The sequence below is a fragment of the Dasypus novemcinctus genome, chromosome 3 (genome assembly GCF_030445035.2).
Source record: "Dasypus novemcinctus isolate mDasNov1 chromosome 3, mDasNov1.1.hap2, whole genome shotgun sequence".
NCBI classification, from domain to species: domain Eukaryota; kingdom Metazoa; phylum Chordata; class Mammalia; order Cingulata; family Dasypodidae; genus Dasypus; species Dasypus novemcinctus.
Window position 1 is genome coordinate 102,346,718 of NC_080675.1, and position 72,089 is coordinate 102,418,806.

Sequence of the window (72,089 nt, forward strand, 5' to 3'; positions counted from 1 at the left end):
TGCACTGGATTTTTTATGACAACATGGATCATTGGCTTCGTGCATTCAGTAAGCCAACCAGCTGTTTGTAAAGGTGCCCATCTGTGGACCCAGGGAATTTATATTTCTACACTTCATTTTGATCATTTGTATGGAATCTTGTCAATCCACCAATCCTTTCTTGTGCTGTGTCTATTGTGCATCTAAGTCTGTCTTAAATTCATAATTTTATAAGTTTAATTTATAATATATTACTTGGTTCCTTTTTGACTTTCCATTTCTCTGTTAAACCTATTCCCCATTTCTTCAATTTGTTCAGATTTTCTCTTAATGCCCTTTACATGATATAATGGTAATTTTAAATGCTTTGTTAATTTCAAAAATGGGTCATTTGTGAACTGCCACTGTTATTTATTTTCCTCTTAATTTCTGGTCACATATACATGCCTCTTACCATGTTTCATAATAATATTATGTGTTATACATTATGTATAAGGGAAATCTGACCTGATCTATTTCTCCAGAAACCAATTCTTCTTAATATTAAGCATGCAGGTTAAGGAATGATCACCGCAGTCCAATCAGACACTTGGCTGATTTGAGTCTGTGTTGTAGTTTTTATAAGAGTCAGTTCATCTCTGGTTGGAGCCTGCTTTCTGATTATGTCCATTCCAGCTTTTGATTGTCACTCTGACTGTCTCTCTCCTCAGCCTGAAAGAACAGGGGTTTTAATTTTGTCCTTCAGAATTTTTGAGCTTAGAATTTTAACCTTCTTCTCTCCTGTCCCCACAATTTCAGAAATATGGCATAATGCACAAGTAGAAAACCAGTTTTATGTTTGTGCATTATAATTTAAAGCAGATAACTAAAATACACTGAAACTATACATATCAAGCAAAAAATAATCATGAGCTGGAAAATATAAATATCTCAGATATATGAGTAAGAAAGAATTTTGTACGACAGATATTCAGTCCAGAGAGTTATCTCAATTTAACCCAAATTTTCTAGTTTCAAGGGAAAGATAAATTAAAAATGTTTTCACAATTTGGGTGGATGAATTATTATCATATATATCATATAATAAAACTTTGGAACACATGTCATGAAAAAAGAAGTACACAACATGATGGAAAAAACTGGTCAATAAACAGTTGTCAGTGTAGTTCTAGATTATAATAAAACCATTAAATGACCAGGTAAGCAACTTAACCCTAGTTCAAAGAATATTCATGCACTGATTGATTCATAAACATGTATTCACAATTTCGAAGACTAACTGGATATAGAGCTTGAATAATATAGAAAGAAAGCAGCACAAGGAAAAATAAGGGCAGTGGCATAGGTTAAATCCAAGAAACACCCTGTTTCTGCAATTCTCCCTCATTTCTTCTCCTACCATCAGTCAAGCTGCCCTTATTACAAGTCCCTATCAATCTTCTGTTTCCACACCTGCTACTGCTCTGTTCTTCCTTCCTTCAAGTTTCAAGTCCCTCTCTTATAAATAATTTTCTTTCAAAAAATTTTTTTTAATTATTTAAACATGGGTTTAAATAGGAAAGTTCTATATTTCCTAGTGCTTTCCAAGTTTGGACATGTTGCTTCTATGTTAATTCATTTTAATCCAGGCTTTCTGATATCTGAAGCCATATTGAGAACAGATTTGAAGTCTGTAGTCCATGCATTTTATCAATTCCCCAAGACTATTTACTGGGGACTGTAATGCAGTTGCAGAAATTTTCTCAGATAGGGATTTAATGTGATAATCCATGTAAAATCACAATAAATAATCTATTTCAAATATTACAAAATGTTGAAATTAGATGAAAGAATATTTTACAATACATACTTGGAGAATTTTTTCACTATAAGTAATAAGGTAAGGGACAAAAAACAAATAAATAAACATGAGCACAAGCAACGTTGTTTCACAGGAAAGCAATGAAGAGCTAATTTATCTTTTTATACGGAAAGGTTTCCAATCCATTTAAGAGGAAAATATCAATTCCAACAGTGTCCTGTGACCAAAATATTTTGGTCTGGAGGTCTTAATCCTTTTTGAAGGTACCTATGGATTATTAAAAGTATAGCCCACACAATTAATGTATGATTTCTATATTTGATGTTCTAAGGTAAATTAAAGTAGCCTGGAAATAAGTAATTAAATATAAAATCATGTAAATCATTACTCACTTTAGGTAGAATTATCCAAGATATTTAATTTCATAAACCAGAACAATTACCATACGAATCCAGTAGGAAGTCCTGTACATTACATGCCTTAAATCTCTGGGGTGAACTCTCATCTGAATATGATAATAATTTAAGAACTATCTTACTTGAGGAGCTTGGAATATACACGATGCAACATGTGCTCACTTAGTTACTTAGAAAATCTTCAAGCTCAGGAGTTGAATACTCAGTTTCCTCAATGCCATCTTCATGTCTCTGTTCCTCAAAGTGTAAATGGCTGGATTCAGGATGGGTGTGATCATAAAGTCCAAAATGGCAAGAAACTTATCCACTGGCACTGAGGAAATATCCATGTATAGATAAAGATGCATGGTCTAAAGAACAAAATCACCACAAATATGTGAGCTGATAGAGTAGAGAGGACCTTGAGCAAGCCAGCTGAAGAGCATTTTCACACACTAAGCAGGATAAAGATGTAGGAGATAATCAACAATAAGTAAGTGCCCATGGAAATGAATCCACTGTTGGCAGTAACCATGAACGCCACAGTGTAGGTGTCTGTGCAGGCAACTTTGATAAACCAAGGAAGATCACAGTAAAAGCTGTCTATCTCATTAGGGTCACAAAAATGTAAATGGACAACAAATGTTAATTGGACCACGGAGTGAATTAGACCAATAACTGAAGTACCAGACAGAAGCAAAATACACATCTGTGGGTTCATGATGGTCAGATAGTGGAGGGGTTTGCAAATGACCACATACTGGTTATGGCTATGAGCAGAAGCATCTCAGATCCACCCAGGACATGAAGGGCAAATATCTGTAGGATGCACCCCTGAAATGATATTATTTTATGCCCAGTGTAAAGGTCAGCAATCATCTTTGGAACTGCAAGGGTAGAAAAACATAAATCAATGAATGAGAGGTTGGCTAACAAGAAGTACATGGGAGTATGTAAATGAGAATCAAAGTTTACTGTAAATACAATAAGGAAGTTTCCTAGAACAATTGATACATACGAAATGGTAGATAAGGCAAGGAGAAAATATTGCATTGGTCTATGATGGGAAGAAAGTCCCAAGAACACAAATTTAGACACCTCAGTGTAATTTGCTTCATATACTGGAATTGCATTATCTGTGGAAAGAACAAAGAAAAGTAATTTTAAAGGAACACGCATCAGATCTGAAGTGAGAAACACTTGCAGAACAGAATCTATGGTATGATTTTGTGTGTACATACATAAAATCATCATAAAGAATAATAGACAAACTTTCCAGAATTATTAAACAAGTAAACTATGATAATAGATAACTTAAATGTCCTAAAACCACTGTTTGTATTTAATGCATTTTCACATATAATGCTTTGTCAAATTATTAATATTTATTTATAAAATATATGGACTTCTACATAGAAAAGATACATTCAAGCTGGACAGTATTTTACATTAAGAAATACTACCTACACAAACCTGAAGATTTACTATTAGGAGATTAACTTTCTTCTAAACAAAAAATCAAAATTTTCAGAATAGAAAAAATTCCTAGCAAGGGGTACAATGTACAATGTTTATATTTCTAATACTCTCCTTTTTCTCGACATGTATATAAAATGATTGATACATTTCTTGGTTGATTAACAGTGGGTCTGAGAAAAGAGAGGAGAAAGGAGGGAGTTGATAGAAATAAAATACAAATAGGAGAAGACACAAATAAGCAAGCATTTTAGAGGTTGAAAGAAAGGTTAAAAGGCAGACAATTTCTGTGTGAGTAACCAAATTAGTGACAACCCTCTTTAGACTTCCTCAATGACCTCTTCATTTACACAACAGAAGTTCAAAGTCCTTATTCTAGGTAGACTAACCTCAATCTACTTCCCCACTTCTCACCTACGTCCTAACCCCACTAAATGACCCTCTAAGAATCATAATCTGCTTGGGTAACACAGCATTTGTTTTTTCAATTTCTTTATTTGGTTGGTTATTTTTAAAGACTGAACCAAACTGTGCATTCTTTATGTTCTGCTGAATGCCTCTGTTTTATAAAGTCACAATCATGCATCACTTCCTCAGAGATACTTTCCTCTTTTTTCCTGTCTTTTTTGTCCTTATTCTAAGAAGCTCTTAAGATATGTTCTTCAGACAAGAGTCATAAAACTTAGGGCACTACTTTATGATATACACTTGAATATATTGTCTGCAACTCCTGCTGCATTTGTGAGCTCCTTAAGGACAAAATAGTATTTTATTCACAAATTCTGCAAATAGCAAATGTTGAACAAATATAAAGATAGATGAATCAGTGATAATACTTTCTTGGTATTTAGCGTTTTCCTTATGTTTTTGAAACTATCCATACATAGAATGGTAAGTTAGATTTTAAACCATAAAAAAAAAAAAAAAAATTAAGGACTTGACATATTGAATGAATCCCTCACAAACTGCCTGTCACTTACTCTAAAGCCAAAAAAGTAAATCCAAAAATTTCTGGGAAAGTCAGCCAAAGGAAAGTATGAATCCAGAATTTACTTTTGACGGACACATATGTACTTTTTAAAGATTTATTTTGAATAGGAAATAGCAGTTAATAGCATTTCCCACTGAATAACATGCAGCAGTACATTAGAAAAGAGAAAGATGCCTCATGTATACCTTGAATTCCACTCTCCAATCTCAAGGTCCACTGGATAATTTCATGTGTCCTTGATGTGTATGGGGACAAGGGGAATGTGGTTGGACTTCGGAGTTTTGTTAGCTATATTGCTTCCAGGAACTGCACCACCTCAGGGAGTTCTAATCCATTCTTTATCAGATATTTATTTCCTAAATAATTTCCACATTTTCCCTAAAGTTCTCTCTTAGGGAGCCTACCTCATTTACTTTCTGATACCTCCACAACAAATTTAATTATTATTATTTTTTACTTCCTCATACAAACCATTAGTTATCATTGGAAAATAAGGTTGTTAAGGCACTGAAAATAATTAACTCCTCTAAAAATCTTATTTCTATCCAGTAAGAATTGTGTTCAAATCATACATCCCCATCAAAGAGTATTGCTAGACCTTTAGTTTTAAATTTAATGTCTTTAGTTTAAGATCGCTTGTCCTCCTTCACCCTTTCCTATACCTGCTCCTCTACTAAGCATGAAAACTGGAATAACTCTAGTCACTCTTAAGTGGTCCTGCATGTTGAAGGGCAAGACAATAATATTGACCCTAATGTAGAAACTGAAGAATTCTGTTGAAACCCTTTCAATAAATATCTTACAAACAACCCACAGAAACCATCTAAATCAAACGTGTAGGAAGTAGAAAAAAAAGAAAGAACTTCAGACCTAAGGAGTTTTCAAAATCTTTATGCCAGTCCAGTGAAGTGCACATCACAATCAATTGCCTATGTTCTTCTAACTCCTCCTGGAAATGTTATGTCCATACTCAAGTTGACCATTTGTACCAGAAGTTCTAAGTTCTCCTTGCTGAAAATTAGCACAAGGAGGTATTCAATAGATGTCTGCTCAATTGGACAGGAGGAGGAAAAAAACCTTATAATACTGGCAATTCTGCAGACTTCCAACATTAGTTTTACTTTACCCATTTACCCAAACTAAAAAGAAGAGGAGAAAACTATAAAAGAAAGAAATAATCAAACTATACCTGGATCATGTAAAAAAAATGTTTTTATTCTGATTTCCTGTTGTTACTATTTGAAAATAACTAGAGGAAATAATTCATGCTCCTGCACTAACACCAGTTCTCAGTGTCCAATTGAAGTTCAGTGACCTAACAATGATTAATAGTCCTCAGTTTATTTATCTTGGGAATAATATCTTGAAATTTCAGTGGCCTGAAGAAGAAAAGAATATTAAGAATTCAGAGCAAAATTTAGGTAAATTAAAACAAAAAAAAAAATTTACAGTAAAGCAGAGATATCTCTTCAAGGTGGATCGGTATATCTAAGTGGTGGAATGCCTATTTTTAAGTTCCTTGCCTTTAAAAATAAAGTATTAACAAACACATTTTAGCAGTTTGATATAGTTATGAATTTCAAAAAAAAATATTGCATTATGTTTAGACTGATTTTTTTCCTCTGGGTATATTAGATTATATTGGATTTAGAGCTTTACTTGATTAAGTAAACAGATAAACCTCTTATGCCAGTAGGGTGTTGAGGGGACTCACAGATAAAAGACACAGCAAAGGACAGAGTTGGAAGGTTCTTAATGTTGGAGTTTGATGCTGAAACCTTAAGCCGGAGCCCCAGGAACTAAACACACAGAGGAAAGAGAAGCAAGCCCTGGGAAGAAAGGAAACCTGAAGCCAGAGAAAAGCAAGACCCTGGAAGGGAGGAGCCCAGGAAGCCTGAATCCTGAAGGTGTCAGCAGCCATCTTGCTCCAACACATGAAAATAGACTTTGGTGAGGGAAGTAACTTATGCTTTATGGCCCAGTATCTGTAAGCTCCTACCCCAAATAAATAACCTTTATAAAAACCAACCAATTTCTGGTATTTTGCATGAGCATACCTTTGGCTGACTAATACACATACACACACATTAAATAAACATAGCTTAAAATTCTATTTTGACATGTACTTATGAAAATACTTAACTAAGAAACTCTGCACAATCATCAAACTCTTTGATGAAGTAAATCTAAGATGAAAAAAGTAACTTGCTCCATGTCACTCTGCTCACCATGCAGCCAAGATTCAAACCCAAATCTGTCTGATTTCAAAGACCATTTCATTAAACAGTATAATATACTCTTTTTATCATGTCTATTGCATATCATCAGAGATTCCTAGTTCAATGTAGCTTTTGACCTTCACAATCTCTGTGACAAATATCTCATGTCATATCTCTTTTGAGGATTTAGGTAAAATAGCAACATGTATATATTTCATAATTTTGGTTTTTTTAAGAAGGTACCAGGTGTAGAACCCAGGACCTCATACATATGAAGCAGGTCTCAACCACTGGAGCTACATCTGCTACCCAAGACTTAATTTATAAATGAGAAACTATAGCATGTGACTCACTTAAGCTGAGTGGTAAGGAATAGAACTGACCTAACCCTCAGATTCAGCAAATACAAATTCCAATCTCACATACCTTAATCAAGGGCATTCGATCCAAACATACTGTTTTACATGGAATAGAACTGTGTACTTGATTGTTGAAAAAAAATTTTATATTAACCATTTCTAATGAACTAAATATTAAGCCACTTTCAACATAAAGACTAATGTGGAGCTTAAGAGTCGTTTGAAAATTGTGTGAGACAATTGTCTAAAACATAGTAGGCATAAATAGGAGTACAAAGTTCAGTGGGACTTTAAATTTCATGTTCATTCACAAGAATGGCTTATTGAATTATTAACAATAGAAATTTTTCCATTAAAAATATTTGAAGTCTGTTTAAACTTTTAATAAATAAATAAATAGTAAATAAAGATGAAGAATGAATGAATAGAGTACACATATTTCAACATAAAACTGTGATGATCATTTAAAAACTGCACTGTTACAGACCAAGCTTTCTGCCATTAAAAATTAAAGCAAAAATGATAATCATCCCTTAGAATGCCATTGGATAATATCTTATTAGATAATTTCTAAAGTCTTTTAATATGGAAGTTTATACCTCATTGATATATCTTCTACTGAAGCCTAATTCGGAATATACATTATGTGATGAAAAGGGAGTTGAAAACTAAAATAATTTACACATTATTTATTACAGTTGAGTTACAAGTACATTTCAATACTCACTGTTTTTAATATCATTTTAATATCACTGATTTAATATCACCATTTCATTTCCCAGCTTCTCAGAACTATTCACTTGTAAATATTTTCATCTGCATCTACTGAAAATGTTTTATGCATGCACAAAAAGAGGCAGAACATAACTCAATATATAGTGAGGAAATTATTTTAAGAAATTTTTAGAGGTTAAAACTTTTGAAGTTGGGAAACAAGATAAGCAAGACATTAATTCTAAAATTCAAAGTCTGTGCTATGAAACTTGCCTGTTTGAATAGGCCTCAGAATCAGAGTTTGGATATGTGGTGTGGGTATAGAAAATTTTTAAATGTAAAGGTCAGTCAGAAATATTTAACATATAAACAAATTCCACTCTAATTAACTATATAGCAATACATAGAAGGAATATGTGGAAGATTGCACACATCCAGCTGTAACTTAGAAAAACAGGAACCTGATTTATCAAGAAAGATATTCAGAAGTGATATTATAGCAGTTTGATATGGCTTATGAATTCCAAAAATAGATATTGGATTATGTTTGGAAAATTTGTCTGTACCTGGGTGTGATTAAATTATGATTAGGGCTTTGATTGGGCCACATTGGTAGTAGACGTTGATTCCCTGCCCACAAAGAAACTACAAGACAGAGCAGAGGAGTTAGTTGGTATTTTGATGTTGGTGTTTTGATGCTAGATTTTTGAGCTGGAGCCCAGGAAGTAAGCATACAGAGGAGCAGAGCAACTGAGCCTGGGGAGAATTGAGCCCCAGGGAGAGAGCCAGAGCCAGATAGTCTACAGCTGACCTTGTGGAGCAAGGCAAAGCCTAGAGAGCCTCATAGCCTACAGCCTACTGTTTCTCTACAACAGAGAAAACAGAGGATCTTAGCCTGGAGAGAAATGAGCCCTGGGAAGAGTAGAATCCAGGAAGCCTGAACCCTGGCAGATGTCAGCAGCCATCTTGCTCCAACACATGAAAATAGACTTTGGTGAGGGAAGTAACTTATGCTTTATGGCCCAGTAACTGTAAGCTTCTACCCCAAATAAATACCCTTTATGAAAACCAACCAATTTTTGGTATTTTGCATCAGCACCCCTTTGGCTAAGTAATACAGATATTGTACCATATCTTCTTTCAATGCCTACAGACATATATCTGTTCCCCAAATCAAAGTACCAGCATTGCACTCCCCATCATGGTCCTCTCATACCACAGGATTGCCTAGACTGGAAGAAGTGCTATCCACAAAAAAAAAAAGCTGCTTTTGTTAATATTGCCTTTTTTTTCTATGGTAACTGATCTGCTTAGTTTTTTAGGCAGTTTTAATACAAATATTTTCTTGAAATTTATCAATATTATTTTGTATTCAATTTAATTTCATATAGTTGAACTTGATCTGTTGTGATCAAATAATATTCTATTATTTGAATATACCAACATTCATTTTTAACTTATATGTAGATCTGTCTATTGCATTTTTGTAAATTTATCCCCTTTGACATATGTACAAATTTACCTTGGGTATGTACACATGAGTGAAATTGCTAGGTCATAAACCAATGAAGGGTGAACTTTACAAAATAAGGCCAAATGTTGTCCAAAGTGATTATAATAGCATCTTCCATTAAATAGGTATAAGAAATTCTCTTAATTTCTTGTCCTTCTCCTCAGATGAATTTAGAATGAACTAGACTATGTGGAAAAAATAAACCAGACTGTGGATCTGGTTTTTTTATTCTTGTATTTTGTGATTCGTTGGTATTCCAGGACTTTCTCTTGTATATACTTCACCTTGTTTGTTCTCCATTTAGGCAATATCTTCACTGTGTCCTTAATAATTGATGACTTCCATCTCTACTCCCCTGTTCTATTCTTTTAAGCTAATTTCTCTTTTATTTAATTTTTGCTTTACCTCTGTCAAAAACTCTGAAATGAACACAGACATTTTCAAGAAAAAGAAAACCATCTTCTTTGGAGGCTGCATGTACCTGACTCTCTTTCCTAGTTTCTTCGATGGAGAGAGATTGATCTGCTTATGTTAATGACATGAGACCCTTGTGTGGCCATCTGCAATCCACTCCATTCCTGAAGCATCATGAGCAGCCAACTATGCATTGTGTTACTGATAACATCATGGATCACTGGCTTCATGTATTCACTAAGCCATCTAGCTATGATTGTAAAACTGCCTACCTGTGGACCTAGGGAATTGGATAGCTTTTTATGTAATATTCCACTGGTAGTCAGTCTAGCCTCCAGGAGCACCTCTATTCTGGAAACATTGATAAATGCTGCCAGGTGGGGGTGGGGGTGCTGGTGACCATATGTTTCATTCTCTTGCTGATCTCTTATTCTTATATTCTCTATATTGTCTGTTTTCACTGTAAGATGGAACAACCAATGTTCTCTATGCCTCCATGTCCACATTATGGTGGTATTATTCTTTGACCCTGAAACTTCATCTAACTGTGGCTACTCTGTGTTAGGGACGTTTAAGACAGCACTTGCCTTCAGCAATATCAAAGAGCACATAATGGCTGCCAGAGCTGATACAGTAATGGTCTACAGTATACTCAGCCTCCTTCATGGAAGAAGGTTCACGCCCTTTCTCGCAGTTACTGCCCAGCCAACGCCTCAGGCAGTCAGTGCGACCACCAATCAGTAATGCCTCCTAACCTTACTTCTGCTATTTCCCTCAGTAACAGCCAGAACCAATCACCTTACCTCTGCCACTTCCCCCAGCAACAGCAGCTGCCAATCCCAGACCGCCACCTGTCCTTACCCGCCATCCCCCCTCCTCCCTAGAGTATATATGCTCAGCCCCTTCAATAAAATTTTGCGGCAGCAGCAGCTTGCAGCTTGATCTGAACTCTGTCTGGCTGTCGTCCTTCGTGTCTCTTGTCCCATAACATTCCTCCCTGACCGGTACTCGAGCCCCCGTCAGTGTCCCGTGGGCCAGGACGACCTTCACAGCTGGCGCCCAACATGGGGCTCAAGAGACCACGCCAGGACAGGAACACCGCTTCACCAGCGAGGGAGAGCGCTCTCCACTCAGCCGAGGAAAAGGCCAATCTTCAGCGGCGGAAAGGAAGACTACAGTTTGCAGTTCCGTAGCAGCGGAAAGAAAGGCAGTTCCATAGCAGCGGAAAGGAAGACTATCGGAAACTCCACAGAAGACTTCAAAACAGGTAAGCCCCCCCTTTCATTATGGGACAAGGTTCCTCCGCTCACCTGCTGTTTATTAGCCAAGTAAAAGAAGCCCTCAAGACATGAGGAGTTAAAGTCAAGAAAAAAGATCTTATTCATTTCTTTGATTTCATACTCAGAACCTGCCCTTGGCTTCCCCAGGAGGGTACTATTGATCAAAGGTGCTGGGAGAGGGTAGGAGACTGTTTAAATGACTATTATAGAACATTTGGTCCAGAAAAGATTCCGGTAACAGTCTTTAACTATTGGCAGTTGATTTATGATATGTTGAAAGTCACTCCTCTTGCCCCAGATATTAAAAACATTATCAAAGAAGGAGAAAATACCTTAAAACTACATTCATGCCCCGCTTCAGTCTGCAGTGCCCCAGATAGAAACATTATCAAAGAAGGAGAAAATATCTTAAAACTACATTCCTGTCCCGCCTCAGTCTGTAGCTCCATTACTATCGACATGCCCGAAGAGCCACCAATTAGCCCTACCACCCCCCCACTCACTCCTTGAGCGCCCCAGAAACTTCCCAAAATGACTTAGAAGGCGCAGATTCTAAAAACAGCGGCATCTCCTATAAAAAGGGTGAGCCACGTCACCTCCCAGCCTTCCACCCCCCCCCCCCTTATGTGGTCACCCTGCAGCCAACTTTACACCCGCCCTGGAATTTACACCCGCCCCTCCTCTACTCGGAGGCAATTAAATTGCCGCCGCCCTTGCATGAAGCCGTTGCCGCCCTTAAAGATTCCCTCACCCGGCAACTTGAGCAAGCCACTGAACTGCTCGCCGGTGTTCAGTTAGCCACCCAAAGCGTTTTATCTCTTACATTTCCCAAAACTGCAACACTCGCCTTCCCGGTCACCAGAAGCCAGGCCCGACAACCGCCCGCCTCCTCTAGTGAAGCCCACCAATGCTCTGGTGCCCAGGATGGCGACCAAGAACAACCTGATTCAAACGCACAAAATGGCAACGCGCCAGCAGACCCTGAATCCCAAAATGGTGACCATGACGAAAATGGTAGTGAAGCCAACTCCCATTCTGATTCTAGTTCAGAGGATGAAAATGCCCCAAATGCCCCCGAGAGTGCCCCCCCCACCCCACTGCTAGATACAAGCCCCTTAGTCTAAAATATCTAGAAAAACTAAGAAAAGCGGTGCATTCCTATGGCACTACCGCCCCTTTCACGCTTGCTCTCCTCGAAAGCTTGAGTGATCAAGAGCTCGTGTCCAATGACTGGTTCCAACTAGCCAGAGCAGCCTTAACTGGTGGCGATTTTCTGTTATGGAAATCTGAATATGAAGAGAATAGTAAAAATTTCGCCGCCCGTAATATCCGTAAGGCTGACTCTAAAGATTGGACACTAAAAAGGTTTTTAGGTCAGAAACCCTACCAAACTAATCAGAAGCAGGCTCAATTTAGTTCTGGCCTCCTTGCCCAAGTACAAACAGCCGCGCTTAAAGCCTGGAAAAAACTTCCTCAAAAAGGCGCTACTACTTCCTCACTTGCCAAAGTGCGGCAGGGTGCCGAGGAGCCATACACTGAGTTCCTTAGCCGCTTACAAAGCACTGCAGAGCACCTGTTTGGAGATAGTGAAAGTGAAAATGACTTTATTAAACATCTGGCTTTCAAAAACGCTAAAGCTGCGTGTCAGGCTGCCATTCGTCCTTTCCACAATACTGACCTCAGCAATTACATAAAACTTTGTGCCAATATTGTACCTACCCAAACCCTTGGGCTGGCCATCGGCGCAGCCTTTCAAGATCTAAAAAAGAGTCTAGATAGTCCCACTGTGTGCTTTACCTGTAAGCAACCTGGTCATTTTGCTAAACACTGCCCCAATAAAACCGCCTCCCGCCCCCTTGCCACTCCTTTAAGCAATAACGTCAAGCACCCATCCTCTATTTGCCCACGATGTAGAAAGGGCTTCCACTGGGCGTCTGAGTGTTGATCCCAAACAGACATTAATAATCAACCCCTCAAACCTCAGTGACAGGGAAACTACCAGCGGGGCCAGCCCTAGGCCCCAGCCAAAACAAACCCAGGGGCAACGCGGTTTGTTCAACAATCCCCACCCACAATACCTGCACTCCCAACTATCCACCACGCTGCAGCAGTATCTCCGACTTACGGAGAGCAACAGCAGGGAGCGCAGGAATGGACCTCTGTGCCGCCTCCGAGGCAATACTAACTCCAGATTCCAGTCCCCTCCTCATATCAACAGGAGTCTATGGTCCATTACCCCCAAATACTTTTGGCCTCATTCTAGGGAGGGCCAGCGCCTCCCTACAAGGCATTCAGGTCTTTCCAGGCATGCTAAACAGTGATTTCAGAGGCGAAGTAAAAATAATTGCAGCCACTTCAAATAACATAATCCCCGTTCCCACCGGCACCCGGATAGCGCAGTTTATCATTCTCCCTATTCAACATGTTAACTCAAATTTCAAAAAGCTTCAGCGCTCCACTGAAGGCCCTGGCTCCTCTGATATTTACTGGTCACAGGCTATAACCCATAACCAGCCCACACTAAAATTAAAGTTGAATGGTAAATCTTTTGAAGGCATACTGGACACAGGGGCTGATGCCACAATTGTTTCTTCAAATCACTGGCCCAAATCCTGGCCCCTCACTGCTGCTGTCACTCATTTGCAGAGAATAGGCAAGGCCACCAACTCCCTTCAAAGTTCACAAACCCTAACCTGGGAAGATAATGAAGGGAATAAGGGCACAGTTGTTCCATATGTCCTTCCCAATCTCCCTGTTAATCTGTGGGGTAGAGATATCCTTACCCAAATGAAAGTCTTTATGTGTAGTCCCAATAATACCATCGCTGCTCAAATGCTTAAAATGGATTTCCTCCCTGGCAAAGGCTTGGGCAAAAATAACCAAGGGATTAAACAACCCATTTCTTTAAAACCTAATACAAACAAAACAGGACTTGGGTTCTCACAGAATTTAACATAATGGCCATTGACATCCCTGTACCCCATGCTGAAAAAATCTCCTGGAAAATTACACAGCCAGTATGGGTTGATCAATGACCTCTAACCCTAGAAAAAACCCTAGCAGCCATAGAGTTAGTACAGGAACAGCTTGCTGCTGGACACATCGAGCCTACCCAGTCCCCTTGGAATAACCCCATTTTTGTCATAAAAAAGAAATCAGGCAAGTGGAGATTATTACAAGACTTGCGGGCTGTAAATAGAGCTATGGTCCCCATGGGAGCCTTACAACCTGGTCTCCCTTCGCCAGTGGCTATCCCTTCAAACTTTCACAAAATAGTTATAGATTTAAAAGATTATTTTTTCTCCATACCCCTCCACCCTGAAAACAGGCAATATTTTGCCTTTAGTGTTCCTCAAATCAATTTTCAAGGCCCAATGCCCCGATTTCAATGGAAAGTCTTACCACAGGGCATGGCCAACAGCCCTACCTTGTGTCAAAAATTCGTTGCTGTAGCCATTAACCCAATTAGGCAATCTTGGCCGCAAATCTACATTCTTCATTACAGGGACGACATCTTGTTAGCAAGCCCAGACTTGTCCAAGTTACATTCCTGCTATCAAAGCCTTCTTAAACACCTAACCGCAAAAGGTCTTCTAATAGCCCCTGACAAAGTACAAACCTCAAATCCTTTCTCTTATCTTGGATTTGAACTTTGGGACCAGCGAGTTTTAACGCCCCGCATTAAACTGCGAACCTCCCATTTACTAACGTTACACGATTTTCAAAAACTTTTAGGAGATATTCAATGGCTCCGCCCCTACCTCAAGTTGCCCACTGAAACACTAACCCTGCTCAATAACATTTTGAGGGGAGATACTAGCCCCTCCTCTCGCAGAACCCTAACCCCAGAAGCAATGCAAGCGCTTGATGCTGTCAATCAGCCTATACAAAATCAAACTTGCTATCAAATAGACTACTGCCTCCCTTTAACATTTGTAGTCCTGGCCACCACCCACACACCTACGGGCATTTTCTGGCAGTTCTATCAGAATCAGCAAAACGGGCAAGGCTGCCCATTACTCTGGATTCACCTCCCAGCTGCTCCTCCAAGAGTATTGTCACCATACATTTTTCTCATAGCTACCCTTATAACTAAAGGCAGGCAAACCAGCTGCCAGCTTTTTGGTAAAGACCCAGATTCCCTCATCGTTCCATACACTCAAGATCAAATTAATTGGCTTTTCCAAACTAATGATGATTGGGCTATCGCATGTTCCTCCTTCGCAGGTGACATCGACAGTCATTATCCAGCTAACCCGTTAATCCAGTTTGCCAAAATCCACCCATTTATCTTCCCAAGAGTCACTAAGACAAGGCCCATTAACTCAGCCCCTTTAGTTTTTACTGACAGCTCAGCAAATGGGACTGCCGCCTATGTCATCCAAAACCAAGTGTTTTCCATACCCTCCCCCTATACTTCAGCTCAGCTCGTTGAACTCTATGCAGTCCTACAAGTCTTTTCCCACCTCCAGGATCAACCCTTTAACTTGTACACTGATAGTGCATATTAGCTCATTCAGTTCCCCTATTAGAAACAACCCCCTTTATTAAACCATCCTCTAACACAGTTCCCCTATTCTCAAAACTCCAAAGAACAATCCTTAAATGACAACACCCTTTCTTTATAGGACACCTCCGTGCCCACCAAAACTTACCAGGCCCCCTAGCAGAAGGTAACGTGCTAGCAGATGCAGCCACTCAACTAGCAGGCTTCGCACTCTCTCCACCCCCCGCTAACTTTAGCCTCCCAAGCCCATGCTCAACATCACTTAAATGCACTCTCTGCCAAAAATTCGACATTACCAGGGAGCAAGCAAGAGAAATTGTCAAAGCTTGTAAGAATTGTGTAACTCAATTACCAGCTCCCCATGTAGGAGTTAATCCCAGGGGCATTATTCGAAGTGAAATCTGGCAGATGGACGTTACCCACGTTACTAGCTTTGGGCAACAAAAATACATTCTTGTCTGCATCGACACTTATAGTGGCTTCATCACAGCTAGCTTACAGTCGGGAGAAGCCTCTAAACATGTTATATCCCATTTATTGCAGTGCTTCACCATCTTAGGTCAGCCTAAAACCATTAAAACAGATAATGGACCTGGGAATACTGGAAAAAATTTTCAAACATTCTACCAACAATTGCAAATTAACCACATCACAGGAATATCTCATAACCCCCAAGGCCAGGGAATAATAGAGCGAGCGCATTGCATGTTAAAAAACACCCTAAGCCATTTAACTGAAAGCACTCTCGGTCTCTCCAAACAACGACCACAAGACCTTCTACACCATGCCCTTTTCGTTCTTAACTTCTTAACCCTGGATATTAATGGGCAGTCTGCAGCCAATAGGCATTGGCATCCTACCACACAGATGCAGCAAGCCACCGTTATGTGGTGCAACCCTTTAACATCACAATGGCATGGGCCCGACCCTGTAATCATTTGGGGATGAGGCTCTGCCTATATATATGATCAAAAAGAGGATGGCCCTCATTGGCTTCCTGAACGATTAATAAGGCAGGTTAATACTCCTCTTCGAAATCAAACTCACACTAACCCTTCCAGGGAGGAAGCCTCCCCCTGAGAAAAAAATTTTTTTTCTCCTTTTCCTTCCCAGCCTTCTCAGCAACCCAAGAAGAACACCTGTTCCTGCAGCAATCCACCCTCAACCGACAACCAGGCAGTTTCCAACAACCAGAGTGCCTCCACCTTGAGTATACACTTTCCAACCCCATCTTCTGAATGATTCTCTATTTCCTCCTTATATCTTTTGCCTTATTGACAGTATTTTCTGCTATCTGTCTAGCCACTGTTACCCCAAAGGATTGGAACCTCGGCCAGCGACTTTTACTCACCATCGCTTTCCTATCTGTCGTTTCCATATATACCTTCTTTCATTGTTTTTCTCTCGCAATGATCCTGCCAAGCCTCTCCCTGTTCAGAGTCATCGCCCTCTTTCTCCTTTTCTTCCCCATTACTTTCACAAATCCCAGCCATCAGCCTTTTAATTGCACATTAAGCCTCTAGCAACAGGAAATAATCCTTCGTTACAATGTCACCTCAGGTCCCCCGTCTTTCACTGTACCCAGGTGTACTCTCGCTAATCATCAGGGCTGCTGGGGGTCTAATCAAATTTATGGCTGCTTCAACCATCTTATATCAGGCTACTACATCTGCCCTTCCTCATCAGGTTCCTTCTCGCGTTCCTGCCACGATCCCGCACACTATTACTGTTCCTATTGAGGGTGCGAATCCATAGCATTTGGATGGTCCAGGGCCCCTAACCGGGACCCTCACCTTTCTGTGGTCGATCCCCAATGGCCTAACATCACCCTACTGGTAAAAAATCCCGATGACACTCAATGGCTTAGTGGCCGCACATAGGGAATACGGCTCTATATGTCCAGTTATGACTATGGCTCCTTTTTCATTATAAAGAAAAACCAAGCCTCCTCCTCGCCTTCCTCAGTTCCAGTCAGCCCCAACCGGGTTCTCAATCCCCTCCCAACCACCCTCACACCCCCGTCACCAAATATCTCTCATTCCAGCATTTCCTCCATCAACGCCTCCCTCCTCAACGCTAATGCACTTCTCCTGCATAACCCACTGTTAACCCTCCTTAATGCCACATTTCTCTCTTTAAACTCCTCTAATCCCAACCGTACCCAACACTGCTGGCTGTGCTTCTCCTCTACATCTCCCTACTACTAAGCTATAGCCACCAATGCCTCTTACAACACCTCTATAGACAGCAATCCCGCTTCCTGTAATTGGAACCAAACAAAAATCGGACTCACAGTCCAGCTCATCTCCCAGAGCGGGCTTTGTGTCACTAAGATCAGAGGCTCTATTGCCCCATACATGCATTCCCTTTGCTATATTACTGCCAATCCCCAGCCAAACACAACATTTCTAATACCTCCCAATAATACAAAATGGCTGTGTTCCTCCACCTGACTCACCCCCTGTCTGAGTGTCCAAACCCTTAATGCTACCCGTGAAACCTGTGTGCTTGCTATCATATTCCCCCATATTCTCTTTCATGAAAATGACCAATTCTTTGACTCCTGGAAGCGTCACCTTCTACCAGTCTATGTACAAAAACGAGAAGTCATCACTGCCATCACAGTCGCTTCACTTCTAGGTCTTGCTGGAGCCGGCACCGGAATTGCAGCCCTCACCGCGCAACAGACATCTCTCTCCTCTATTAGGCAAGCCGCGGGTGAAGATATAGCCCGCATCGAAACCTCCATCTCCCATCTAGAAAAATCCCTGAATTCATTGTCTGAGGTTGTCCTCCACAACCGCAGAGGTCTAGACCTCCTCTTCCTTAAGGAAGGGGGGATTTGTGCCACGTTAGGAGAAGAATGCTGTTTTTATGCCAATCATTCCGGCCTTATCAGAGACAATATGGCCCAGCTTAGAGAGGGACTAGCAAAGCACAAAAGAGAAAGGGAGGCCCAAGGAAACCTCTCCAGGGGATTTAATGGAATCCTTCCTTACATTCTCCCCATACTAGGCCCCTTAGTAACCATACTCCTGATAATATATTTTGCACCTTGGGCCATAAAAAGAATTATACAACTAGTAAAAGACCAAATTGACTCCGCTCTGGGCAAACCTATTCAAGTGCACTACCATCGACTCCATCTTGCTGACCAAGGCATATCCTTGAAATATCTGGACACTGTCCAGCCCCCTCCTATGGGAGCAGCATGAAACTGGAAAATATGCTCCTCGCCAGGCAAGAACAACGCCTGAGCTGAGGTTGGTACTGCTGAGTGCGAGGCAAAGCACTGCAGAGGAGGGCCAAAACAAAAGGCCATTTTCCAGCTCCTTGAGAAGCATGCCTCATTAGCATAGGGGTTCGCTCTGCGCAAAAGCAAGATTCGCTCAGTGCGAGTCCTACTCCAAAATCCCCTCCCCAGAAAAACAGAGCCACAAACGGCATGGGGAATGAGGCCTCTACTTCCCCCAGCAGGTTAAAGCCAAAAGATTGCTCAACGAGCACTCTTCCTCCAAACCCTTTTAAAGAAAAAGGGAGGAGATGTTGGGGACGCTTAAGACAGCACTTGCCTTCAGCAATATCAAAGAGCACATAATGGCTGCCAGAGCTGATACAGTAATGGTCTACAGTATACTCAGCCTCCTTCACGGAAGAAGGTTCATGCCCTTTCTCACAGTTACCACCCAGCCAATGCCTCAGGCAGTCAGTGCGACCACCAATCAGTAATTGCCTCCTAACCTTACTTCTGCTATTTCCCTCAGTAACAGCCAGAACCAATCACCTTACCTCTGCCACTTCCCCCAGCAACAGCAGCTGCCAATCCCAGACTGCCACCTGTCCTTACCCACCACCCCCCTCCTCCCTAGAGATATATGCTCAGCCCCTTCAATAAAATTTTGCGGCAGCAGCAGCTTGCAGCTTGATCTGAACTCTGTCTGGCTGTCGTCCTTCGTGTCTCTTGTCCCATAACATTCCTCCCTGACCGGTACTCGAGCCCCCATCAGTGTCCCGTGGGCCAGGATGACCTTCACAACTCTGAACCATTTGGGTGGACATATTGCATGTGTTAAATTAATAACAAGATGAATGATACTTCTTACAACTGTTGCAGCTGCTACAACAACCATTACCACATGTTGAAACTTTCCATTACCATAAGCAGTCTTTGAACTAAGTGCTTCACGTAGATTCTCTATTTAAATTTTCAGAAAGACAGCAAATTTATTATTAATATCTTTAGTTTCACAAATGGATACATTTATCTCTAAAGTGCTTAGCCTTCTAGGTAACTTGTCTGGTGATTCAGTTTTGAAGGTAATTGTTGAACATTCCCTTCAGCTCAGAAAAATAATGGAGTCATAACCTGCCAGTTGTTATCAATTTCATGTTTTGGTCATTTTAGAAACACTATACATCTTTGGAAAACACACATTTGAAACTATGATAAATGTAGCAATATATTTTAGGGTTTTGCTTATTCTCTTTTCACTACCAAAAAGATTAGGATGTTCATTATCTATACCTGATAAGAGTATCTATACCTGATAAGATAAAATTGTTGTGAAGATAATTGAGAAAGTTAATTCTAGAGCAATAAATTGTTGATTAAGTGAATGCAATGCTCAAATGGGTGGCAAGTAACTGAATTAGGTGAAAGCTCAGCAATTTTTTATTAATTCATGTAATAATCCTTTCCAATATGAGGAATTCTTCTTATTCTGTGCCTCACAATTGTATACAACATCACTTCCCTTGACTTGAAATGCATGGAGTCAGACATACTTTAAATTTTATATTTTTAAAAGATAACATGGTCCCCTATATTTTGCAGCACTCCTCAATAGAGTCTGAGGAATAAATCTTAAATTAAAAGTATTACTATTTACATAGTAAAATAGATATTCACACTCTAATGCAATAAATAAATACCAAGAATATCAGCTATCCATCATGTGAGTTCAGGATTTGCTGTTAAATAAGTTAGGTTCTGTTAAGAGGAACCATAATATAAGTTGCAATGACCAAGAAAACAATTAGTTTTCAGAAATGTTTGTATTTCATAATGGTGGAAATATGTAATTTTGGATAACACATACTATTAGAGTACGTGAAAAAGCACGTTTCAATTTTAGGATGTTGTTAGTGTTAGTGGTACCACAATTGGGACTCAGAAAAGTCTTTGCCCTGTGTGGACCTTAGTTTGTCAAGCAGTCTACAAGCCCTAAGTAATCTACACTCAGATGCACAACAAAGGAAAAAGTTGAATAAAGCTGAACTGCCACATCTTTATAATATCTGTATTTCTATCTTACTTCTATGACTCCAGGAAAACCCTGGCTTTCTGTAGTGAGGATTGCAAAAGATAGGTTATACTCTTTATGACATAAATAAAATAATCTTCTAACTGTGGAAAATAAATACAAAAGTCACAAGTAATGTCATTTGGAAAGATTCTGAGCTAAGGCACTTTCAAAGCATCTTCTCATCCTTTACCCACACCCATCAAAATCAAATAAGTTGTATATCTCAAAATGTCAATTTAATAATACAGAGGTAATCTAAGACTGTGGTTCTCTAACTCTTTGGTCTCAGGGCCCATTACATAACTGAAAATTGTTGAAGACCTCAGAGAATTTCTGTTTAGCTAGGTTATATGCAATATTATTTTCCATTTTATAATTAAAACTGAAAAGTATTTAAAATACAAATTCATCAACTCATTTATAATTAGCAATAACAAACCCATTGTAGTTTAAAGTCAATAGAACATGACATGAAAATAACTATATTTCAAAAGCAAAATAAAGAATTGATTGAAAAGAAAGGGTTATTTTACATTTTTGCAAATTACTTTAGCATGTGGCTTAATATAGGCAGTTGAGTTTTCTCAATCTATCTCAGCAACAGTATGTTACATACAGGAACATATGTGAAGTATGTGAAATATGTGAAGTATGTGAAGACCATCTGAGCTCAAAAATATGTGTAGATGAATAGGTATGATTATTTTGGGTTTTTTTGCAATAGCAATGGCAATGAAAGTGCAGAAATTCCTTTGCACAAAACAAGACTGTACCATCAAACAGGTACAGTAATCATGATAAACCTCATCACTACAAACTCAAAAAAACAGTGGAAAAATTAAATCTTTACTAAATTTTTTGATTATTGCTGCAAATATTAAGACACCACAAGGTATTGTCTTTTTATTATAAATAAACAATATACTTTTGTACTTACTCTTTCTGGAAATTTTCATTCTTTCTTTATTGCAATCTGAGATGAATTTTTTTCCAGATTGAAGATCTTTCCCTGAATTTCTCATGGAAAATACACTCTTAGCTGTTGTTTAGCTGTAAATATCTTCATTTTTTCTTCATATTAGAATGATTTTCTTTTTTGCTGGATAGAGAATTCTGGGTGGCAGATTTTTTCAGTACTTTGTAAGGTTATGCTCCTGTCTTCTGGCTTTCACATTTGCTGTTGATTAGTCACACACCAGCCATACTGCTATTCCTTTGAGGATGTTTCCTTTTCCTGGCTGCATTGGTGATACTCTCTTTATTATTCAGTAAAATGATTATGAAGTATCTACAATGTGGCTTTTTTGTGTTTATCCATTTTGCTGTGAACTGCATTTTGTGAAGTCTTGGTTCGCTGCTTTTCAACAGTTTCAGAAAATCCTCAATCACTACCCTTCAAATAATCCTATACTCTAGGGTTCCAATAGTCTTTCTTTGGGGTTCATTTACACATGTGTTCCAGAATTTCATATTGTCCCACCACTCACCACTGACATTCTGTCCTGTTTATTATTATTACTATAGATATCGTTACCATTATTACCATGACTATTGTTTATATCTCTGTGCTTTGGTTTTAATAATTATTAGTGATCTGCCCATTTATTCACAGATCCTTTCTATATGTGTCCAGTCTGCATTTAATCCTATCCTAAATTAATAATTTCATATTTTTCAGTAATAAAATATCATTTGGTGCTTTTTATTTTTTTTAAGTTTATTTACCTTTCTTTAAAAGATACATGATCACACAAAATGTTACATTAAAAATGTATGAGGTTCCCATATATCCCACTCCCCACACTCTCCACTCCTCCCACATCTTCTTTCATTACTATGGTACAGTCAATGGATTTGAAGAACATATTTTGGAGTACTGCTACACAGCAGAATTATACTTCACATTGTAGTTTACACTCTCTCCCAGTCCATTCAGTGGGTTATGGCAGGATATATAATGTCCTGCATCAGTCCTGGCAATGTCATTAAGGGCAACTCCAAATCCCAAAAATTCCCCCATATCACACCTCTTATTCTCTTCCCTACTTTCAGCAACTCATGTAGCCATTGTCTCCACATCAATGATATAATTTCTCCTATTGCTAGAGTCACAATAATTCTATAGTAGAATACCAGTAAGTCCTCTCCAATCCATATTTTATTCCTCCACCCTAAGAACCTGGGATGACGATGCCTACTCCACCTTTAAATTGAGAGAGGGCTTAGATCCCACATGGCTAATGGATGTGATTCTCCTACTTGCAGTTGTAGACACTCTTGGTTCCTTGGTGTGGTGTGTGACCATTCTCACCTCCTTTTTAGCTGACCTGGGTAAATCCAACGAAGTAGAGAGAAGGTGTTGCAACTCTACTGAGGGTCAGGGCCCAGCTGGCACATGGACAGCCCAGAGATACAAGTCTCCTGGGCATACACCAACCCCAGAACCAACCACAGGTCCAGTAAAAGTGACAGAAAAGGCATGTGTAGAGAGTCACATCTGAGTCCAATTCTATCACACTTAGGAGCACAAATTCCAAAGTAGGGCTCACTGTCAAGGAACTGAACTCCAGAGCCATTTGCCATCAGAAAAGGACCTGGGTGTCTCCATAGCCCTCAGGAGCACCACTACCTGGGGTTGTATCTACTTTGGCTGTCTCTGAGATCCTGCTCAGGTTTGTATAAGTGAAACCCCTCTGAAAACCTCCCAACACATTTTGAAGGCTCTTAGCCATATAAACTAATTTGTCTTTACCATTTCCTCCTTTTATTCAAGGTCTTTTTCTAGTTGCATCACCAGCTGGTGCTCCAGAGTTATCCCTCTGTGCCAGGTGGCTCATCTCCAGGAGTCATGTCCCACTCTGGGAGGAAGGTAATGCATTTATATCCTGAGTTTGGCTTAGAGAGTGGCCACATTTGAGCAATATGAGTTACTTCTTGGGAAGTAACTCATAGGCACCCTGCAGCTCTAGGTCAAGTTGAAATTTCAAGCACAGAACTCATAAACATAGTCTCAGTGTGAAGGGACCATCATTGGGCATTCTTCTTCACTGACCTTTGGCCTTGCACTTGGGATGTTGTTGCTGTTCCATTGGCAAATGCGACAGAGCTCCCCAGAATGGGAACTCAGCACTCCCTCAGTTGTCACATGAAACTCTACCCACCATGTGAATACCAAACAAAAATTCGACTATATCTCTATAGCCAGTATGCTTGCCCTGGTGAAGTCCCTCCCAACCATGCATCCCCATCAATGATGCCCCACACCAGTGCTCCTCCCCTGCCTCTCTGTGACCCAAAAATTCTCCAAAAATGAAGCCTAATATATTGCAAATTCAATTAGTAGGAAAATGAAATAGTAATGATAGATTTAAAGATTGGAAATAAAATCAAAAATTTAGAAAAAGTAGAAGTAAAAATAAATTGGGGCATTAAAAAATGAAAAATATCATACAAAAATTTTTTGACATTTTACCTTTTGTCACTATAATAGGTGTTGCACTGTATGTACAGTGCCAAGGTAATCTCTTCCATATCTTCCACAGTGTCTTACATCTTTTTAAAAATTATGTCTTCAAAAAAGTTTTAGGTCTTAGTAAAGTCACATATAGAATATAGGTGACCTCCATACCTCCAACATCCTCCCTCTTTTCCCTCTTCCCCAGCAATGATCTTTTTACATGTGGATGTTACATTTCCTACAAATATCGAAACATAGCTACCAGCCATGGTTATATTATGGTATACATTATGGCTTACATTTTAGACTGTACACTTTTATAAATTTTTGGTTACATTATGGTTTACATTATGATTTTCATTTTAGACTATACACTTTTATAAATTTTTGGTGAAATTTAACATGGCCTGTATCCATCATTGCATGATAAGGCAAACATTTCCATTGCCACCAGTTACCCCCTCTTCCTTCCATTCTATTCCTCTCTCCCCCGAGGCCCCACAGTGACAACCAAACTTCACTGCTTGAAGAACAAGATTCATAGATACTTGCAATGCTGCTGAGGGCTTGACACAATAGTCTGTCCACTCCAACTGGGAGCCATCCTTGCTCTCAAGAGAAACCCTCTCCTCTGTTTGAGAACATAATGTCTCCCCAGGATGTGGGTTGAACACCTTCCCATTCATTGTACGAGTCTCCACTTACAGATATAACCCACTATGACAAGATGAGCACTCACATACTCCCTAGAACCCAGCACAGGTTCTGTGCCAGATGTCCCCCATCAAACACCTTAAAGCAGTAATGCTTCCTTATTATATTTAATAAAGAGTTTTCTGAACATAGTAGTTTCAACCACATACCTGACAATCTCCTGTGTTCACCTTCTCCCCCCAACCGTCCCTTCAATTCCATGGACCATCTGACCCATCCTCCCAACTCTAGCTCCCCTCAAGCCTCCAAAGCCCAACACAATAATATCCCTATACCCCCCATCTTATCCCCTCACTGCACAACTACTTACCTCCACTTTATCATAGATTGCACCCATGTGGGCCTAGGTTCACATCCTCCCCCCTCCCCATTTCCTGTAAGCCTATCTTACAGTCTCTAGCTCTCTGAGGCCTCTTGATTTGCTTCATTCATATCAGAGAGGTCATGTAGTATTTGTCCTTCAATGCCTGGCTTACTTCGCTCAACATTATGTCCTCAAGATTCATCCATGTTATCCCATGTGTTAGTACTTAATTCCTTCTTACAGCTAAGTAATATCCATTGTATGTAAATACCACCTTTTGTTTATATATTTATCTGTTGATGGGCATTTGGGTTGATTCGAACTTTTGGCAATAATGAATAATGCCACTGTGAGCATTGGTGTGCATATATTGGTTCATTTCCTTGTTTTCTGTTCTTCTGGGTATATACCCAGCAGTGGAATTGCTGGGACTTATTGCAAATATATAGCTTATTTTTTGAGGAGCCACCAAACTGTCTTCCACAATGGCTGGATCCTTCTACATTCCCACCAGCAGTGGATGAGAGTACCGATTCCTCCACATCTATTCCAACCATTTTAGCCCTCTGTTTTTTTAATAGCCCCCAGTCTAATGGGTGTAAGATTGTATCTCACTGTAGTTTTCATTTTCATTTCCCTAATAGCTTGTGATGTTGAACATCTTTTCATGTGCTTTTTAGTTATTTCTATTTCTTCTTTGGAGAATCATCTGTTCAAACCTCTTGCCCACTTTTTAAATGGGTTGTTTGACTTTTTATTTTTAAGATACAGGATTTCTTTATATATGTTGGATATTAGGCTCCTATCAGATATATGGTTACCAAGTAGTTTCTCCCATTGGATAGGCTGTCTTTTCACTTTCTTGATAAACTCCTTTCAGGTGCAAAAGTTTTTAATTTTGTGGAGGACACATTTATCTATTTTTTTCTTTTGCGCTTGTGTTTTGGTTGTGAAGTTCATGAAGACATTCCCTACATGGTCTCCCAAGGTTTTTATGGTCTTGGCTCTTACATTTAGATCATTGATTCATCTTGAGTTGAGTTTCATATAAGGTGTGAGATGGTATTCCTCTCTCATTCTTTTGCATATGGATAGCCATTTCTCCAAGCACTATTTGTTGAAGAGGCCTTTCTCTCACTGTTGAATGTTCTTGGTGGCCTTGTCAAATATCAGATGACTGTATATGCAAGAATCTATATCAGACCTCTCAATTCAGTTCCATTTATCAGTATGTCTATCCTTGTGCCAACACCATGCTGTTTTGAAATCAGGTAGTGTGATTCCTCTCATTTCATTTTTCTTTTCCAATATGTCTTTGTCTATTCAGGGCCTCTTTCCTTTCCAAATAAAATTTGTAATAGTTTTTCCAGTTTATTTAAAAATGCTGTGATGATTTATTTTTCATTTTTAAAAAATTATTGAAGTATCTCACACACATAATCATACATAACTAATAAGTGAATAGTAATAGTTGTGAACCTACTAAACAAACATAATAACATCGTACAGTGCTTTCATAACTCATCCTACCACCAATAAATTGCATTGTTTGCATTGTTGTTAAACATTTTAAACTAATGATTAAAGAGCATTGTCAAAATATTACTACTAATCAAAGTATTTTTCCCAACCCACCCTATTATTATTATCTTTATATCATTTATAAATGAGCATGCATAACCAATAAGTGTATAGTAAAAGTTGTGGACTTACAAAACAAACATGCATAACATGATACAGGGATCCTAAACATCAACCCTCCATGAATGCCTTGCACTGTCGTGAGACAGTTGTTACAGATTATGAAAGAATATTGTCAAAATCTTACTACTAATTATTATCCTTATCTTACATTTGGTGTGTTATTCCTTCAAACCATCCTATTATTATTTTTTAAATATATTTTTTATGACAGAAGTTGTAAACTTATAAACAATCATGCACATGTGCAGAATTCTCAAACAATATCCATCTATCAAAACACCATGCTGTGGTAAAACATTTGTTACAGATAAATACACATAGTGTACATTTGGCACACATTCTCCATTCTGCCCCATTGTCAACACTGTACATCTTTGCCATAACTGCAAGCATATTAAATTATTGCTGTTAGTCACAGTCCATAGGTCACTTCAGTTGTATTTTTTCCATGCTTCTGCACATTTCCACCACCCTGCAGTAGTGATATACATTTGCTCTAGCTTAAAAAGAACACTCTTGCATTTGTACCATCATTGACAATTCTCATCCACCTCTTCCTTTAGTGTGCTGTTCAGTTCCTAATTATTCTCTAGCATTCTAGCATTGAAATTTACATCCCTAGACTACCATTTTCAGCCACATCCCCAATTATAAACTAACTGTTATTCACTATTTGTTACCTTCCGCTTTATACATTTCCACACTTTTACATTAAAGCTATTTAAAACTTCTACATACACTAAACCTCAGTTGTCCATCTCAGTCTTCTTCTTACCTCCTTTAAGAATCCACCAGGGCTTAAAGATATTTTCCTACAATTTCTTCTAGTAGCTTTGTGGTTCTTACTTTTATATTTATGTTTTTATCCATTTTAAGTTAATTTTTTGGATAAGGTATGAGATAAGGATCCTCTTTCCTTCTTTTGTCTATGGATATCCAGTTCTTCCAACACCATTTGTTGAATGGACTGTTCTGCCTGAGCTGTGTGGGCTTGACGGGATAGTAAAACTTACTAGATCATGCATGTGAAGGTCTGTTTCTGAACCATAAATTTGGTTCGATTGGTCTATGTGTCTGTCTTTATGCCAGTACCGTGCTGTTTTTACCACTATAGCTAGGTATATATAAGCTGGAGATGAGAGCTTGCTTTTCCTTTTTAAGATGTTTCTGGCTATTTAGGACTCCTTACCCTTTCAACTAAATTTGATAATCACGTTTTCAATTAAAAATAAGTGCTGGTGGAATTTTTATGGAGATTGCATTCAATCTTTATATCAATTTGAGTAGAATTGAGGTCTTTATGATGTTTAGTCTTCCTAAGCATAAGCATGGAAAGTTCTTCCAGTTATTTAGGCCTTTTTAAATTTCCTTTAACATTGAGTTGCAGTGTTGTTGTTTTTTTAATACAGTCACATTACATTGTTTAAGTTTATTCCTATTTGTGTTTTATCTGCCATATTTTATTTTCCCCTCTCTTTGGACACTTTTGGTTATTTTATAGATATAATTTTCATTTCTATACTCTCTTCCAGGCCTTTCTTTCCTGTATTTTCCTTTCAGGCTCTAGAACACCCTTTAGTATTTCCTGAAAATCTGGTCTCTTGCTTAGAAATTCTCTCAGTTTCTGTTTATCTATAAATATTCTAATCTCACCCTCATTTTTGAAAGACAATCTTGCAGGTTATAAGTTTCTTGGCTGGAAGTTTTTCTCTTGTAGTACCTTAAATATTTCAGACCACTGTCTTCTTGTCCACATGGTTTCTGGTAGGAAACCAGCACTTAATTTTATTGGATATCCCTTATGTTTTACATTCCTTTTCTTTTGCTGTTCTCAAAATTCTCTTTGTTTTCAGCATTTGACATTTTGATTAGTATGTGACTTGGAGTTGGTCTATTCAGATTTTTTTTGATTGGGAGTATGTTGTTCTTCTTGGACATGGATATCTACATCCTTCAATAGGTTTGGGAAATTTTCTACCAATTTTTCTTTAAACATTCCTTCTGCCCCTTCTCCCTTCTCTTCTCCTTCTGGGACACCCATGACACATATGTTTGCACATCTTTTGCTCTCTTTAAGTTCCCTGTTCAATTTTTTTCCATTCTTTTCTTCATCTATTCTTTTGTATGTTCACTTTCAGAGGCCATCTCTTCAAGTTCACCAATTTTTTCTTTTGCCTCCTCAAATCTGCTATTATATGATTCCAATGTGTTTTTTTTTAAATTTCATTTATTGTGCCTTTCATTCCCATAAATTTGCTATTTTTCTATGTATGATTTCAATTCTTCTTTGTGCTCATCCAATGTCTTCTTAATATCCTTAATCTCTAGCCATCTCATTGATCTTATTAAGGAGATTTGTTTGCACATCTGTGATTAGTTGTCTCAATTCCTTTATGTCATCTGGAGGTTTGTCTTATTCCTTTAACTGGACCATAAATTCCTGTTTCTTTGTGTGGATTGTAATTTTTTGTTAGTGTCTTGGCATCTGGCTTACTAGAGTACTTATTCTGGGTGCAGGTTTTCTCTTTAGTTTAGGACTTCCTACCCTTTCTCCCTTGCTGGTTGTACAGGAGAAGCCAAGGATGTAGTTGGTGCTATAAGCTGTGGAAGCTCAAGTTACCCTCATTGCCCCCAGGACCAATGAAGTTTCTCCCAACTTTCTTCTTCGCTAGGGGTAGGACAGAGTCACAGCTCTGTGGAATAATCCACATCATGCAGGCCCAAACTGTAGTTGCCCAGAGAGGCTGATGAGGCTTAAAACCCTCATCAGGGTTGGAGGGATGGAGCTGCAGGTGTGGGCAGCAATGTGTGAGGTGCATGTCCAAGATAACCACAGTAGCCCTGGTAGACGTCTGAATATTCCTCTGTGCCAGACAAAGTTACCTGCAGTGACTTTGATAGGCTGGTGAAGGGTCCAGCAGCCTCCTCCCTGCCAGAGGTGAGGCTAAAGACTTGGCTAGGGCTGTAGGCCAATCTCAGTGAAAGAAATGGGTCCCTATCATCACTGTGGTTTTTGATCCTGGCTTTCCCTCAGGCTGAGGGCAGAGTCAAAATGGTGACCACCAACCTCTTTCTGTCTTGGACAGATTCACACCTTAGTTGTTCCTATGGTTACATCTTAGCCAGCCAAGCTCACTTCTCAGTAGCCAAAATCAGTGGCCAACAATCTCCACATCCCCCACTTCTGGGAAATGGAGTTTCCAAATCCAGCTACAGAATAGCTCCTGGGGCAGCTTGCACTGCCAAAGTAGGACAATTACAAGCCTCCACTGCTTGGCCTGTAATTTCCCAGAGAGGCTGGCACAGGTCCTCCCAGCTTCCTGCCTCCCAGAGGTAAGGCTGGAGCTTAGGATAGACCTGCAATCTGATCTGGATGTAAAGAAGCCAGTCCTTAGTAACACTGTGATTTTAGTCTGCCCCAATTCCCCTCATTCCAAGTGCAGAGTTAAGATGGTGGCTACTGATCTCTTTTTGACTTGGACAGGCTCAAACTTTAGCTATTCTTAGTATTACATTTTAGGCCACAGAATTTACTCATCAGTAGCTGAATTTGGTGCCCAACCATCTATTCCTCCCCCATTTTTTGATAGTGGAGATTTTAATTCCAGTTGCAGAATAGCTCTCAAGGTGCCTTGTGCCTACAGTGGAGAATGGACACCAGCCTCCATGTGTGGAGTGCTCTACTTATGAATCTTCCCTGCAGATGGGCAATCTCTTCCTTCCATTCCTTCAAGGATGTGGTAGGATGCTCTTTTGGTCTCCAGGAGCCCCCAAACAGGTGCTTCAGAAAGCTCTGGATAACTCTAGGTGTTTACTAACTGCTCTGTAGCAGGAGCTGATGCAAGGGTATCCTTATTCTGCTGCCATCTTGCTGGTTTGAAAGTTTTGCTGTGTTGATTTTTATTGAAATTGCATTAAATCTGTAGATCAGTTTGGGTGGGATAGACATCTTAATAATATTTAGTCTTCCTATCCATGAATAGGAAATATTCTTCCATTTATTTAATTTTTCTTTCTGTGTATAAGTCTTTTACATTTTTTGTTAAATTTATTCTAGGTATTTGGTTTTTAAAATTTACTATTGTATAGGAATTTTTTTTCTTGATTTCCTCCTCAAATTGTTCATTATTGGTGTACAGAAATGCTACTCATTTTTGCTTATTGATCTTATAACCTGTGACTTTACCAAACTTATTTATAAGTTCTAGAAGCTTTGACGTAGTTTTCTCAGTGCTTTCTGTGTGTAGGATCATGTCATCTGCAAATAGTGAAATTTTGACTTCTTTCTTTCCAATTTGCATCCCTTTAACATTGGTTTTCTGCTTTAGTGCTTGAGCAAGTACTTCTAACAATGTTAAATAGAAGGGATGATAGAGGGCATCCCTGTCTTGTTCACAAGCTTAGAAGGAAAGATTTTAGGATTGCACCATTGTGAATGATGTTAGCTGTGGGTTTTTTATATATACCCTTTATGAGGTTCAGAAAGTTTCCTCCTACTCCTATCTTCTTAGTATTATTATCAGGAAAGGGTGCTCTATTTAGTCAAATGCTTTTTCTGCATCTATAGATATGATCATGTGATTTTTTTCTTTTGATTCCTATCAAAATTATTTACCTTTATATTCCCTTATTAAACTTTTAAACTTAAAAACTGTTTTATTTTAAATGTATAAACTTTACTTTATTAATTTCAAAAAAGGGTCATCTGTGATTTGCTTCAATCACAATTTTAATTGTTGGTCATATACGCCTGCTTATTATCATGCCTCATCATATTTTAAGCACATTTTACATTGTATACAAGGATGATTTCACCTGATAAATTCCTTCTGAAACCATTTCCTCTTTTATATTAGACAAATAGATTAAGGAGTGCTCACTTCAATCCAATCAGATACTGGCCGATTTGAATCTACATTGCAGTTTTTATAAAACTCAACCTACCCTCATAAAGATAAGCACATTGATAAGTGGAATAGACTTGAGAGTCCATAAATAATACTTCACCTCTCTTGCCAACGGGTTTTTGACAAAACTACCAAGTCCATGTTAACAGGACAAAACTCTCTCTTCAACAAATTTTGTTAGGAGAATGGATATCCACAACCAAAAGAGTGAAAGAGGACCCTTTTCTCACTCCCTACACAAGAGTTGACTCAAAATGAATGAAAGACTTAAATATAAAAGCTGGATGGATCCATGTAAACTACTAGAAGAAAATGTAGGGAAACCTCTTCAAGACCTTGTGGCAGGTGATGGATTCTTGGACCCTATACACAAGCACAGTCAACAAAATTTTTAAATAATGATAAATGGGACCTACTCAAAATTAAACACTTTTGCACCTCAAAAGACTTTGTTGAAATGGTGAAAATGCAGCTAACTCAATGGGAGAAAATATTTGGTAACCACATATCCAATAAAATTCTAATACTTACAATATACAAAGTGAGGCTTCAACTCTTGGCAAATGACCCAATTAAAAAATGGACAAATACTTGAATAGATATTTGACCAAAGAAAAAATACAAATGGTGAAAAAACTCAATCTACTCTGTGTAGTGCTGCTTTATGATTACATCCATTCTAGGTTTGCTTGTGACTTTGATAGAACTCTTTCTTCTCAACCTGAAAAACCAGGGAATTCAGTTTTGTCATTCAGAATTTTTGAGCTTGAAACTTCAAGTATCTTTTCTCCTCTCCTCCTATATTAAAAAAAAAATACGGCATATCTTTCAAGTAGAATATCTGTCTAATATGTGTACTTGATAATTTAATATAGATAACTAAAATCCATTACAATTACAAATATCAAACAACAAAATAATCATGAGCTGGAAAATATAAAATACTGCTGCATAATCCAGAAAGAATTTTGGCTCATGGTTCAGAGAATCATCGCACGTTAAGCAGGGATTTGACCCAGTTTTCCAGATACAAAGCAAAAGATAAATTGAATCAGTTTTTCCAGTTTACATGAATGAGTGCTTGTCATGTACAGGCTTATCTCATTTTATTGCACTGTGCTTTATTGCACTTTGTAGATATTGCTCTTTTTTTAAAACAAATTGAAGATTTTGTGGCAACCTTGCACCAAGCGTTTTGGTGTAATTTTTCCAACAGCATATGCTCACTTCATGTATCTGTGTCACATTTTGGTAATTCTCACAATGCTTTAAAACTTTTCCATTATTATTGTATCTGCTCTGGTGATCTCTAACCTTTGATATTATTTTGTATTGAGGCACCATGAACTATAACCATGTAAGATGACAAACATAATCTATAAATGTTGGGTGAGCTCTGACTACTCCATCTTCCAGTTATTCCTCTATATTTCTCACTCTCCTAAGGTCTTATTCCCTGAGACAATATTGAAAATAGTACAAGTGTGACAGAGTTGGACTCGGATGTGACTTCTCTACACATGCTTCTTCTATCTCTTTTACTGAATCTATACTTGGTGTTGGAGTTGGTAGATGTGTGTCAAAGAGACTGGAATCTCTGACCTGCCCATATGCCAGCTGGGCTCTGAATCTCAGAGGAGTTTTAACACCTACACTCTAGTTGGATGTAAGCAAGACAACTAGCAATGAGGTGAGGGTGGACAATCATCAAACCAAGGAACTGAGAGAGTCTACAACTGCAAGTAAGAGAGTTCCATCCATCAACTATATGGGATTGAAGCCCCATCTCAATTATAGATGGAGTGGACAACACCATCCCAGAATCCTCGGAATTGGGGAATAAAGTAGCCCTAGAGTAGACTTAGTGGTTTTATTAGCAAAATTCTCTAGAGAAACAGAATCAATAAGAGATATCTGTCAATAGTACATGGTTCAATAAGAGTCTTTCATGTAACCATGGGGATGCACAAATCCAGGTTCTGTAGGCAGGTTGCAATCAGGGGCTGCAATAAAAGTCCAATGAAGGTTCTTGATGAGTTCTGGGAGATGTTGGCTGTCCAAAGACAAGCTGAGAAATTCTCTCTCAATGCTGGAATCACTTCACCTTGTAAGGGAAGTGATTGGGTTAAGCACCACTCATTGCTGATGGCAATCTCCCTGATTGATGTAATTGTAACCGGCTATCTATGATTTATCACTGCAGTAAAGTCAATGGTGACTAAAATCCATAAATGTCCTTGTATTACAGTTATCCCAGAGCTTGCTTGGCCAAACAACTGGGCACAATTAGCTGGCTGAGTTGATACAATAGCTTAACCATCACAGACCACCCCTTGTCAACTCAGCAACCATACACATTACCTTAAACCATACTTAGTCTCTAAGTAAAAACAATAACAAACATGCATATATAAATATTTCTGCCTAGCAATGTTCAACTCTCCTGTATACACCTGGAGACACATTAATTCCATACAGAATAAGGTGCAAGTTCTTGGGTAATATTCACTGTCAGACTTGACATCCTCAAATATTATGACATGAAATGGATACAACTTGCTATATGATAAGAGGAAAGTTTGGGGAAGAAGACAAAGAAATTTATTTTGTGTGCCTATGCAATCATCATAAAATAAAACAATGAGGAAGGATTCATAACCATTATGGTCCTCATTTCTGTAACTGGTCACATGGTCGAAGTCATATTTATCACTACCTTCTTTCATTACCTATTCCGTGTTTCCATTATCCTCAGCAAGCACTTCAGCTGGCCGTGGTTCTTTGCCTCGTAGGGTGACCCAAATTTTCATTCCTGAAGATTCTGGGCCATTGTTAGTCCTGCTTGGATTGGGTTGTTGCAATTTTTCATTGACATTACTCATAGGACACATAGGCAGTACTGCGAGATGCCCAAGAAGATCTCCTGTATTCCAGGCAAACTCTTCTTTACCCTCATTATGTAGATGCAGTCCTAGTTCCCCTTGAGAGTCAGGATCAGTCACATCAGCCAGTATAGTAATTCCCTTCTTTGACTCTTGATTCAGAGGTAAAAGGAACCCAAAGTTTTCGGGTGGCAGTTTTAATGTCCAGCTCAGTGGAATCATTGTTGTGTTCCCTGGTGACAGCATTCCTCCTTTTGGGGCTAAAACCTATAGATCAGCAGAGTTTGAGGTTGCAGGGACAGGAAGCAAAAATTTTTCCAGTGGGTCCCTAGGGGTAATAGTGAGTGGTGCCACTCCCATTTCCACCTCTTGATTCCTGGACCCATGGATCCTGGTTATGGGAGAAACAGCACCTTAGAATGGACACTGATTTATAGCATACATAGCCTCCTGAAGGACATTTCCACAGCCCTGCAAGGTATTGTTACCTAGTTGGTGCCATAATTGAGTTTTCAAAAGGTCATTCCACCATCCTATCAATCCAGCTGTTTCAGGGTAATGGGGAATATGGTAAGACCAGTGAATTCTATGGGCATGTGCCCATTCCCACACATCATTTGCTGTGAAATGGGTTCCTTGATCAGAACAATGTTGTGTGGAATGCCTTGGCAGTAGATAAAACATTCGGTAAGTCCATGAATGGTAGTTTTGGAAGAAGTGTTGCATGCAGGAAATACAAACCCATATCAAGAGTATGCATCTATTCTACCTAAAACAAATTGATGCCCCTTCCATAATGGTAGTGGTCCAATGTAGTCAACCTGCCCCTGGGTAGCAGGCTGGTCACCTCGAGGTATGGTGCCATATTGGGAACTGAGTGTGGGTCTCTGCTGTTAGCAGATTGGCCACTTAGCAGTGACTGTAGCCAAATCAGCCTTGGTAAGGGGAAACCCGTTTTGCTGAGTGCATGCATAACCTCCATCCCTACCTCCATGGCCACTTTGTTCATGAACCCACTGACCAATGACAGGAGTGGCTGGGGAAAGAGGCTGAGCATTAGCCACAGAGTGGGTCATCTTATCCACTTGATTACTAAAATCTTCCTCTGCTGAAATTATCTTCTGGTGAGCATTTATATGGGACATAAAAATTTTCATATTTTTTGCCCACTCAGAAAGGTGAATCCACATACCTCTTCCCCAGACCTCTTTGTCATCAATTTCCAATCATATTCCTTCCAAGTCCCTGACCATCCAGCCAAACCATTGGCAACAGCTCATGAATCAGTATACAAACACACGTCTGGCCATTTCTTCTTCCAAGCAAAATGAACAACCAGGTTCCCTGCTGAAAGTGCTGCCCACTGGGAGGATTTGCCTTCTACTGTCCTTCAAGGATGTCTCAAAAAGGGGCTGCAGTGCTGCAGCTGTCCACTTTAAGGTGGTACCTACATATCATGCAGAACCATCTGTAAACCAGGCCCAGTTTTCTCTTTCTCAGTCAACTGATTGTAAGAGACTCCCCAAGAGGCTGAAGCTTGGACTGGGAAAGAGAAGGTAACATGACAGGGGTAGTGACCATGGCCAGTAGGGCTACTTTCTGATGTAACTTACTCATGCCTTCAGGACCCTTCAAGCCTTATCTCATATATACCACTTCCTCTTTATTATGGACTGTTGCTGTGCACACCCAACTTTATGGTTCGGTGGGTCAGACAATATCCAGCTCATGATAGGCAACTCAGGTCTCATGGTAACTTGATGGCCATAGTTAAACATTCAGTCTCCAGTAGCCCAGTAGTAAGGCAAAAACTGTTTCTCAAAAGGGGAATAGTTATCTGCAGAAGATGGCAGAGCTTTGCTCAAAAATCCCTAAGTGTCTGCATTGTGATACTCATATGGAGGGCTGCCAAAGGCTCTAGACAACATCTCTATTTGCCATGGAAAATTCCAGCACCATTGGATTGGCTGATCATATGGCCCAAGTGGTAGAGCAGCTTGCACAGAAGCTTGGACCTGACACAGGTACTCTTCTTGTTTCAGTCCCCAATCAAAAGTAGCAGATTTTCTGTTCAGCAGGTAAATGGGCCAGAGTAGCACACTCAAATGAGGAATGTGTTGTCTCCAAAATCCAAAGAGACCAACTAAGTGTTGTGCCTCTTTTTTGGTCATAGGAGGAGCAACCGTTTATCCTTCACTTTAGAAAGAATATCTCAACATGCCCTACACAACTGGGAAACTAGAAATTTCACTGAGGTGGAAGGACCTTATATTTTAGTTGGATTTATCTTCCATCCTCTCTCACACAGATGCCTTACTAATAAGTCTAGAGTCTTTGCTACTTCTTGTTTACTAGGTACTATCAACATGATATCATCAGTATAATGGGCCAGTGTGATGTCGTGCGGGAGGGAGAGGCAATCAAGATCCCTTTGGACAATATTATGACATAGGGATGGAGAGTTGATATACCCCTGAGGAAGTATGGTGAAGGTATACTGCTGGCCTTACCAGATGAAAGCAAACTGTTTCTGGTTGTATTGAGAAAAAAGCATTTGCCAAATCAACAGCTGCATACCAGGTAATAGGGGATGTGCTGATTGGCTCAGGCAATGATACCACATCAGGGACAGCAGGTGAAATTGGAGTCACCACCTGGTTGAGTTTATGATAATCTACTGTCATCCTCCAAGATCCATCTGTTTTCTGTACAGGCAAAATTAGATAGTTGAATGTGGATGTGGTGGGAATCACCATCCTTGCATCCTTTAAACCCTCGATGGTGGCACTAATTTCTGCAACCCCTCCAGGAATCTAGTATTGCTTTTGGTTTACTGTTTTGCTAGGTAGGGGCAGTTCTAGTGGCTTCCACTTGGCCATTGCAACCATAATAGCCCTCACTCCACAAGTCAGGGATCCCATGTGGGGATTCTGCCAGTTACTGAGTATGCCTATTCCAATTATGCATTCTGCAACTGGGGAAATAACTACAGAATGGGTTTGGGTATCCACTGGGCTGACTATGAGATGGAGTTGCGATAAAACTCCATTAATCACCTGACCTCCATTAGCCCCTACTCTAACTGGTGGACTACAGTGATGTTTTGGGTCTCCTGGAATTAATGTCACTTCTGAGCCAGTGTCTAATAATCCCTAAAATGTCTGATCATTTCCTTTTCCTTAATGTACAGTTATTCTGGTAAAAGACTGTAGATCTCCTTAGGGAAAGATGGGAGGAAAATTAACAGTACAAATTTTGGTCAGTTTAGTAGGATTCTTTCCCAAGGAGACGTGGCCTCCTCCTCATTCAAGGGGCTCTGGATCTGTAAACTGTCTCAAATCTGGGAATTGATGAAGGTGCCATGATTCTCTGCATCTGTAATTTGAATTAGGGTTTCATTCACTCAACCCAGAACACTTCTGTTTAAACAGATCTTGAAGAAATTTAGTAGACTGTCCATCTATTTCACTGCTAGGTATTCCATGATGTATTAGCCAATGCCATAACTCTACATGACTCAGACTATTTTGAATCTGCCTTTTATTGTGATAGCCATGCCCACCTTGACTCTGATGATTAACTGCCAATACTTGGACCAACATCCAATCATCCCCATAATGTGTAAGGATTCTAATTCAATCACAGCCCTCTTTACAGTAATATCTGGACTACAGAAAGAGCAAAAACAGAGCTCTTCAGGGAAGATGGAGCTAGTCTTACAAATTTATTCCTCACAGTCCCAGTTAAAGGGATATCCTCTGGACATTCCTGGGTGGGTGGGCAGCTCTCAAATGGTAAATCCATTCTAGGATTCCAATCTTCTACTGTACTAGGGCAAATCAGCCTCTCAACTTCAGGTATGCTAGGCCATCTTTTGGTCCATGTTTCAACCAGCCACCCAAACAAACTGTTATAGCCCTTTCTAAACCCTTGAGCTATAGCACTGAATCCAGAATTTCTGCTTAGTGGGTCCATATCAATAAATTCAGCCTGATCCAATTTTGTATTCCTTCCACCATTATCCCACACCCTTAGTATCCATTCCCACACATATTCCCCTGATTTCTGTCTATATAAGCTGGAACAATCATGCAGTTCTTTCTGAGTACTTCCTCATGGGTAACACTTTGTATTTCACCTTTGGAGGCTTGTGATTTTAGTCTAGTAATAGATCTCAAAGAAAAGAGAGGTGGGGGTGGGTATGGAGAAAGATTAGAAATACCTTGCAAGCAATGCACCTCAGGGCATTCCCTTGCATTTTCTTCTGGTGAGACAGAATTAATCTCTACAGGCAGGGATTGGAAGGAATTTTCCTCAGGGCAGACTGGAGGCTCAGCAGTGCATGCTGGAGTTTGGCTGGTACATGCCTCAGGGCTGGAAGGAGGTACAGGCTCCCTGGAGCAGGCCAGAAGCTGGGCAAGGCAGGTTTCAGTTTGGCTAACACCCACCTCAGGGCTGGAAGTTGTTTCAGATTCCCTGGGGCAGGCTGGAGGCTGGATGATACAAGGATGAAAAGGTGTGGTCTGAACAGGGCAGGCGTGGCAGGCTTATCTGATAAAGACTCAGCAGAATTCAGGGTTCCAATCAATATTATCATCATTCCACATGTCTCCATTCCAATTCTCTGGATTCCACTCTTTTCCAATCAATGCCTTCACTTTAACTGCAGAAATCCTGCCAGGTTGAGATTTTAGTTACTTTGTAACTCCGCTACTCATACAATGAGAGTCTGAATTTGGTTCTCAGATATTTTGAGCTTGTGGCTACAGGAGACAACATTTTCTCTCAGAGCACACATAGAAAATTTCCTATTATCCATTCGGTGCTTAAATTTCAAATTTGAAGACTTTAACTCATCTCTTTCTTTTGTAACAGTATCCAGAGAATCTGGGAGGAGCAAGCCAACATCATTATACTGTTTGACTCCATAAAACTCTGTTAAGGTGTTGAAAACACTCTCATCCAGATCCTTGCTTCTTATAAGCATGGAAGTAGGGGAATCCAGTGATGCTATTTTGCATATCTTGATTGCCAACTAGCGCCATGGACTGTTAGCAGTCCCTTCTTTATTGGAAAGGGAGTTATCAGTATGCTTGAGTCCAATTAGGGTAGAGATGTAAGAAACAAAAATTAGTTTAGTTTTCACATAAAGGAAGAAAATAATGATTACTGTAACCTGGCAGCCTATTGCCTCAGTCTCCCACTCCCGAGTTAAACAGCAACAAAGGAAACCAACTTAAGCTACTCATATAGGCAATAAAAAAGATGCCCAAGAAAGAGCTAAGTCCATACCAATTCAGCACTAAATTCCATTCCTTATTTGACAAAGGAGAGCAAGTAAAAACTAAAATGGTTGGAATGTGTTGAGAGAAGTGGTTAATCACAGACTTTTGCACGAGAAAGTTAGATCTTCTTGGATAGGCTGTAACTTCTGAAGTATCCAATCTATGGAGAAACAGAAGAAGGACTTGCATGCTAGGCTTAGGGGTATAAATTGTGTCATTTTTCTTTGTTTGGGTGCCAGCCATGTTTTCTGGTTGTGCGCCCCTTCTTGCAAGATGAGAATAAATTCTTTTCTTCGTCCACAATCAAGTGAGCCTTATTTTCTTCCAGAAGATTTCTTTCTAACAGAGAGATGATTGCAAAACTCCCAGAACCACCTCAGACTCTCCATGTTTAAGACTCTGTTCCTCAAGAACTACTCCTGGTACCAGGCTGTATTAGTCAGCCTTCTGTAGAGAAAGAGAATCAACAAGAGATATCTGTCAATAGTATGTGATTCTGTAAGAGTCTCCCATGAAGCCATAAGGATGCACAAGTCCAGGTTCTGCAGGCAAGCCACAACCAGGGTCTGAAATGAAAGTCTAATGAGGGTTCTTGATGAGTTCTGGGAGATGTTTGGCTGTCCAAACAGGAGCTGGGAAGTTCTCTCTCAATGCTGGAATCACTTCCCCTTTTAAGGGATTCAACTGATTAGGTTAAGTGTCACTCATTCCTGATGGCAATCTCCTTGTTTGATGTAATTATAGCCAGTTAACTATGATTTTCCACTGCAGTAAATTCAATGGCTACTAAAGTCCATAAATGCCGCTGTATTACAGTTAGCCCAGTGCTTGTGTGACCAAACAGCTGGATGTGATTAACTGACTGAGTTGACACAATAGCCTAACAGTGGTATTCTATTATAGAATTATTGTGATTCTAGAATGGAAGAAATTATATCATTTATGTGGAGGCAGTGGCCACTGGAGTTACTGAATGTAGGGAGAGGGAAAAAGAATAGTAACATGGGGGAATTTTCAGAACTTGAAATTGTTCTGAATGACATAGCAAAGACAAGTACAGGGCATTATATATCCTGCCATAACCTACAGAATTGAGTGGGAGACAGTGTAAACTACAATGTTAACTATAATCCATGCTGTGTGGCAATGCTTCAAAATGTGTTCAGTAATTGAAATGTATGTACCACACTAATTGAAGGATGTTGTTAATATGAGAAAATGTGGTAGGTGTGGGGAGTAGGGCATATGGGAGTCTCCCACATTTTTATGTAACATGTTATATAATCTATGTATCTTTTTAAAATAAATTAAAATATATTTTAAAAAATAACCCACAATGGTATCTTAGTAGGGATGAGTGGAACAATTATCACCTTAAACCAAAAACAATAAATGATTAAGCTTAGTGTGGAAGGCATGCCAAAAACAAATCTAGGCAAAAAAAAACAAAACAAACTAGGGCTCTTGTTGCAAACAGATAAACAAGATATTGGTGGAAAATAAAAGCTATTGAGGGAAATCAGAGGTAGTATTCCAGTGAATACAAGAATGATAAGAAAGTGAGATAGCCTGGTTGTTGATATGAAGACAATTTTCATAGTTATGGATAGAAGATCTAACCAGGCACATCATTCTCTTAATCCAAAATGTAATCCACAACAAGGCCCTAACTCTCTTCAATTGTCTGAAGACTGGGAAAAGTGAGGAAGCTGCAGAAGAAAAGTTGGAAGCCAGCAAATTTTGGTTTATGAGGTTAAAGGAAAAACTGCTGTCTCCAAAACATTAAAGTACAAGGTGAAGCAGCAAATGTTGATGTAGAAATTGATATAAATTATCCAGATCTTGCTAAGATAAATGATGAAGGTGGCTACACTAAAGAACAGATTTTCAATGTAGGTGAAACAGCCTTCTATCAGAAGATACTCACTAAGACTTTTGTAGCTATAAAGAAGTCAATGCCTGGCTTCTAAGCATCAACTTTCTTGTTAGGAGCTAAGGCAACTGGTCACTTTAAGTTGAAGCCAATGCTCACTTACCATTATGAAAATCTTATGGTCCTTAAAATTATGCTGAATCAACACTGCCCATGTTCTATAAATGGGGAAAAAAGGCCTGAATGATAGCACATCTTTTTACAAAATTTTGTGGTATATTTTAAGCCCACTATTGGGATCTATTGCTCAGAGAAAAAAAAAGTTTCCCTTCAAGAAATGATTTCTCATTGACAATGCACCTAATCACTGAAGAGCTCTGATGGAGAGGTACCATGAAATGAATGTTGTTTTTATGCCTGTTATCATTACATTTATTTTGCAGCCCATGGATAAAGGAGTCATTTCAACTTCCAAGTCTGATTATTAATAAATACAATTTGTAAGGCTATAACTGCCATAGTGATTCTTCTAATGGAACCAGGCAAAGTAAATTGAAAGCTTCTGGATTTGCCATTCTAGATGCTGTGAAGAATACTCACAATTCATGGGAGGAGATCAAAAGTCAACATTTAAAGGAGATAGGAAGAAATGGATTCAAATCCTCATGGATGACTTTGAGGGTTTCAGAATTTCAGTGAAAGAAGTAAATGCAGAGGTGGTAGAAATAAGAAGTTAGAAGTGGAGCTTGAAGATGTAACTGAAGTGCTGTAATCTCATAATAAAACTTTTTTGTTTACATTTTTAAATTTATTTTTGTCTTTTTTTAAAAGATACATAGATCACAAAAAAAATGTTACATTAAAAATATAAGAGGTTCCCATATACCCCACACCCCACCCACCCCACTCCTCCCACATCAACAACCTTTCATCATTGTGGCACATTCATTGCCTTTGGTGAATACATTTTGGAGCACAGCTGCACCACGTGGATTATAGTTTACATTGTAGTTTACACTTTCCCCCAGTCCATTCAGTGCATTATTGCAAGATATATAATGTCCAGCATCTGTCCCTGCAATATCATTTAGGACAGCTCCAAGTCCCGAAAACACTCCCACATCACATCTCTGCTTCCCTCTCCCTGCCCTCAGCAACTACGGTGACCACTTTCTCCACATCAATGCTACAGGTTCTTCCATTGCTAGTCACAATATTTCTATAGTAAAATACCAGTAAGTCAACTCTAATCCACATTTTATTCATCCATCCTGTGGACCCTGAGATAGTGATGTCCACTCCACCTCTAAAATCGAGAGTGGGCTTAGATCCCACATGGCTGATGGGTGTGGTTCTCCTTCTTCCAGTTGTAGGCACTCTCAGTTCCTTGGTGTGGTGGTTGACCATCTTCACCTCCCTGTTAGGTGATCAGGGTAAGTCCAAAGAACTGGAGAGTAGGATTTGCAAATCTGCTGAGACTCAGGGTCCAGCTGACACATGGCCAACCTAGAGATTCAAGTCTCCTGAGTATCATTGGAACATCCTTCTTCACTGGCCTTTGTTCTTGCACGTGGGGGATCGATGCTATTCCATTGGGGAATGCATCAGAGCTCCCCTGGATGAGAACTCAGCACTCCCTCAGTTGTCATGTGTAACGCTACCTACTCTGGCAATACCCAATGAATATTTGAACAAATTTATATACCCTATATGTATGCCCTGGACAACTCTCTCCCACCCATGCATCCCCCATCAATGACACCTCACACCAGTGCTCCTCCCTGCCATAGTTCAAACCCTCTGTGATCTAAAACTTCTTCAAAATTGAAGCCTAATATATTTCCAAATTCAATTAGTAGGAAATTGAAATAGTAATGATAGGTTTAAAGATTAGAAATACAACACATAATAATTTAGGAAAACTTATAAAATAAACTTAAAAATAAATTGCGGTATTCAAAAATAAAAAATATCATAAAATTTTTTCGACATTTTGCCTTTCATCACTGTAGTAGGTGCTGCCCTGTACGTACAGTGGCAAGCAATCTCTTCCACTTCTTCCTCAGGGTCTACACTGACATAAATTTTTATTATGTCTTCAAAAACATTTTAGATCACAGTAAAGTCACTTATACAATATAAGGGACTCCCATATACCCAACATCAAATCCTTTTCCCCCTTTCCCAGCAATGATCTTTTTACATGTGGATGTTATATTTGCTACCGCTTATATACAAATATTGAAACATAGCTACTAACCATGGTTACATTATGCTTTACACTATGGTTTACATTTTAGACTATACACTTTAAAATTTTTTTGATGAAATTTAATATGTTTACAGTAACCTTTGATGCTCATTTACATACTGTTAACCAACCTCTTATTTACTGATTTGTGTTCTTCTACCTTAGCAGTTCCAAAGATGATTTCTGACCTGTACTTTGGGCACAAAACCATATAGTTACAAGAATGCACCCTTCAGATATTTGCTTTCCATGTCCTGGGTAGATCTGAGATGATGTTGCTCATCACCATGGCCTTGGGCTATTATGTTCTCATTTGTAAATCTCTCCACTACCTGACCATCATGAGTCTTCAGATGTGCATTTTGCTTCCATCTGGTGCTTTGTTTATAAGTCTCATTTACTCTGAGGCCCAGTTAGCTTTTGTTGTCCATTTACCATTTTGTGAACCTAATGAAATAGACAGCTTTTATTGTGATCTTCCTTGGTTTATCAAAATTGCCAGCACAGACACCTACACCTTGGAGTTCATGGTTACTGCCAACAGTAGGTTCATTTCCATGGGATCCTTATTCTTATTGATGATCTCCTCTCATTTCATTCTGCTCAGTTTGTGGAAACATTTGTCACTTGGCTTGTTGAAGGCCTCTCTACACTGTCAGTTCACATCACTGTGGCAGTTTTGTTCTTTGTACCATGCATCTTTGTCTGTATGTGGCCAACTCCTACAATGCCAGTAAATAAGTTTCTTGCCATTTGAATTTATGATCAAACCAATCAGAAACCCTGATATTTACACACTGAGGAACAAGGACAAGAAGATGGCAATGAATGGACTGAGTAGTTAACTCCTGAGTTTAAGGAAGATCTCCTAAATAACTATGTGAAAACAAGTTTCATTGTACATACTACAACCACTTCAAGTAAGACAATTTCTTAAATAAGTAAGAATTGAAATTTACCCCACAAATGCTTAATGTACAGACCATCTTATTGAATTAAGTGTGGTCATTGTTCTAATTTCAGAAAGTCAAAAAATCTCAGATAATTTCATCTAGTGTATAATGATTCATAAGATTACATAATTTAATTGCCCATTTCTGGGCTATTTTAATGTCCTTAGGAGTTTAACTTCAGAACACTCATTTTATTTGTGCAGTATAAATTTTTAATTATTCATAGAAACCCTCACAAATTTTCAGAACTTCAGACCAGATTACTTTGGTCACAAAGCAATATTGGATGTTGATCAATTCCTCTATTTATGGGTTAAAAAAATGATTCGTGAAGAATGATCAATTAACTTTAGATTTTTAACTTAAAAACTATGTAACTTCATGATCTTTGTGTTTTATGTTCATTGTTTTATTACCTATAATGAATAATTCCTTGAATTAATTATTGTTAAAAGGATTGACTTTTGTTGGATTAAATATTTTTCGTTGAACTGCCACTTTTGACAATTTTCAGAACAGGTTGTTTATTATGAGCTTGCATTGGATTATCACATTATACTAAAATGTTTTTGTCAAATGTATAACATTCTCAGCAATTGTTAAGGGGAAATTGATAAAATGCAAAATTACAGCTTTAGACTCTGTTGTAAATTTGGCCTCAGACATCAGAAAACCGGGATTCAAATTAATTAACTTAGAAGTAATATCCTCAATCTTAGAAGACATTATAAAATATTTAACTTTAAAAAGAATTTCAAGAGATGGACTAAAAACTTGGAGTAAGAAAGAAAAGTACAGTAGTAGAAGAGTAGGCAGAACATTGACAGGTACCTATAATAAGGGGTGTTTGACTAATGGTAGGAGAAGAAACAAGAAGAGCTAAAGAGACAGTGTATTTCTTATATTGATCTATGATCATTGCTCTCACATTTGCTTGACTTATTTCTAATTGACTCAAGTTCTTTACCCAGTTATCTATAGTAGGGATATATATATAAATACAGACATATATATACACATCTGTTGCTTGTTTCACAATTTTTGAAATTGTGTCCAAATGTTTATGAATCATTATCCAAGGAAATTCTTTGAACTTGGACTCAGTTCTTTACTGGATCTTTTCATGGTATTATTATTATCCAGCAATTATACTACCCAACTGCTTACTAAATAGTTTTCTCTGTTACATTATATAACTCTCTTATTTCTCATGATATGGGTTCAAACTTGCTTTATTTGATATACTGCATTGTGGGTTCTGTTCCATACTATCACAATAAAGTGAATAGTGCAATCAATTGTCACATGAAGTTTTTGGTTTCCCAGTACATAGTAAAATTATATTTATACTTTGTGTGGTTTAAATGTGCAATAGTGGAGGCAGGGCAAGACGGCATCCTTCCCTTTATTCCCCCCTGCGACGGTTTGCTCGGTCGGTAGAGGTGGGGTCTGGCTGCGGACGAGGGGTCGGTCCAGCTCTGGACGAGGGGTCGGTCCCACTTGGGACGAGGGGTCAGTCCCACCTGGGACGAGGGGTCGGTCCGGCAGCAGACGAGGGATCGGTCTCACAAGGGGTTGCGCAGTTCGGCTGACGGGGTTGCCCGGCGAAGCCGGCGACGAAGGGGTCGCCCGGCGAAGCAGGCGACGAAGGGGTCGCCCGGAGAAGCGACAAAGGGGTCGCCTGGAGAAGCAGGTGACGAACTGGGGACAAGGGAGGCCAGGCCCTTGTCGGGGGCTCTCAGGACTGGAGGGCGCACGGCAGAAGAACTACTGCGGAGACAAGGTAAACACGCAAGTCCACTTTACTGAGGGAGAGGCAACAGTTTTATAGGGGCTGGGGAAGGCTGATTGGTCGAAGCCACGCCCTGTTCTGATTGGTTGCCAGCGAAAGGTCAGTGGGCGGTACTGGACAGGGGAAGGGTGGTGGTTAGGGATTGGCTGTCGCTGTTGCTGGGGGAAGGGGCAGGGTTTAGGGATTGGTGGCTGCTGTTGCTGGGGTGGAGGGCAGACTTGAGTTTCCCGCCCACGCCTGGCTGTTGCTGCTGTCGGGGGAAGGGAAAAGGGCAGACTGGATTTTTCCGCCCATGCCTGGCTGTTGCTGCTGTCGGGAGAGGGGAAAAGGGCAGACTGGATTTTTCCACCCACGCCTGGCTGTTGCTGCTGTCAGGGGAGGGGAAAAGGGCAGACTGGAATTTTCCACCCTGCGCCTGCGCAGGGAGAAAGAAGAAGAAGGGTGCCACCCCACAGGCATCGTGTGGCGCCATCTGGGAGGAGGGGCAGCCGCGGAAGCATGGCTGCCGAGAAGGGGAGACCCGAGGGCACTCTGCGCCCATGCCGAGCTTCCTTCAGGGGTGGCGGTGAGTCCGACCAGCCACCCTATTATGGGGGCAGCGGCTTGGCCTGCCACGGCTGCTCCCCCGCCAGGCCAGCAAACCACACTTCAGCCCGAGGGGTGACCGCACCCCCCATGGTCTTTTTTTCTTTTTTCTTTTTCTTGCTTGCTTTCCCCCACTTCTTGTCCCTTTTTTTCCCCCTTTCTCTTCTTTTTAATTTTTTTTTATATTAGGTGCTGCAGGGAGTGCTTCACATTTGCTTTGTTTCCTCATCCTCAATTTCCTCTTTTCTGTGGCTAAAGTAGTGAAGGGAAGTGGTCCTATGTAATTAATATGACAATATCATAAGAGTTTAACACCACTTTGTAGAACATGACCTCATCTATGGAATGCCAATATTTGGTGCTGAAGCACAAGTCAAAGCCTTTAATAACTAATTTGGTCAATGATGGGCCTCAACACAATCTTTTGTATGTGCCTACCCCATCAGGGCAGAGGCCTCTGAAGCCTGAGGTACTTTAGGTTCAGAGCTTCACATGGTGTGGGATACATGGGAGACTGAGTGGAGAGACTCCAAGGGCACCACCACATAACCATATAGGAATGAATTTTAGGAGTTTATTAGCAGTTATCTCTCACCCATGTTGTCAGTGGAATCTGTATGCAGACTGAGCAGTAGTGCCCATGTAAGTGCCTCCATTTTTAGAAGAGCTCAATAAATGACCAGGATTTTCCTTAATCCAAGGACTCCAAGAGGCATATTTGGTGGTATCCAAGGCCTTTAATCTGAAATTCATTCCCAGTAGGACAAGGGTGTGAAAAATGAGCCATTTCTAAGACATGTGGATTACAGAAGATATGATTCTGTGTATGGACTGTAATGAGAGTGAGAGATATGGGATGTGCTACGTCAGAACAAAAATAAGCCACATTGGTGTTATGTATGTCTTAATGTCTGTGGTAGGCTTGTGTTTGATGGTGGTGGTAATCATTGGCTGGGGACCAAATGATGCCCAGGAATTTGACAGAGTTTGAGTTTCTTTGTATTTTCTAGGGAGTTATTTCCCAACTCCATTTCTATAAATGATGTGTGAGTATGGTTAGGTCTCCTTGGAAGCCCTCCTTAGAGTCAAGACCCCTTACTTGGGTGCCAATATTGTGGTTTTGTAAAGATCATTTGTTAAGGTCTTGGTGGCAGGGGTTAGGAAATATTTATGTATTTATTTTAGATATGGCACTAAATAAAGCATGTTGGTCAATTCACTTAAAATAATACAATTGCCTGTGCTTTTGTGTATATCTTTCAATAATTAGTTGATGTTATGGATGGAAGTTTTGATGTGCAGGACTTGTGCATTAACTGGTCAAATAGAGCTATTATATAGGGAATGGTAGGTATTCACTCTTTAAGAAGATCTTGGATTTCAGGCTGGAGCCCAAAATACCTTGTTTCAAGTAATATTGTGGTATTTATCACCATAATTGGCTGTGGCAGTTCCAGGTGGGTCCGATTTGGCACTGGACCCCTGTTTCAGTTTGCTAAGGGCTGCCAAGCAATATACAAGAAATGGTTTGACTATTACTCTGGCAATTTATTAATTTAAAACTTACACATCTGAGGCCATGAAAGTGTCCAAATCAAGGCATCAACAGAAGATTTTTTCCTGAGCTGCATCTGTGGGTATACATGACGGCATCTGCTCATCTCTTCACTCTCTTCTGGGCCTCACTGCTTTCAGCTTCAGGCTAAAGTGGCATCCTGTCAGCTTCTGCATTCTGTTGATTTCAACGTCAAGCTCCTGGGCTTTCTTTCTCAGCCTCTGGGTTCCTCTATGTCTGTGGCTTTTTATTCTTCTGTTTATAAAGACCTCCAATAAGAGGATTAAGACCCACCTTGGGTAATGCAACCCAATGGAAAGCCCTTAACTGAAGTATTTAATCCAAAGTTCCCACCTACAACAGTTTGTACACACAGGAATGGATTAGTTCTAAGGAAATGATACAAACTGTCACACCCACCAAGGAAGCCAAATACTTGATCTTATTCCAGGAGATAAGAGATATGTTAAAGTATCCATACCTATAGAAGAAAAAGTGAGAGCAAAATATCCAACCATTATGGGTAGTTGTTTAATATGAATTATTCCAATAGTCTCAAATCTCATGGGAGTGGGGGACTGGGCCTTTGGACCTCAGGAGGAGTTGGGAGTTTTTTTATAGGAGACCTCTATAGTGTGGCTGCCTGGGCCTGATATCTCAGGATCTGTTTCCTTCCATGCACACACACACCCTGCCCATAGGTCCACCCTGTCCATAGCCTTGTGGATAATATGAACCATTCTGATGGCTGCAAGGTAATGTGGGAGGAGAGGGAGACTTATAAGAAAAGTTTTCCATGACTCAGGGTCAAAGAAGTCCTGCCCAGAACCACAGTTGAACTCCATGAGCCCATTACTTTAACACCATCTTTTTAAGTAACAATTGGGTCTTATTAATTGTTTGCCAGTGAATAACTGCCTTGACCATAATACATGCAATGGAGAGTGTTGCCCTTTTTTTTAAGTTTATAGGGAAGGAGCCTTCATTATTTCACTTCTCCATAGGTTATAGTCACCCTATAAATTGTTACTATTATTTTTGTAAACAGTTATCTTTTAAATCAATTTTTTTTATTTTAATTTTACTTTGTCTTCATTTTGCCCTTCTCAGACTCTCATTCTGGCAATCTAAGTTTCTGAACTATATCAATTTCCTTCCACCTGAAGAACTTCTTTTACATTCATTAAAGGTCAAGGTAGGTCTGCTATTGATAAATGCTCTCAATTTTTGTCTGTAAAAGCCTTTCTTTCTCCTTCACCTTTTTTTTAAACAGAGCAATTTTATTGATACATATTAATTAAACATAAACCCATCTTAAGTGTGCACTCATTTGTATTTGGTGTAAACACATATTTGTGCATTCATCACTTAAATAATTCTTAGAGCATTTTCATTTTTCCAATAATGTTAATGATAAAAAATAATAAAACTCATCACTCATCACCTCTCAATTTTGTTTCCCCTGCCATTCATAGGCTGCTATTCTTTTTCCTTCTCTCTAGTGTATTTGTATTTATATTTTGTACAGTCCATCTTATATATGCAATAGCATCCATATCCATGTTTTACATGAGATTTCACTATCTTACACAGCCAATGTTATAGTTTTTACTTTTTCTTCTAGCAGCATACATGCCTTAGATTTTTCCTTTTAACCACTGTCATACTGATGTAATAGCTTTGCTAGTTACAAATACCATGATGTGTTTTCACAGTTTTGATTCCTTTCCAAAGATTTACAAACAACCTTTTAACCAGTTCTGCATAGATTAACCCTCAGCTTTCCATTCTCTACCCTCCTTCTATTTTCTGGTGACCTACATTCTAATTATTAACTCAATAGGTTTAGAGTGCAGGTGAGAGTCAAAGTTTACAGAGACCACAGTGAAAAGGTTCCTGTCATGATTGCTGCATAGACCAAGATAAATATGATAACAAAGAAAACTTCAAGTTCCTAAGTGCTGATGAGTCCTAACAATACAAACTCAGGTATCATTGAACTATTCATCTTGTTCATCTAGTCTGTGTAGGATTTTCAGAAAATCTTTAAAATGAAGATTATATGGAAAATGTATCATTTAAACTTGTAAGTTTGAAAGCTAGGACATACAAAAAGTGAATATTTGACTCGTATAGAAAGAGAAAAGATGAATATTTCTGAAAAAATCATTTAATAGAATAATACAAGCAATATTCATACTACTGCATTTTTTCTGCCAGAAAGGAGCAAAATAGGAGAAATAAATTGTAAAGTTGTGTTACTGTAGTATGCCAGGGTAGATTATATCTCCATATGGGTTTAATGTTACTATTACCATGAGTTCATGAGTTCATAACCCATGAGTTCAATGAATCAATGTACAAAATGAGTGAAATTACTGTCAGTCAAATGAGTTACTTCAAGTGAATAAGAGCATAATCATTTATCTTTTTGAATATAGCATTTCTACCACTATATCTTCCCTTAATTTGAAATAGTCAGATATATGCATGTGAGTGGAATTAAACAGCCCTTCATCATATTACTTTGGTGTTCTTTGTTCTATCATATATTATGCTTTTACCCTCTGTTTCATCCTCAAAATATATTGCAATAATTTCAGTTGTTTCTGAAGGATTAAAATGTCTATAGTCTGCAATATATTCTTATCCTCTTCCTCACAGAGAAAGTACAATAATAAAATACAATGAAATCATACCATATGTAATATTGCTGCCTGATTTATTTCACTTAGAATAAAGTTTTTTTAAAAATAATTGTAATTTTTTAAATTAGAGAAGCTGTGGGTTTACATAAAAGTCATGCAGAAAAATCCAGAATTCCCCCATATTCCCCTTTTGCTGACATTTTGCATTGATGTGATACTTTTGTTTCAGTAAATGAAAGAATATTAAAATATTACTGTTAACTATAGTCTATAGTGTGTATTAGGTGTATTTTCCCATATACCACCCTATTATTAACACCTTGTAAAAGTGACATAAATTTTCATAAAGGAACATATTTATATTTGCATCATTCATCACAGCCATTATTCACCACACTCACTGTGTTATACAGTTCCATGTTTCATCCTCTAGCTTTCCTTCTAGTAACATACACAACCCAAAACTCTCCCTTTCAACCACATTCACACACATAATTCAGCTCTGTTAATCATACTTACAATAATGTGCTAACATCACCTTTATCCATTTCCAAATATTTACAAACAACCTAAATAAAAATTCTGCACAAATTAAGCATCATCTACCCATTCTACTGACATGAAATATAAATATAAATAAAAATCTATACAGACTGAATTAAATTAGTGGTTATATAGGGTTAGGGAAAGATAGGAGGATTGAGAAGTGACTGCTAAGGGGTATGGGGTTTTTCTTTTTTGGAGTAATGAAAGTTTTCTAATTGAGTGTGGTGGTGAATACACAAATCTGTGATTATACTACAAGCCATTGATAGTACACTTTGAAGGGATTGTAAGGCATATGAATATATCTCAATATGATTGCTTAAAAAATGCAATGAATGAAAGTTTCTGGACAGGAATAAAAATGTTTTGCAGTGTCCAAGATTTTTGTTATTGGTATTTTGTACCTTATACTTGGCATTTGAATCTAGGTGATAGCCCAAATTAAACTGATTTGCTAACTGATTAGCTAACTTCTATCTTATTTTTCAGTCTTGACTTAAATATTTTTATCCCGGCTTTCTAATATTTTTGTCCCAACTTGACTTAGATCTTTGGATACCATCTTTCTTTTCTTTTTTCCTTTTTCTTTTTTTAATTATTGATATGCCACACACAAACAAATACACACTCACATAAACACATACTTATACCATGCTCTAGATATGGAGCACCAGAATAAAGTGTGGAAAATCTGGTCTGAATTTCAATTTGTTGACTTACTAGTTCATCAGATATTCAGATGATATTTCTTATTTTAAATATAAGAATTTTTTAAAAAAGGAATAAGAGTCAAGACTTAAATTTCACTCCTGGCCTCAACTTTTTCTATGTATATACAGTGTCAACCTTTTTAAGAATCAATTTATTTTTCTGTAAACTTAAAATAAATCACCTCTTCAACCTAACAGATTGTTATGAGCCTCTCAAAGGTAACATATGTGTAATTTATTTGTATATTTCTTTGCATACATATGTTATTTATGCACATTAAAATTTTTCCAATTCTTTAATATTATCTCATTTTCTAAGAAACACAGTGCTATTCATACAAAAAGAATCAAAAAGAATTTTACTGTGGAAGACTGGCAAAGAAGAAACTAGGTTAATGAAAGCATTTTACTCTTTTAAATATAATCGGTATAATTACCTGGCTGCCTTCTTTTTAATGTATTCTTGTCAACATCTTTGGTATCCTTATCCATGCAGAAATTGAGTCTACATGTTAGTAGTAAAAGTGTTTTAAAAGAGATATAGCCCTTAATCTCAAAATGCTTGAGGTGATTCACAAAAGTATGTTTTTAATAGTACCTATAAAATTGGAAAATTAAAAACAGGAAATGTTATTTACTACTTAGGAGCTATTTTTGAAGTTTTAAAATATGTTTATAAATAATGTCCAGCTACAGCTACATACAGATGGACTCAAATCAGTTATGATAAATGAAGTAATTCATTATGATAATTTTTATATAGGAGTTACAAATTATCTAAGAGAAATACATTTTTCACCCAGGCACAAATGATAATAGAGTAAAAAATGTTAAAGAAGTCTTCATAATTTAAGTCAAAGTTTAACCTGAAAGGGAAATCTTAAATAAGTAGTATATATAATGCAAATATCAGTGTACTGAAAAGTAATGAAAAGTAATGGAATTCTTATAGTTCTGGCAAAGAAGGTACTAAATCAATGTTAAGGGTCAATAATGAGGTTGAATAAGGAGGTATGGAATTTTTCCTTTGGAGTAAGGAAAACTTTCTGAAATGAAGTGAGCTGATGACTGCACAATTCTGTGATGAAACTGAGAGCCACTGAGGGTACAATTTGGAGGGACTGTTGTACAAGGCAGGGGAAAATATAACACAGTGAACCTGTGGTTAACAGTAGAAATATGAGAACATTCTCTCATGAACTATAACAAATATACAATACTAATATATGGTGTTAATAATAATATCATTTGTGGGAATAATTTACAAAATACAACCTATGGACCATAAATAGCAGTAATATTATAATTATTTTCTTCCACCAAATGTAACAAATGTGTCACAACAATGTAAGGTGTTGGTGGTGGGGCAATGCATGGGACTCCTATTTGGTATGCATGGATGTTTTGTAAGCTTGCAACTCCTCAAATTTAAAATATTTAAAAATTTTAAAAATGAGCTCCCTCTGGTTTGGTTTCTATCTAGCAGGAACTATATCTGAGAAGGAGATGTATGACCTGCAAATGGGAGACCCTAGCCTTCCCAATGCCATGCATGTGGCTAAATGTTGCTGAGCGTGAGGGTTTTGACCTTGCTCAGGCCCAAGAGTCGGGGGGGTCAGCTCCTACCGGACCGCCGGTGGGGGGTGCTCCAGGGAGAGAGCACTGGGGCTCTCCAGGTGTGGGGGACGCGCGGTTAGGAAAGAACCACGGAGACCGCCTGAGCGCAGGAACAGGTCTGCTTTATTGCGGAAGTACACTTGGTTATATAGGCAGGGAAGGGGGTGGAGTATGAAGGGGAGAGCAGGGTGGAGGGGCGGCTGCAGATTGGCTAAAACTGGGGGGGCATACCTCTGGTAATACGCCATAAGGAGTTACTGGGGAAGAGGGCAGATTGTAGGTTGGTAATATGGGCGGGACTGGCGGGAAGGGTGGCGGGGGCTGGAAGGGGAGGAGGGGCGGAGAAAGGCGGCAACAATTGTTCCTTTTGTTTTAAAAAGAAATTGAAGCAACAAGTTTTGGTGAGCACGGTGGGTGTGAATGGCTCGGCGTGCGCAGCAACAAAAGACAAGGATTAGGAGGAAGAGTAGGAGGAAAAGGTGGTTATAGGGACGGGCACGGGGATAAGACGAGGGGTGGGGGGAGACCACGAGAACCGGCCGGTCGTGAGCGGACAACATAGCATCTGGCCAGGATGCATGTGCCCCACCATTAGGGTCGGCGCACGCCGGCGCCTGGCGCACGCCGAGCCTTGGCAGCGAAACGGGCCTGTGATGCCCCTGTACCCCTCGCCTGAGGGGGAGGAGTAGTTGGGGAGAAGTAAGGAGAGGAAGACAAGAAGCTATAGGCGTGCGGTCTGGAGTAGGTGGCGCAGACGGAAGGGGCGTGGTGAACGGCTGGGGGGGGACTCAGCGGTGGCGAGGCATTGGTAGTGGACTTGTACAAAGGAGCTGAACACTGCATTGGCTTGGTCTTTGGCAAGGCGGACTATTCTCCTGATGGCCCAGGGGCCCACGGTGAGGGCTAAAAGGATAATGATAAGGGGGCCTAGGAATGGGAGCAGGTACGGGAGAAGAGAGTGAAAGAGTGTAGAGGAGTAGCTCGCGTTGTCGCGTTCTCTTTGGCGTCGCTCCAGGCCTTCGCGGACTTTTTGTAGGCTATCTTCTGCGAGGCCGGTGGTATTGGCATATACACAACATTCTTCTCCAAGGGCGGCGCAGAGCCCCCCTTCTTTGAGCAGGAGGAGGTCAAGGCCATGACGGTTCTGGAGAACGACCTCAGAGAGAGAGTTAAGGGAGTTTTTTAGATGCTCAACAGCTTCTTGGAGATAGGTAATATCTTGATCGACTGCCTGCTGGAGGGAGGAGAGGGAGGCGGATTGCGTAGCAAGGGCGGCGAGCCCTGTGCCTGCTCCAGCGAGACCTAAAAGGGTGGCGACGGTAAGGACAGCAGTAACAGGCTCCCTTTTTTGAAAGTGGAAAGAGAGGTGGCGGGTGTGAAGAGAGAGAAAGAATTCATCATCTCCATGGAAAAGGACTCATGGGGCGAGGAAAATAAGCAGACAGGTTTCATTAGTGGCGTTGAGGGTGGCGACGTTGAGACAGGGGGTTAATCCCGTGGAGGTACAAAGCCACTGGGAGGTGTTATGGGGGATTAAGAATTTGGTGGAAGCGCTGGGAGAGGAGTAGTTAGAGCAGGCGTGCATAAGGGGATGGGAACCTTGGCGGAAATGAACGCAGCGCCCTGTGGAGGAAACAGATTGGAAGGTTAGGGGAACGGAAGAAGTGTTCCAGTTGCATCCAGTAGGAGAATTTTCGGAGGATTCACTGAAGGTGAGGTTTGTGGCGACGGGTTCATATATAGGAAGAGAGGGGGACAGGCAGAACCAACAGCTTTTGGTGAGGTTGGGGTGAGAGGAGTTTAGAGAAGCGTACGAAGCTCTGATCAGATTAATGAGGGGGCTGGGGTACAGAGTAGGGGGTAAGCGAGGCTTGGGGTTTGGGAGCTGAGGGAGGCAGTGGCGAGGGGGGTGCCGGGCGAAGGAGCGGGCGAGGTGGAGTGGGGCAGGGAAGGGGGCTGTGCCTTTGGAGGATTGAAAATCTGATTTGGGCCCACTGGGGTGGAACGTGTGGGAATTGGCTCCTTTTTTATAGTGATAATGGCGCCGTAATCGTAGCCTACTGCATACAGGCGGGCTCCCCACATGCGGCCTCATAACCAGAGGTCGGAGTTGGGGTCTTTGACTGTGAGTGTGATGGTGTTCCATCGAGTAGCATTACGCTGGAGAGTGAGGTATGGGTCTTTGTTAGGGGCGCTGGACCATCCGTGGGCGATGGTTTCGCACCCCCAGGAAGGACAGTAACAGTGCATTGGGTCATGGCATCCTCTGGTGGAGGATGGGCACATGTAGAAACCTGTGGCAGCGGGGTTGTGTCCCCCCCACTCATAAGACGGAAGGTTCGTGCGTCCAGTGAGGTTGGCGACATCAGTAGTGAAAGAGGGGGCGGAGGCAGTTACGTTCGAGGTGAGGAGTCTTTTTTGTTGCCAGAGAGAGAGGATCCAATTGAAGGACTGGTGACTCGGGTTGGCAGCGGCTGGGAGAGTGAGGGAAGCCAGGACGAAGAGAATGGCTGCGAGGCTGTGTAGAGGCATCATCTGATGGTGCGGCATCTTGATGATGGCTGGTGCTGGATCCGGGTGAACGGGGCCACCTCTGGGCCGTATCCACTGTCAATGTTATCTCTCACTGAAGGCACAGGGTGCTGATCGTTCGGTGGAACTAATGGGTCAGTGGCGGGCCGAATGCAACGCCCAGGAACCCAGAGCGGCTGTGGCTCAGAATCTGGAAAGACGCAAGCAAAGCCCCTCCCCTGTGCTAGGAGGGGAGCTGGATCTTGCCAACAATTTGTGGCAGGGTCTTTCCAATGGACGAGGGGAACTTGCGAGGGCTGCCACATGGGTCCCCAGTGTTTATGGGTGGGGGAGAGTCCATGGTTATCGAAGGTTAGGAGATTGTGATGAATGAGGCAGGCAGTCACGATGTCGGCGGGGGCCTTGTGGGGAGAGGAGGCCCTTTCTTTTTCAATGAGTAGCTTGAGCTGTTGGTGAGTGCACTCGATGATTCCTTGCCCCTGTGGATTGTATGGAATGCCAAAATGATGCGTGATGTGATACATTTGCACGAAGCTGGCAAAAGAGGCACTGCGATACGCTGGTCCGTTGTCTGTTTTGAGATCCCATGGAATTCCCATGAACAAAATAGCTTGGCGAAGCGCCTGGATGCAGTGTTTAGCACTTTCTCCCGCAAGAGGGACTGCATAGCACATATGCGAAAAGGTGTCAATTGCCACATGAAGATATTTGAGGCGACCGAATGCACTGACATGAGTGACATCTAATTGCCACCTTGAGTTCAGGCGGAGGCCGCGGGGGTTAACACCTTGAGGCTGCAAAGGTCCAAGTGGCAGCAAGGGCGCGCAAGTTCGGCACGCGCGCACAAGGTGCTTGCAAGTCTCAATGGGTATGTCTGGAAAGAGCTTTTGGATGGACCGTGCAGAGAAATGAAATTGGGAATGTAAGAGCTTAGCTTGATTGACAAAGTCCGCAAGCCGCGGCCCGTCGGCAGGGCTTTCATGGAGGAGGACTGGGTTTACCTGGCGGCTTGGCACAGAAGCATCAGTGAGGTCATTCCCTAGAGCCAGCGGTCCTGGTAGGCCAGAGTGGCTTCTGATATGAGCAATGAACCAGGGCTGCTGCCTCGCCTCAAGCAGTTGCTGTACGAAGGTGAGCGCCCAATCGATGTTTGAGTCACCTGGTAGGAAAGTAGCAAGCGGGAGGCTGCGAAACACCTGAAGAGTGTATAGGCTGTCAGTAAAGATGTTGAGAGGCTGGTCTGGGTGGAGATTGAGGACTGCAGTGACAGCTAGAAGCTCGCCCACTTGAACAGAAAAGTCATTTGCGAACAGCAGTTGCCGTGGCTCAGGATTCCCAGGAGTGTATATGATGGCAGCAAACGCCGTTTTTGAGGCATCTGTGAAGGCAGTGATGGCTGAAGGGATCGGGTTCCGTGCGGGCAATGGACGGAACGGGTTGGAAAACGCCAATTGAGACATTCCCTGCAGCAATCGGTGATGAGGATAGTGGTTGTCAAAGGAGCCGCGAAAGAGCTCTACCAGGCTCTGCATTTGGGCATTGTTCATGATGAGGGAGGTAACTTCTTTGGCATCTAAAGGCCAGACAATGGTGTGTGGCGGGATACCATACGTCTGTATGGAGAGAAGTACTAAGTCAGTGGCCAGCGCAATCCAGGCCCTTATGAAAGGGCAGATTTTTGGGAGCTTGCTTTTTGACATATGAAGAAAGAGGAGGGGGCCATCTTGCCATAAGAGACCCGTGGGAGTGACCGGCGTTGGCAGAACTAAAGCCAAAATTGGGAGGTCAGGGGAGAACCGCTCTAGGCGGCATTGCTGCAGAGCGGCGCTGACCTGTTGGACGGCTTCTCCGGCAGCGGGGGTGATGGTGATGCTGCGAGTGACTGCAGTTGGTGGGCTATCCTTGGTCTGCAAGAGCTCGAAGAGGGGCTGCATTTGCGCTGTTGTGATGGGAAGTGCCGAGCGAAGCCAATTTGCGGTCACCCCTCGGGCTGAACTGTGGTTTGCTGGACTGGCGGGGGAGCAGCCGCGGCAGGCCAAGCTGCTGCCCCCATAATAGGGTGGCTGGTCGGACTCACCGCCACCCCTGAAGGGAGCTCGGCATGGGCGCAGAGTGCCCTCGGGTCTCCCCTTCTCGGCAGCCATGCTTCCGCGGCCGCCCCTCCTCCCGGATGGCGCCACACGATGCCTGTGGGGCGGCACCCTTCTTCTTCTTTCTCCCTGCGCAGGCGCAGGGTGGAAAATCCCAGTCTGCCCTTTTCCCCTCCCCCGACAGCAGCAACAGCCAGGCGTGGGCGGGAAACTCAAGTCTGCCCTCCACCCCAGCAGCAGCAGCCACCAATCCCTAAACCCTGCCCCTTCCCCCAGCAACAGCGACAGCCAATCCCTAACCACCACCCCTCCCCCATCCAGTACCGCCACTGACCTTTTGCCGGCAACCAATCAGAACAGGGCGTGGCTTCAATCAATCAGTCTTCCCCAGCCCCTATAAAACTGTTGCCTCTCCCTCAGTAAAGTGGACTTGCGTGTTTACCTTGTCTCTGCGGTAGTTTTTCTGCCGTGCGCCCTCCAGTCCTGAGAGCCCCCGACAAGGGCCTGGCCTCCCTTGTCCCCAGTTCGTCGCCTGCTTCTCCGGACGACCACTTCGTCGCCGGCTTTGCCGGACAACCCCGTCAGCCAAACCGCGCAACCCCTGTGAGACCAACCCCTCTTCTGCTGCCAAACTAACCGTTCGTCCCAAGTGGGACCGACCCCTCGTCCCAAGTGGGACCGACCCCTCGTCCTAAGCTGGACTGACCCCTCGTCCACAGCCAGACCCCACCTCTAACGACCGAGCAAGCCGCCGCAGCTGGCGCCCAACGTGGGGCAAGGCAACTCCACCACAGCCTCACTCCATAACCTGGCGGCCCCCCTCTCCTTTCTTCTCACCTTGGGACTTCTCTCGTGCAACATTGCTGCTACCTGAGCCTTGGCTACTTCATATGATCCACGGCGGTCTGGGAGAATCGCTGGATGGCTTTCTCCTTCCATGTCGGGGGCTTATACCGACCCGCTATGATTAAGAGGAGCCTTGGATTTCTCGGGAGCGCGCGCTTGCACGTCTGAAGTAACCCTCCCACAGCCCTACGCCCTCCTCTCTTCTCACCCCTATCTTTTCGCTCTGCATTGCTGCTCCTGAACCTTGGTGACCTCATATGATCCACGGCAGTCTGGGAGAATCGCTGGATGGCTTTCTCCTTCCATGTCGGGGGCTTATACCGACCCGCTATGATTAAGAGGCGCCAATAAAACTTTCAGGAGCGCGTGCCTGAGCACCTCCACCCCTGCCTTCACCTCTGCCTCCTCCCCTCCGTGCTTGCTCCCCTTTGCCTTGCTCCACTGCTCGTCATCCCGCCCTCCCCTCGTCGGGGCCTTCTTTTGGCCCGCGACCACCGTCGGAGCCCCACCGGCTCTGACCCCTCGTCTCACCGTGCACCTCGGCTCCCATCGCCGCGCTCTCAAGGTAAGGGCCCCTTTTCTTATCGGCTCCAAAAGGCCATTAGCAATGGGTAACATCCTATCTGCTAAGCAAGCCCCACAAGTTCGGGCCCTCGCTGGTCTCCTAGACACTCACCGGTGTAAGATCTCTTTCAAACAGTTTCAAGTATATTGGAACCTTCTTCTCCCCTTTAATCTGTGGCTTACCACGTGTCAGCTTTGGGACCCGGACACCTATACTCGCCTTATAGATAGGGTCACTTTTGCTGTGGAGCAGGAAGGTAAAAGATTCCCTCCTGGCTTATTACAGGCAACATGAAGTCCACAAGAAATCTTGAAGGGTATAATCTATGATATGCTATATAAAAAAGGATTTAAAAGCAGCTATACCAAGAAAGTAAGAATTATGAGTCAACTGTAAATAAATTATATATTTCTGTTAATGTGTTGTAATTGTTCTGTGTTTGTCTGTCTGTTCGTTCAATGTCAACATATATTGTGATACCTCCGGATGGTAAATATAAATTACTAGAAATCTTTAAAAGAGCTCTATTCAAATGGCCAAAAATTAAATAAGCGCTTATATTAATACTTAAGTTTATTATATTAATACATAAGTTTAAATGTTAATAAGATATCTACAATTAAAAAAAAATTGTAAGTCTTAATTAACAAAATTAACTGTACGTCTTCATAAAAAGTTGTTCTTGCCTAGATTAAAATGAATAACTTATTTTTCTTCACAGGATAATATAAAGAATGTAAAACTTATATGAATATTAAAAAAGTTAAAAGTTTGTAAAAATGCTAACGGAAATGTAATAAGTTTTGCAAAAAAACGTATTTTGTCCTAAAGTAGGATGGCTAATTTTTCATAAACTCTTGAAACTTAATTTGCATGCGGCAAGTGTAAAAGGTATTGTGATAACTTTACGTAAGGGAATGTGTTCTGTAAAAATAAAATTTATCTTCAATAGTTTACATTAAGGTATTAAATGGCTAATTCCAAAAGGTCATCCTTAAATATATATATATATATAAAACTGAATTAATGGTAATAATAATAAAAGGTAATTTTATAACAAAAAAAATTAACAGCAACCAAGCTCCCCTGCCAACTTGCTTTTAGGAAACGGTTTCTAATATTGCATGCTACTAAGTATTTTTTAAAAAGTTATTCTTAAGGAAACAGAAGATGATTTTGTCTTTGCAGCCATTGTCTATTTAGCAACACCCCTCGCTATCAGCCTAGCCACTGTTGCGCCGGACGATTGGAACCTTAAACAAAGACTCCTCCTCACTGTCATCTTCCTATCTATTGTTACTATATTTACTGCCCTCATTCTCCTTTGTTTATAAAGCAGTCTCCTACAAACCACAAAGCTTCTGTCTTAAACATACCATTCTCAACCCTATCCTCTAAAAGATCTTCTCACTTCCCCCATAGCCTTTAATACTTTATTTCTTCCTCATAACCTTTGCTTTCTTGATAATATTTTCCGCCATCTGTCTAGCCGCTACCGCCCCAAAAGATTGGAACCTCGGCCAATGAATTCTACTCTCCATCACCTTTCTGTTTATTATCCTCTTTTATGCTTTACTCCTTATCTTCCTCCCATAATGACTTCACCAAGCCTCCTCTTGTCCAAAACCGTCACCCTTCTTTTCCTCACACTCCCCATTGCACTCACCAACCCCAGCCATCAGCCTTTTAATTAGACAATAAGCCTCTGGCAGGAAAAAGTAATCCTCTCCTACAAAGTCTTCGCTGCCAAGGAGAGATCAACTACTTGCAACACGCTGTCATCCTGGACTTTTAACAACAGATGGATCTTATAGCCGCCGAAATCAACAAGAATTGGACATTGGCCACCCTTGCTTGCAACGGCAAAATACCACCCCCTAAATTGTACATTTATATCCCCGTCATACTCACCTCCCTCTTCAGCCCCGCTTCCCTCATTGCTTACTGCCTCTTGGGCCTCAGCTACTTGTTGCTGCTGCCATCCTAGTCCTTATTTGAAAAGAAGGGGGAAATGCGGTCACCCCTCGGGCTGAAGTGTGGTTTGCTGGCCTGGCGGGGGAGCAGCCGCGGCAGGCCAAGCCGCTGCCCCCATAATAGGGTGGCTGGTCGGACTCACCGCCACCCCTGAAGGGAGCTCGGCATGGGCGCAGAGTGCCCTCGGGTCTCCCCTTCTCGGCAGCCATGCTTCCGCGGCTGCCCCTCCTCCCGGATGGCGCCACACGATGCCTGTGGGGCGGCATCCTTCTTCTTCTTTCTCCCTGTGCAGGCGCAGGGCGGAAAATTCCAGTCTGCCCTTTTCCCCTCCCCCGACAGCAGCAACAGCCAGGCGTGGGCGGGAAACTCAAGTCTGCCCTCCACCCCAGCAACAGCAGCCACCAATCCCTAAACCCTGCCCCTTCCCCCAGCAACAGCGACAGCCAATCCCTAACTACCACCCCTCCCCCATCCAGTACCGCCCACTGACCTTTTGCCGGCAACCAATCAGAACAGGGCGTGGCTTCGACCAATCAGCCTTCCCCAGCTCCTATAAAACTGTTGCCTCTCCCTCAGTAAAGTGGACTTGTGTGTTTACCTTGTCTCTGCGGTAGTTTTTCTGCCATGCGCCCTCCAGTCCTGAGAGCCCCCGACAAGGGCCTGGCCTCCCTTGTCCCCAGTTCGTCGCCTGCTTCTCCGGGCGACCCCTTCATCGCCAGCTTTGCCGGGCGACCCCGTCAGCCAAACCGCGCAACCCCTTGTGAGACCGATCCCTCGTCTGCTGCCGGACCGACCCCCCGTCCCAAGCGGGACCGACCCCTCGTCTGCAGCCAGACCCCACCTCTACCGACCGAGCAAGCCGCCGCACCAATTGATTTGCCCGCAAAGTTGCTGGAGCTCGGTTAGCGTCATCTTATCAGAAAGGTGGATTTTTGGGCTTGTGGGTTGGATGAACCGAATAAAATGAAAGCCTAGGAATTAAAAAGGAGGCTGGAGGTTTATTTTGTCAGACTGCACAGTAAGCCCAAGGCTGGAGAGGTTTGTTATTATTGCCGAGAGCAGATCATTGAGGAGCGCACTGGAGCTCGCTGCTAAAAGGAGATCATCCATGTAGTGGAGAATGTATGTGTGCTCCGGATTGAACTTGGAGCGCAGTGGCTCAACAGCATGGTTGACATACAGTTGGCACATAGTTGGGCTGTTGCGCATGCCTTGAGGCAATACTCGCCACTGAAATCGCTGAGCTGCGCCTTGGTTGTTGATGCGTGGAACCGTGAATGCGAATCTTGGACAGTCCCGGGGGTGAAGAGGAATAGAGAAAAAGCAGTCCTTGATGTCGATGGTTGCCACATGAAAATGCTGGGGGACTGTGGTGGGGTGCGGGCATCCTGGCTGAGGTGATCCCATTGGCCTGATATGCTTGTTGATTTCACGAAGATCGTGGAGAAGACGGTATTTGCCAGTGCTCTTTTTGCTGATGACAAAGACTGGTGAATTGTAGGGACTAGTGGATGACTCTATGTGTCCTGCCTGTAGCTGCTCTTGGACAAGGGCGGAGAGAGCTTGTAATTTGTGAGCTGGTAAGGGCCACTGCTCAACCCAGATGGGCTCCTCTGTGTCCCATTCCAGAGAGATAGGGTCAGGTTTTGAGATGGGAGCAGTGGCCCCTAGAAGGGGGGGGGCAGTGCAGCTGAGAAGGCTTCTGTGGTGATTCGGGCCTTTAGCTGGCTGAGGACATCTCTCCCCCATAAGATGGTTTGGACTGACGAGAGGACAAGTGGGCGAATTTGGCCTTCGTGGCCTTCTCGGTCGCTCCAATGCAGAGGCTGGGATGTTTTCCAGGAGGTGGTGGCCCCAGTGGTGCCGATGACTTGAGGGCCAGTTTCTAGGGGCCAGTGATTGAATGCGGCGACCTCGAGAGGAATGCAGGAGACTTCAGCGCCGGAGTCTAGGAGCCCATCGAGCCATTGCCCATCGATTTTGAGCTCTAATGAGGGTCTCTGACGGCGCGTGATGGGCATTGTCCACATTATGGCTTGGGAATTCTTCTGAGGGCCTCTTGGGGGTGGGGCTGATGCCTGCCCTGCTGGGAGTTTAAAGGCTGCTGGGAACCTTGGGTGGAATGGCAGTCGCGGGCCCAGTGATATCCTTTCCCACAACGCGGACACGGCGTAGAAGGGCCCCTTGGCCGTCGCATCGGTGGGTCTGAGCGAGGCGCTGGGCCTGGCTGGGAGCACTTGCGGATGAAGTGGCCGGGCTGGCTGCACCGAAAGCAGACAGAAGTGGGGGCGGATGAAACAGCCATGGCAGAGGCAAAGGCAGCGGTGAGTGTTTTGACTTGTGGGTTGACGTCACGGCAAGCAAGGACCCATTCGTGCAGAGCTTTGTCGCGTATGGGAAGGACCACGGCCCGGAAAGGCACAAGGCACCCGTCTATGATAAGTTCTTTGGCCAGCGCAAACTGGGCATCCTCGCTGGAAATCTTCTGCTGACAGGCTTCCAGGACGCGGGCGACAAACGTTGGGAAAGTCTCATTGGAGTCTTGAAGCAGCTGCACGAGTTTGGTGGGCTGCTTGGTGGAAACTAGAGAGAATGACCGTTGGACGAGGACTTTTACCTGGTGCCAAAACCCTGGGTCAATTTGGAGATAAGAACAAGGGTCTGCATAATTGTTGGTCCCCGTGTATGCATCGGAGGGATCGAGGATGCCAGCTTGGGCATTCTCTATGATTTGTCGGTCAACAGCCGCTTGGTAATGGGCGCGCCATTCAATAAATTGACCCGGCATCAGGATGGCATGGGCTAGTGCAATCCAGTCATATGGGAGAACGAGTTGGGTCCCCAACTCCTCAAGTAGTTGCTGCGCATAAGGGCTGCCAATTCCGTCTTCCTTTACAGCTTTGCGGAGGGTCCTGACCTCTTCTGCTGTAAAGGGTAGCCAAGTTTGGGGTCGCTGCGGCGTGGGCTGCGGATTCAGTGGATACAGCTGGGGGGTTTGAGAAGACATGGCACCGGGGGCTGATGGAGCAGCCAAGGCAGGTGAAGGGCTATTGCCGTACGGCGGTGGCAAGGGATAAGCGGAACACGGGTGAGAAAATGGCGGCTTAGCGGCTTCTGGGCGATAAGAAAATGGCGACGGGACCCTTCCGGGCGCCGGCGAAGATTGCGGAGCAGCCACATCTGGCAGCGGACAAGATGGCGCGAAGGGCGCATCCAGTTTAGTGGAAGATGGCGACCATGCAGCTTCCGGGCCCGAACCGGATGCTGACTGGGCAGGAAGAGGCGGGTAGAGGCGGGAGGAGGAGGATACTGGCGGAGAAGAAGCCGGATGTGCGCCATCTTGGGCAGAAGTGGGGGAAGAAGGTGGAAGTCCGCCATTTTGGGGAGCGGCAGGAGTGGTTTCTGTCTGCTGCGGGGAGCTCGGGCGGGGAGGCTCGCGCTCGAGAGCAGCAGCAAGTTGGTTAGACAGAGAGTCAGTGTCGGCGGACTCATCGGGATCACAGTCTAGAGGCCGTTTGGGAGAAGCTTCATAAATGGCTTTGGTCGGAGAACCAAGGAGACAGGCGCGAATGGCAACGAGGACGGGTAAGAGGCCGGTTGGGAAGGTGCATTTCTCGTGCTCCATGGCGGAGGTGACTCGATCTATGAGTCGCGAGTATGTGTCCGGGCTCCAGAGTTGGCAGGTGGCGAGCCACGGATTAAAAGGGAGCAAGAGATCCCAGTACTTTTGGAGCTGCCGCAAGGAGACGCGGACTCCACTGGCATCGAGCAGGGCAGCGAGGGCTCTGACTTGCGGCACCTGACGCAATGACAAAGAGGCGCCCATGACGGGATAGGGATGGGACAACGGCGAGGGGTCCCTTGGGGCTCGTCCGGGCGAGGGGTCCCTACCTGGAGAGTGCGGTCACCCCTCGGGCTGAAGTGTGGTTTGCTGGCCTGGCGGGGGAGCAGCTGCGGCAGGCCAAGCCGCTGCCCCCATAATAGGGTGGCTGGTCGGACTCACCGCCACCCCTGAAGGGAGCTCGGCATGGGCGCAGAGTGCCCTCGGGTCTCCCCTTCTTGGCAGCCATGCTTCCGCGGCCGCCCCTCCTCCCAGATAGCGCCACACGATGCCTTCTTTCTCCCTGCGCAGGCGCAGGGCGGAAAATTCCAGTCTGCCCTTTTCCCCTCCCCCGACAACAGCAACAGCCAGGCGTGGGCGGAAAAATCCAGTCTGCCCTTTCCCCTCCCCCGACAGCAGCAACAGCCAGGCGTGGGCGGAAAAATCCAGTCTGCCTTTTTCCCTTCCCCCGACAGCAGCAACAGCCAGGCATGGGCGGGAAACTCAAGTCTGCCCTCCACCCCAGCAACAGCAGCCACCAATCCCTAAACCCTGCCCCTTCCCCCAGCAACAGCGACAGCCAATCCCTAACCACCACCCCTCCCCTGTACACTACCGCCCACTGACCTTTCGCCGGCAACCAATCAGAACAGGGCGTGGCTTCGACCAATCAGCCTTCCCCAGCCCCTATAAAACTGTTGCCTCTCCCTCAATAAAGTGGACTTGCGTGTTTACCTTGTCTCCGCGGTAGTTCTTCTGCCGTACGCCCTCCAGTCCTGAGAGCCCCTGACAAGGGCCTGGCCTCCCTTGTCCCCAGTTCGTCGCCTGCTTCTCCGGGCGACCCCTTCGTCGGCTGCTTCTCCAGGTGACCCCTTCGTCGCCGGCTTCGCCGGGCGACCCCGTCAGCCGAACCGCGCAACCCCTTGTGAGACCGATCCCTCGTCTGCTGCCGGACCGACCCCTCGTCCCAGGTGGGACCGACCCTTCGTCCCAAGTGGGACCAACCCCTCGTCCAGAGCTGGACTGACCCCTCATCCGCAGCCAGACCCCACCTCTACCGACTGAGCAAGCCGCCGCAGTTGGCGCCCAACGTGGGGCAAAGCAACCCCACCACAGCCCAACGTGGGGTAAGGCAACTCCACCACAGCCTCACTCCATAACCTGGCAGCACCCCCCCTCCTCTCTTCTCACCTTGGGACTTCTCTCGTGCAACATTGCTGCTATCTGAGCCTTGGCTACCTCATACGATCCACGGCGGTCTGGGAGAATTGCTGGATGGCTTTCTTCTTCCATGTCGGAGGCTGATACCGACCCGCTATGATTAAGAGGAGCATTGGATTTCTCGGGAGCACGTGCTTGCACATCTGAAGTAACCCTACCATAGCCCTACACTCTCCTCTCTTCTCACCCCTATCTTTTCACTCTGCATTGCTGCTCCTGAACCTTGGTGACCTCATATGATCCACGGCGGTCTGGGAGAATTGCTGGATGGCTTTCTCCTTCCATGTCAGGGGCTTATACCGACCCACTATGATTAAGAGGCGCCAATAAAACTCTCAGGAGCGCGTGCCTGAGCACCTCCACCCCTGCCTTCACCTCTGCCTCCTCCCCTCTGCGCTTGCTCCCCTTTGCCTTGCTCCACTGCTCGTCGTCCCGCCCTCCCCTCGTCGGGGCCTTCTCTTGGCCCGCGACCACCGTCGGAGTCCCATCGGCTCCGACCCCTCGTCTCACCACGCACCTCGGCTCCCATCGCCGCGCTCTCAAGGTAAGGGCCCCTTTTCTTATCGGCTCCAAAAGGCCATTAGCAATGGGTAACATCCTATCTGCTAAGCAAGCCCCACAAGTTTGGGCCCTCGCCGGTCTCCTAGACACTCATCGGCGTAAGATCTCTTTGAAACAGCCCCAAGTCTTCTGTAACCGCGGCCCCGCATGCCACCATCACTCTCAAGCAGCTCCAGCCCCGCTAAACGGCCCGCAACTCGCTTTCCCCGGCCCATGGCCTCTTTCTAGCATCTAATAACGTTTCTGCTTTTAACAGCTCCCCATACTTCTGCGGAGCTTCCTCCTGTCTCGACCTCACTCCTCTTCTCAGCCATCCAAAGCATCCCTTCTCGTCCCCCGCCCCCCTCCTTTTTTTGTTTGAACCCCCATTGCATTGCAGATTGGGCCGCCCCATGACGGCCCGCCCCATTAACATCGGCTTCTCTCGCGCCCGTGAAGACTTTGGCCTTCTTATTGTCCTCGCCTACGTCTCCACCACTCCCGACGCTGCCGCCACCACCGTCGCTGGTGCCCTGACGCGACTTGTCCTCACCGCTGCGATCCTCCGGACCATCACACAGTCTGCCTCTACCGATCTTCGCCACCAAGAAGAGATCAACTACCTGTAACGCGCTGTCATTCGGGACTTTTAACAGCAGATAGACCTTATAGCCGCCGAGATCAACAAGAATTGGACATTGGCCACCCTTGCTTGCAACAGCAAGATACCGCCCCCCAAATTGTACACTTATATCCCTGGCATACTCACCTCCCTCTTCAGCCCCGCTTCCCTCATTGCTTGCTGCCTCTTGGGCCTCGGCTATTTGCTACTGCTGCCATCCTGGCTTTTATTTGAAAAGAAGGGGGAAATGCGGTCACCCCTCGGGCTGAAGTGTGGTTTGCTGGCCTGGCGGGGGAGCAGCTGCGGCAGGCCAAGCCACTGCCCCCATAATAGGGTGGCTGGTCGGACTCACCGCCACCCCTGAAGGGAGCTCAGCATGGGCGCAGAGTGCCCTCGGGTCTCCCCTTCTCGGCAGCCATGCTTCCGCGGCCGCCCCTCCTCCCAGATAGCGCCACACGATGCCTTCTTTCTCCCTGCGCAGGCGCAGGGCGGAAAACTCCAGTCTGCCCTTTTCCCCTCCCCCGACAACAGCAACAGCCAGGCGTGGGCGGAAAAATCCAGTCTGCCCTTTCCCCTCCCCCAACAGCAGCAACAGCCAGGCGTGGGTGGAAAAATCCAGTCTGCCTTTTTCCCTCCCCCCGACAGCAGCAACAGCCAGGCGTGGGCGGGAAACTCAAGTCTGCCCTCCACCCCAGCAACAGCAGCCACCAATCCCTAAACCCTGCCCCTTCCCCCAGCAACAGCGACAGCCAATCCCTAACCACCACCCCTCACCCATCCAGTACCGCCCACTGACCTTTCGCCGGCAACCAATCAGAACAGGGCGTGGCTTCCACCAATCAGCCTTCCCCAGCCCCTATAAAACTGTTGCCTCTCCCTCAATAAAGTGGACTTGCATGTTTACCTTGTCTCCGTGGTAGTTCTTCTGCCGTGCGCCCTCCAGTCCTGAGAGCCCCCGACAAGGGCCTGGCCTCCCTTGTCCCCAGTTCGTCGCCTGCTTCTCCGGGCGACCCCTTCGTCGCCTGCTTCTCCGGGCGACCCCTTCGTCGCCGGCTTCTCCGGGCGACCCCTTCGTCGCCGGCTTCGCCGGGTGACCCCGTCAGCCGAACCACGCAACCCCTTTTGAGACCGATCCCTCGTCTGCTGCCGGACTGACCCCTCGTCCCAGGTGGGACCGACCCTTTGTCCCAAGCGGGACCGACCCCTCATCCAGAGCTGGACTGACCCCTCATCCGCAGCCGGACCCCACCTCTACCGACCGAGCAAGCCGCCGCAGGAGAGGAGGACGATCACAGCAGCAGCAACAGCAGAGAGGGGCCGGGGAAGGAGCCGCCATGTTGGGCACCAGTTGTTGCTGAGCGTGAGGGTTTCGACCTCACTCAGGCCCAAGAGTCAGGGGGGTCAGCTCCTACCGGACCGCCGGCGGGGGGTGCTCCAGGGAGAGAGCACCGGGGCTCTCCAGGCATGGGGGACCCGCGGTTAGGAAAGAACCACGGAGACCACCTGAGCGCAGGAACAGGTCTGCTTTATTGCAGAAGTACACTTGCTTATATAGGCAGGGAAGGGGGTGGAGTATGAAGGGGAGAGCAGGGCGGAGGGGCGGCTGCGGATTGGCTAAAACTGGGGGGGCAGACCTCTGGTAATACGCCATAAGCAGTTACTGGGGAAGAGGGCAGATTGTAGGTTGGTAATATGGGCGGGACTGGCGGGAAGGGTGGTGGGGGCTGGAAGGGGAGGAGGCACGGAGAAAGGCGGCAACAGCTAAAGATGGCAAACTCCTTTTGACTGTGGTTGCTTGCTTGAGGGGAATAAGAATAGCTGGGGCTTGGTAAGAACCCCTCAACACCAGGGAGGCTGATCCCTGGGAATCATGACCCACACTGGGGGGAAGGTAATGCATTTACATGCTGAGTTTGGCTTAGAGAGTGACCACATTTGAGCAACATGGAGGCTCTCAGGAGGTAACTCTTAAGCACCGTGCAGCTCTAGGCTTAGTTCACATTTCAGACGTACTGTATAGAAAAAGACCTTGAATAAAAGTGTCATCTCAGACCAGCAGACTATCTCATCCTACATGTAATATCAGGTGTTAAAACTGGTTTTTGACTTTGGATGAAAGGGGGAAATGGAAAGGACAAATGAGTTTATTGGCTATGAGTCTCCAAAAGAGAGTTGGGAGGTCATCAGAGGGGTAATGCCTACACACATCTCAGCAGGGTACCAGAGACAACAAAAGTAGATACAAACCCAGATACTGGTTCTCCTGAGGGCTACAGAGACCCACAAGTTCTATGGTCTTGGCAAATGACTCTGGAGTTCAGGGCCATGTCAGTTGGTCCTACTTTGGAGTTTGTGTTCCTGAGTGTGATGAAGTTGGACTCAGATATGTCCTTTCTCCACATGTCTTTTCTGTTACTTTTACCAGATCTGTGGTTGGCATTGGGGTTGGTGTATACTCAAGAGACCTGAATCTCTGGACTGTCCATGTGACAGCCAGGCCCTGAGTCTCAACAGACTTGCAACTCCTACTCTCTGGTTTATTGAATTTGCCCCAGCAAGCTAAAAGGAGGTGAAGAAAGTCAACCACCACACGAGGGAGCCAAGAGTGCCTACAACGGCAAGCAGAATTGCATCCATCATCCATGTGGAATCTAAGCCCCATCTTGATGCAGAGGAGGACTGGCCATAACCATCCCAGGGTCCACGGGATGGAGGAATAGAGTATGGATTAGAGTGGATTTACTGGTATTCTGCTGTGAAACTATTGTGATTAGTAGTGGAAGAAATTGTAGCATTGATGTGGAGAAAGTGGCCATGGTAGCTGCTGATGGTAGGGAGAGGGAAGAAGAGATATGATATGGGAGCATGTTCAGGATTTGGAGTTGTCCTGGATGGTGCTGCATGGACAGATGCTGGACATTGTGTGTCCTGCCATGGCCCACTTTGTGGACTGGGGGAGAGTGTAGACTACAATGTAGACCACATCACTGTCCATGTAGTGTAGCAGTGCTCCAAAATATATTCACCAGGTGCAGTGAATTTGACATGATGATGGAAGAGGTTTGATGTGGGAGGAGTGGGGTGGAGGGGTACATGGAGACCTCATATTTTTTAAATGTAACATTTCAAAGAAAATAAAGAA

At 42.8% G+C, this 72,089-nt stretch overlaps 1 pseudogene; it reads right to left on the reverse strand.

The window, feature by feature from the left end:
- Nucleotides 1-2,366: 2,366 nt before the first annotated feature.
- Nucleotides 2,367-55,874, reverse strand: LOC101429337 (olfactory receptor 4F6-like; annotated as a pseudogene).
- Between the last annotated feature and the right edge of the window lie 16,215 nt (nucleotides 55,875-72,089).